The sequence below is a fragment of the Budorcas taxicolor genome, chromosome 13 (assembly GCF_023091745.1).
Source record: "Budorcas taxicolor isolate Tak-1 chromosome 13, Takin1.1, whole genome shotgun sequence".
NCBI classification, from domain to species: Eukaryota; Metazoa; Chordata; class Mammalia; order Artiodactyla; family Bovidae; genus Budorcas; species Budorcas taxicolor.
This window is the reverse complement of record NC_068922.1, coordinates 53694889-53753560: the sequence shown is the minus strand read 5'-3', so window position 1 is coordinate 53753560 and position 58672 is coordinate 53694889. Positions and strand designations below refer to the sequence as shown.

The 58672-nt window shown below is 55.5% G+C and overlaps 3 protein-coding genes across 17 annotated transcripts; 1 reads left to right on the top strand and 2 right to left on the bottom strand.

Moving 5' to 3' along the window:
- Positions 1–888: 888 nt before the first annotated feature.
- Positions 889–30355, top strand: DNAJC5 (DnaJ heat shock protein family (Hsp40) member C5). Of its 7 annotated transcripts, none has more exons than XR_008200445.1 (6): positions 889–1016; positions 24246–24363; positions 25139–25352; positions 25992–26163; positions 26571–28853; positions 29396–30355. XR_008200445.1 is itself a non-coding variant. In XM_052650747.1 (5 exons), the coding sequence occupies exons 2-5, from the start codon at positions 24257–24259 to the stop codon at positions 26672–26674; spliced, it is 597 nt and encodes a 198-aa protein (XP_052506707.1). In that variant the 5' UTR covers positions 889–1016; positions 24246–24256; the 3' UTR covers positions 26675–30355. The 7 variants fall into 7 exon arrangements, 3 of the variants coding, with proteins under 3 accessions (XP_052506707.1, XP_052506708.1, XP_052506709.1); XR_008200444.1 differs by having other exon boundaries at positions 29092–30355; XR_008200442.1 differs by having other exon boundaries at positions 26571–29193.
- A 5554-nt stretch (positions 30356–35909) lies between these two features.
- UCKL1 (uridine-cytidine kinase 1 like 1) lies at positions 35910–47144 on the bottom strand. 8 transcript variants are annotated; one of them, XM_052650888.1, is made up of 15 exons: positions 47008–47144; positions 41320–41510; positions 40980–41086; positions 40699–40869; positions 40547–40618; positions 39681–39870; positions 39500–39561; positions 38928–38944; positions 37208–37306; positions 37032–37125; positions 36882–36944; positions 36681–36803; positions 36433–36540; positions 36189–36345; positions 35910–36080 (listed from the first exon to the last, which is right to left on the bottom strand). In XM_052650888.1, the coding sequence occupies exons 1-15, from the start codon at positions 47118–47120 to the stop codon at positions 36001–36003; spliced, it is 1647 nt and encodes a 548-aa protein (XP_052506848.1). In that variant the 5' UTR covers positions 47121–47144; the 3' UTR covers positions 35910–36000. The 8 variants fall into 8 exon arrangements, with proteins under 8 accessions (XP_052506848.1, XP_052506846.1, XP_052506849.1 ...); XM_052650886.1 differs by lacking the exon at positions 38928–38944 and adding an exon at positions 37872–37891; XM_052650889.1 differs by having other exon boundaries at positions 41320–41507.
- Positions 47145–47364: 220 nt separating this feature from the next.
- Positions 47365–57506, bottom strand: ZNF512B (zinc finger protein 512B). 2 transcript variants are annotated; one of them, XM_052650883.1, is made up of 17 exons: positions 57234–57506; positions 55849–55974; positions 55425–55567; positions 55037–55165; positions 54268–54944; positions 53938–54164; positions 53752–53823; positions 53511–53657; positions 53223–53347; positions 53059–53151; positions 52765–52863; positions 52514–52684; positions 52127–52321; positions 51881–51982; positions 51537–51599; positions 50946–51044; positions 47365–50725 (listed from the first exon to the last, which is right to left on the bottom strand). In XM_052650883.1, the coding sequence occupies exons 2-17, from the start codon at positions 55970–55972 to the stop codon at positions 50480–50482; spliced, it is 2712 nt and encodes a 903-aa protein (XP_052506843.1). In that variant the 5' UTR covers positions 55973–55974; positions 57234–57506; the 3' UTR covers positions 47365–50479. The 2 variants fall into 2 exon arrangements, with proteins under 2 accessions (XP_052506843.1, XP_052506844.1); XM_052650884.1 differs by having other exon boundaries at positions 53059–53145.
- Positions 57507–58672: the final 1166 nt, after the last annotated feature.

The following is a 58672-nucleotide window of genomic DNA, read 5'->3' as shown; positions in this document are numbered from 1 at the left end:
AGAAGTCCGTTGGATGGCTTCTAGGATGGAAACTGGCACACATACCAGTATACCACGTACAGAGCAGGCACTCAGTAAATGGTAGAACTGTTTCTGACATAGGAGCGATAGGGAAGGGTAGCGAGCAGGTCTCCTCTCCCTCAAGAGGTCAGTGAGATGAGCAGGGGTCATACCTTGCGTGGCAGGGGAGTGAGTGGAAGTTGGTTCAACTACCCTTTTGAGTCATTGTTTGCCGGTGGTTCTGGGAGGGGCTGGACAATGGCGGTGGCACTTCGATGATTGGGCAGGCAGGCAGGAAGTCGCGTCTCTGCGCTGCAGGGATGAGCAAACGTCAGTCCCTAACAGTGGCTCAGCGGCCGTCGGCCTCCGGGTCATCTCCCACCAGCTCCCTCTCCAGTTCTTCGACGAGATCAATTACGGTTTCTCAGTCTTACGTAAAGCACGGGGCATACTCAACTGCAAGACAAGTTCCCTCAACTCCTGTCTTGGCGAATCTGGCCTTAGTACCTGCGGGCGCACGGGAAAGCACCTGACGCTCCGGCGAGTAGGCCCCACCCCCTCCGCTCGGCCCCGCCCCTGCGGGGCGGTGGAAACTTCCGACTCGGCTAACGAGCTCCGCCCACAGGCCCTGGGGCCCCGCCCATGGGCTGTCTGCTGTGCGCTCGGGAACCTCGGTCCACTCCTGTCACTCGGGGCTCCGCCCATGGGCGGAGCCTCCGTCCAGCGCTCTGAGCGCACGCGCTGCCTGCCCAGCCCGCGGCTCGGATCCGCCGGCGCCCACGTCCTCCCGGGAGCGCGCGCGCCGGTGCGGGTGCGTGCGTGAGCGTGCGCGCCCCCGCCGCTTCTGCCGGTGCTGCTCCCGCGCCCTCTGCCGCTACCCCCGCCGCCGTCGCCGCCGCCGCCGCCGGGTCCCGAAGCGCAGCCCCGGCTGAAGAGCGCGTCGGCCGGCTGCCCAGGAGCGCCGCGCAGGGAAGAGCGGAGCCGCGGAGTCGGCAGGCGGGCGGGCGCGCGGACAGGTGAGCTCGCTGCGAGCCGGCGGCCTCGCGTCAAGGCAGGGCGGCCGGGCAGGCGGGCGGGGGTCGGGGTGAGGGGGGCGGGATAAGCGAGCGGGGGCGGGGCGCGAGGTGAGGGTGACGCGGGGCCGGGTGAGGGGGTGCGGGGTGGCGCGGCGCAGGGCGTCGGGGCCGCGCGCCCGCAGCCGGAAATGGCGGCGACCCCCTTTCCCCCTTCCTAGCCCTCGGGGCGGGCCGGGGTCGGCGGTACGGCCTCAGAAGCGGCGGGAAGGCCTAGGCCGTGCGCCGCGGTCGGGCCGCCGGGCCCTCACTGGGGGAGGCCAAAGACCTTACATGCGGCCGCCGGGCTCTCCCCCCGGGGCAGCTCGCGCTCCGGGACTGGGATCTGTGCAGGGCGCCCCCGCCTCGGGGAGGGTCTTTCCTGTTCTGCGGGCGAGAGGGGGAGCGTCACCGGTCCTGGAGCCACGTAACCTATGTCTGGGTCATTATGTTTATAGCTCACGGAATTGAGCTTTATTCCTTGACGCTGTGTAAATTAGTCTCGCGGGTGAAAATCATCCAGTTTGTAAGAAAAAAACGTTTTTTTGGCCTTGGCGGAACATCATTTGAAGCGGTGCCTGTGCTGCAGTCATACAAGAGAGGGTCAGGATCTCATCCCTGCGGCTTCGAACTTGTTTGCGTTGAGGGGCTGGATTAAGGACTCGCCTTTTCTTGTGCCTGAGAGATGAGTTCTCAATATTTGCTCGGTTGTGTTATGCAGGGAAAGGAAGCGAAAGTTTCCGTTTTGTTTTGGTTTCCAGGTTTAGGCTTAATAGGGGTCATAACTTGAGAGGTGGCTCTGCTGGATACCTTTGTCCTTACTAGTTGTCTGTTTAAAAACTATCTGCTAACCTAACAGTTATTCTGCCCCATCTGTAATCTGGTTGCCTCAAGACGAAACTTCAGCCAAAGCTCCTGAGATTTTATGTTCTTTTATTTGCTTCTGTCTTGTTAAACGTCGTGCTGAATTTCAGGATCAAGGCACCTGTCAAACTTTGAGGGATGAAATTATGAGGCAAGACTCAGAGGCTTTGAGAAACTTCTTGCCTGAGAGCTGCGCAGTTCTCCTTCCACCTCTGTCAAGGTTGCAGAACTTGGGTTCCCTCGGATGGGACCTCTGATGGCGTGTGGCCAAGCCAGGGGCTGGGTGGCTGTTGCTTCCAGCAGCATGGGGCTGTGAGGGGCACACATGCTGCTGGAGCCCGTTGCCTGGACCTCTTAAACGTGGTGAAGGCAGAGCGTCTAGGAGTTATCTGATGAGCAGACACTTGGGAGGCTCATGGAGGAGACTCGGCTTTGCTGAGGGGGCCTCAGCTGTGGAACTGTTGTGGCCTGGGATGGGGACCCTTGTGGGCAGAGATGCCTGTCAGTCCACTCCCAGCCTCTGTAACCAGTCTCCTCCCTCTGGCCCCTGTCTCATTCTGACCCCTGCCACAGTGGCTTCTCAGCCTGTTTCTTGACAGACTTCCATGCTTCTTCCTGGCTCTACCTAGATCACTGGTGTCGTTACCTTTAGCCTCAGGGTAGGCAGCACTTCCCCGACTGCCTGCCTGCTGTTTCAACTCAGTTCAGTTCAGTTGTTCAGTCATGTCTGACTCTTTGCAACCCTGTGAACTGCAGCACACCAGGCCTCCCTGTCCATCACCAACTCCCAGAGCTTGCTCAAACTCAAGTCCATCAAGTCGGTGATGCCATCCAACCATCATTCTCTGTCATCCCCTTCTCCTCCTGCCTTCAGTCTTTCTCAGCATCAGGGTCTTTTCCACTGAATCAGTTCTTTGCATCAGGTGGCCAAAGTATTGGAGCTTCAGCATTAGTCCTTCCAATGAATATTCAGGACTGATTTCCTATAGGATTGAGTGGTTTGATCTCCTTGCAGTCCAAAGGACTCTCAAGAGTCTTCTCCAGCACCACAGTTCAGAAGCAACTCACCACCTCCTGTTCCCTGTTTCCCTACCGTGCTTAGTTTTCCCACTGCACTTCATTTCTAATGTCCTACTTAATATATTTATTATAATTTAATCTTTCACTGTGAGGTAAAGTCCACAGGGAGCCTGTTTGTGCAGAGAACAGGGGCTGGCATGTGCTGCATGCCCGGGAAATACTGACAGAGAAAGTGGAGGTGACGAGCTTGGCAGCAGCCTGCGTCTCTAGGAAGTCACTGTGGTGAGTGCCGAGCCCTTGAGGTGCTGGCTGCTGAGGGAGGTCTGGCTAGTTACCTCCCCTTTGGAAAAGCATAACCAGTTAGTAGTGGTTCAGAAAGGTTTTTGGACCTCCTTGTAAACCTTTGTGCAACTTTTAGTCTATAGTTAGTCAAAAATAAAAAGGTTTTTGTCAGCTCTCGTCTTCAGTTAACTTCCCCTAAAAGTAGATCCCACACGTTAGCCTCAGATACTCAGTGACAATTGTTGATAAAATGAGTGAGGTGGAGTAACCCGTTAAAACCACATGAAAATGAGCTGTCCCTCAGACGTGCTCTGAATCCTCCTATGTGACGGAAGGACTCAAGTCATTTCCAGAACCTTCACTCAGTGAGTTTATGTTCTTGGTTTTCATTCACTGTGTTACCGTGGTGCTGGGACTGAACACATACCACGCATCTCTTGGCCCTTTGTGTTCTTGAACCCCCTTGCTCTCAGAGGGTGGGTGCTCTATGCTCCAGGCGGAGCTACCCTAAAGACTAGTGTTCTGTTCTGTCTCAGTCCTGGACTTGGAGTCAGGCCTCTGTCCTGGTTCCTGTGCTAACTTCCCTGCCACTGCCACCGCCAGGCAGAATCCCTGGTAAGCTGCTGATGGCATATCTCAGAGCCTAGGCATGACGTGCTTGCCTTGGTCATGGGCTGTAGTCGATGCTCAGTGGGCGTCAAATCAAGACTAAAATGCTGTGTAGCAGCTATGCAGGGGGTAAGGGAACAAGGTGGAGTTTTATACAAGGTGAGAGTTTGCTTCTAAATTCAGGGACTAAAATGAGCATGATCTGTACAAAAAATTTATTGGGGTGTAATTGATTTTACAAATGATTTTTTTTTTTTGGCCACACCACAGGGTACGTGGGATCTTAGTTACCCAAACAGGGACTGAACCCACATTGCCTACAGTAGAGTCGCAACCACTAGACCCCTAGGGAAGTCTGCAAATGATCGTGATAGACAGATATAATCATCCTTGAAAAAATTCCCTAACTCCTTTTAAAAGTACTTTGTACAAGGTTTGGAGTATATAGTGCTGTAGGTGAACCATATCTCAGCCAATGAGGTCAGCCAGTTTTCCAGGAAGGAGACAAATTCCTGTGTCTTCAGGGGACAGGTGTGGCACATGACGACCAGCTCTTGCACAAGCAGTGTGGAGGAGACTCTTAGCTCTTGATGGCGCCCTTGTGGGTCTCCCGGTGCTCCCCACACAGCAGTTAAGGCTGCAGTGCTTCCCAGTGGAGCTCCTTTTTATGTTCTTGTTGGCTGGCCAGAGCGGAGCATTATCGAACTACAGACTGCCTCTTGCTCCGTCACAGTACTTCCCTGTCTGTTGGCAGAGCCTGTGCTTGAATTTCCTTCCTGAAAGAGGACGAGACTCAGGCTCAAGTGCTTGACCTCTGAGATGAGGGTCATGGAACCTGCCCTTACTGCCTGTTGGGGAGTACAGGAGATATAAGTAGGAAGCTGTGTCCTCAACTGCTTCCTAAATACAAGTGACAAAGATGCTAAAAAATGAGAATATCCGTATTTGACAAAGATGCTGCCCCTTACTTAAGAGAGGGAATGAGGGGACTGTTGGGACCTCCTTGGTGGTCCGTGGTTAAGACTCCACGCTGCCAGTGCAGAGGGCATGGGTTCCATCCCTGGTTGGGGAACTAAGATCCTGTATGTCAAGAGGGGTGGCCAAAAAAGAAAAGAAGGAACTGTTAGGCCTACTGTCCTGATGGCAGGGCCACGCTCAGATAGTGACACTGCCCGAAGAGGATTAATCGTGGTCTGTTAGTGGTCAGTCGAAATTCAACCCAGAAGATTTAAGGATTCGATTACCAAAACAGCCTTTAGTTTCGATTTTGTCTTTTGTCACCTTTGCATCAATTTTATTTGAGGATGTTATATCGGTGAAATGGTACGTTCTGCCTTAGTTCTTGGCACTGGCAGACATTTAATAGATTTTGTCTTTAGCAGGTAAGAATTGTTTCCAATTCCAAGAGCTTTGCAGACATATTGGTAATTCACATTGGTGAGACCATGCATTCAATGGATGTCATGAAAATGCCCTCATGTTTCCTCTTCAGGGGTTGTCTATGTACTTCAGAGGTCCACTTTACTCACGAATCTTTCAGCTTTGTAGGTGTGTCCATGTGACTGGTTTTTAAAACTTGGTTCTGTGACAGAAACCATAGTCCTTTATTCATGACACATTAAACCCAGCTACCCAAGTAATATTTTTAAATTGTGTGATACATTTTGAGTGATCAGTGAATATTCCTTGGTATGAGTATAAATGAGCCTTATTCATTATGAGTTACTTACCGTTTTATTGTCCTTTTAATTTTTCTACACTGAGCACTGGAAAACATGGTGGTTTACAAAGTGGAATGTACAGTCTCCATTGCTGTGTTCTAAGGAATTCTATTGGAGAAGGCAGTGGCAACCCACTCCAGTATTCTTGCCTGGAGAATCCCATGGAGGGAAGAGCCTGGTAGGCTACAGGCCACGGGTCGGGGTCGCAAAGAGTTGGACAGGACTGAGCTATACCAATTGGTTATAAAGTTGCAGTCCTGAGAGTCAGAGGATTGGAATGCTGACTTGCTACCCCTGTGCGCTGTGCCCCGCCCTGGCTATCTCTGGGATGACCAGCTTCTGTCTGGGAGAGCTCTCCCTAGGGCCCTGTGCCTCTGTTCTCTGGGCGGGTGGAGTGGAAATGTGCTAGACTAAACTCACCTGTCCTGTCCTGGCCTGTGGTGCCTCAGAGGTAATGAATTGAGGGCAGGGGGCCAAGACCTTGGGCCCCTGTCACAGCTTCAGCTCAGCCAGACTGGGCTCTGCACAGGGAGCGTGTGCCACCTGCCTGGCTTTTAGTTTCCCTTCTATTATTGGAAGGGATTAGTAGCATGGCAAATGTTTGATTTTTAGCTAGGCAGTCCCATTGAATTTTTCTTTATTATTAAGTAGTATCTTTCATCATGAGAGGGTATCTCTAAGATAAATGAAAAATTCTGGGTCAGAGAATACAAACTTTGTTGTTTTTGCCACATATTAACCAGATTTTTATATTCTCTGGCAGGTACAAAGGATTTTAACACTTCAATATTTTACATTTTGCTGCTCATTTAGGTACTGCTCTAGGGTTTGATAGTAAAATGTGAGGGCCTTTTTGACCAGTTGTAATAAATTTTGTTGTGTCCTTTAAATTAAGATTTTTAAATAAAAAAGAGTGATAGTTTCATGATAGACTTTTTCTGATGCATGAAACCAGGCCACATCTGTTTTCTTGTTTTGTTTTTAATTAACCGAAGAAAGAAATTGTATTCCAGATAACAGTGTTTACTGGGCTGTGTTTTTTTTCAAATTATTTATTTACTTATTTTGGGCCCTGCTGGAGCTTTGTTGCTGCACAGACTTTTCTCTAGTTGTGAGCGGGGGACACTCTCCAGTTGCAGTGCACGGGCTTCTCCTTGCAGTGGCTTCTCTTGTTGCAGAGCATAGGCTCTAGGAGCACAGGGTTTGGTAGCTCTGCACACGGGCCTAGTTGCTCCGAGTCTTGTGGGATCTTCTTGGACCAGGGATCGAACCCGTGTCTCCTGCATTGGCAGGCAGAGTCTTTACCACCAAGCCACCAGGGAAGCCATTTACTGGGCTATATTTACTTTTGAATCACGAGGCTCATCACATGTAAAGTTAAAATTTTTAGTGCAGTTTAATGACTCAGTTTCATTTTAAGATGAAACTAGAATGTCTAAAGATTATATTTGGAGTATTTTTTAACTGTCTAGTTGTAGTTGTCTTCAGTTTGAAACAGTTTGTTCTCCTCTACAGTTCATGTGGAGACTTCCCCCCTCCACCCCCCCAGCTGCAAGCCCTCTGAAGCGATCCGCTTGAGAGGCAGCCAGGCTCCTTCCTGTGCATCTGCCTTAATCCCTGGGACAGCTTGCATGGGTAGCTGTTATCCAATTGTATAGATAAGGAGACACATTGACGTGCTTGGTAATGGGGGTTGAGCACAATCAGTGTTGTCACCCACCTTACCATGACAGCACGGGATTTTCTTCTTAAAATGCTGTTTCTGTTGGTGCCGTTCTCTTGCATCATCCTACCTGGTTGGGTGATTCTAGCTGACTGTTACCAGCAGCATCCTACTCCTGGCGTGTAGTACCAGTGTGACGCCCACACTTGTTTCATCTGCCCCTGCCCTTTCTTTTATAAAAGTTGATCCATGACAAGGATAACGGAGGGGGCTGTCCTGGCGGCCGAGTAGGCCAGCTGTCCAGCCATCTCATCCTCACTCAGGCTGGCTGATTGCAGTGCACATAGGTGTTAGGGGCACTCTTGGACCTACTGGCCTCTGGGGGTACTGTGCAAACCTTCGTAAGCATCTGTGATCTGCCTTTTTCCTTTTTTTTTTTCCAAGGCTCGACTGTGCAGCCTGTGGAATCTTAGTTCCTTGACCAGGGGTCAAACCCGTGCCCCCTGCGTTGGGAGCACAGAGTTTTAACCACTTGACTACCAGTGAAGTTCTTATGATCTACCTTTTACTTGTAGCATTCCTTAAACTGCTCACAGAATTGCAGTGTCATGTGGTAAACCTGTTATTTCATTAGACCCTCGTGCTGCTCTCTGGAGTGGGCAGCAGTCTTTGTCCTGTCCCTACCCCAGAATGACCATCCAGCTGATGAACAGCACACCTGTTTGTGGTGGTCACAGGAGAAGAGTGTGTTTCCGTGAGCAGCAGCTTGATACAGCCTTACCTGGTCACATGCTAGCCCCCTAAAGCCTTGAAGGCAGGTGTTTTCCTATATTTTTAAAAGGCAGATGACAAGAAGGCAAACTAGTGAACTTTGGATTTTATATCAAAAATATATGTAACAACAACAAAAAAATGTATTCAACAACAGTGTTCAAGCTGAGAGTTTGAATATAACCTTCCTAACTTTAATTCACCATTATGAACTTTGTCTGTTTGTGTAGTCTTCTCATCTGTAAATTGGAGGCCAAAGTAGTAATCGCTCATGTTTATCATGTACCCAGCACTGTTTTCCTCAGTTTGCAGGAGCTTGCTCACAGACACTCCATGCCAGGCCAGCTCCAGCTCTACTGGATGAAAAGGAGGTGGAGGTGTTGAGTAACTGCTCGGGTCCCGGAGCCCGTAAGTGGCAGAACCGGGCTTCAGCCCAGGCAAGTGACCTGAGAGCTGCCCTCCCGCCCCTCCTGGACTAGGTACCTGCCCCACAGACCTCTTGGTCTAGAGCATGTGTGCCCCAAACGCCTGTACATGGTGAGCACGCCTAGACTGTAACTGCTGTGTTGGTGAAATTTCCGTGATAATCACGAGGCCTGTCACCAGTATAACTGCAACAGCACATGCGTGTGTCTTGATGCTCACCTCTGACATCAGACATCTCTTTACAGATGGCTTGTCACCGGGTGGTTGGTGCAGCTCATACTTGGTTTCATGCTGGATTTGACAGAATGGTTGGTTTTGGTTCTGGCTTCAGGGAGCTGGCCCCACTGTTTCATCAGAGACAGTCGGCCGACAGTGGGAACCCTGGGCTGGCCCGCCTCAGGGGGTGGCCCTGGCTGGTGAGACACAGAAGGCATCGTGGCTGCATATGCCATGTTTTATGGACTTTGACCCACTGTGTGTGTCCTAAGCTTCCATTCATTCTGGAGTTGGAGCGTCCAGTCCACTTGCTAGGGGTGACGCTGCCCCCAGGTGACGGGTTGTTGGGTTGTCAGTGTCATGTCCTGCACTGCTCAGCCGCCGGGCTCTCTTGAAGCCTTAAGTAGGTCTCAGCCTGCACACTTCTGAGTGACTGTGATTTCAGTCACAGGCATTTTCATGTGATATTCACAGTTGAGGATTTGAAAGTTGTGAGGATCCTTCCTGGTAGTCATTCACGAGAGTGGCCTTGTCCCTGAGCCTGTCTGCCTTTTCTGTCATAGAACATGTCCCTCCTGTTCTCCAGTCTGCCTGCTGACATGCAGCCTGTCCACTGAAAGCCAGGGGCAGTGGATGGCTCCCTGGGTGGAAGGGGCCTGTGACTTCAGCCCTCTGAGATTGTCAGCGTTCTGAGTGTAAAACACCAGCACCCAGAAAGCTCTGCTGCCCATTGCTTTTATAAGAAACGCTTTTGCTGTCTAGTTTCACATTCAGCTTTGGGAATATGTTAAGGTTTTCTGGAAATGTTTGGTCATAGCATGGTCAGCCCAGAATCTCTTGCTGCAGCCTTGCACATAGGTGAGCACCTGTTTGCTCCAGTGCTGAGGCACGTATGTCGCTGTGTCTGTTGGTCATGCTCGGGGTGTGAGGGTTCTAGCTCACTTTAGGCCCCTTTACATTGAGGCAGTGTCGCCCTGCTGTTTGCGCCTCAGGGACGCTGACCAGGAGGGCCAGGGTGGAAGTGAGGCACTGCCATCCACATTGCGCCGTCGGCAGCCTCCTCTCAGAGTCATAGGCTTTTGAGAATGTTCAGTTCGACTCTCCTTGTATTCAAACATGTAAGTTATTTTGATCAACTTCTGGCTTTTTCCTTTTGACTGAAAGCATTAGGTTATGAAAGAAAATTCTTATTTGGTTTCTGGTTATAAGTCACAACTGATAAAATTAATTCCACAGACGTGCTGACTGCTCTGCCAGGACTGAGGCAGCACTCAGTTTATTCCTCAGAAAGGCTTCACGTGTGACCTGCTGGGGCCTCTTCGTTTCGCCCAGGGGTGTTGCTGAGCCCGTGCCGGTCCGCCTGTTGCTCCCTCTGTGGGGCAGAGTGTCCACTCTCTTCAGGACAGGAGCACACGCTCTCAGTGAGCAAGTGTGGCTCCGCTGCTGCTCTCTGGTGTGTTGGTCCTCCCTTGGACACTGATTATGGCGGCAAGTCCTTCTTAAAGAGGAACCTGTTTTACTCACTTAATTGTCTGTCTGTATTTTAAGGCTTGGCATCACTGTCGCTTTTTATTAAGGAAGAAAGGTGTCATCTTTAGGAGTTCCTCTGTTTTCCTAGCCAATGTAGAAATTCTGTACATTTGACATTCATTTTAAGTTAGGAGCAAAGGTAGCAGATGACCATACTCGGCAGCATCCCTTCCACATCTCCCATGTTGGCTGATTCTGCTTATAATCAGGTGCATTTCTTCGGTTGCATCTGTGGTCATCGGCGGCCATTTCCTCCTGCTCTGCAGCGTACTGACGTTTTCCTGCTAGTATAGATGATGAGCTCAGGGTTACACGTGCAGACCATGGGTGTTTCCGTGTATCTGTCCCTGCTCTGGGGAAAGCTGGCCCTCCCCTGCCTGAGGAGGTGCCCCAGGTCCTTTTTTCCGGGTTCGTCATGGATTGTAAAGGAAGATCCCTTCAAAGAAGAGAGGTCAGCTGTCTTTGGGACACCAGTTGTGTCTCATCGTTAGTATTTTTGTTTTCAGTGAAGTTTTTTTTTTCTGAGGGTCGGGCCCCGAGTTGGGGGGCAAAGCAGCTGTCCCTGAAGTGCTGGCTGGTGGTCCCTGGCGTAACCTGACAGACCCTTGCTCCTGCTGTCCTGACTTAAGCCGCAGCTTCCTTGTCGTCCTGCCCAGTGTAGTGTGCTCCTGTCCCCGTGTGACAGACTTTGTCCTGCACTGTCATCTTACAACCTGAAGGGCATTGGCCTCTATTCCCTCTTCCTCCCTGTGACTTTTCTTTGTCCTTTTACCTTTATGCTGTCAAGGCAGATGTTTACGTTGGTCTGTAAGTTTACTGTTGAAAATCCATAAGTTATTCCCCCTTGTGGAAACATTGTTTAAACAGAGCCTGGTCCCTACCCTGATGAGGTTTCCGCCCAGAGTAGTGCCTCTCTCTCCCCAGATGCCTAACAGCCATTCTTATACTATTAGCCTGTTTCTTAGCTCCTCTGTGTTCAGACTGCCCATAATATGATTTGTGATTTTTGTGGCCTGGAACTTGCCTCTGGGCACTCCGTCCTCCAGCCCCTGGCAACACAGTGGCTTTTCAGGCTGCCTGTCCAGCCACACTTCTGTGATGACCAGTGGTGTTTGGGGAGGCTGCAGTGCCCACGGCAGCCCTAGAAACGGCATCTCAGAGGAGCAGAGATAGTGAGTGGCCCGCTATGGCCTTGCACCACTGCCTCCCCCTGGAGAATCACAGAGCACACCTGTCTGCACACTAGGAGCTGTTAACTCTGGGGATTACCTGCTCAGGGTTTTTTTTTTGGCTGTGCTGTCTTTGTTGCTGTGCAGGCTTCTCACTGGTTATGGCTGGTGAAGACTGCTCTTGTGCGTGGGCTGCTTGCTCTAGTGGCTTTTCTCGTTGTGGAGCACAGACTCTAGGGCTTCAGTAGTTGTGGTGCACGGGCTTAGTTGCTCCGAAGTATGTGGGCTTTTCCCGGATCAGGAATCCAACCTGTGTCTCCAGCATTGATAGTGGATTCTTTACCACTGAGCTACCAGGGAAGCCTGGCCCTGCTCTTTTTTTAGGACAAGTTTTTTAGAGCCACCAGGAAAGACATTATCAAGGCTTTTAAATCTGCCTTGTTTTCATAGTAGGTGGTTGTGTTAAAACATGATTGTTTTAATTATTACATAATGGTATGTGTAGAAGTAACAAAGAATTTGTAGCTCTTGTAGAAATTTTTGAGACTACCTCAGGTAATTTTGAAGGTCTTTGAATACAGTATCCTTGGAATGAAACCTAATAGAGAGCCTCCCCACTCCCCCTCCCAAGACCCCTCAGAGAGAAATGCTAGTGCACCTGCTGGGCCCAGGGAGAGACGGGCCATTCTTCAGGGCTTCTGGGACTGACTGGCACCACTTGGATGAGCGGAGTTGGTCTGTCTCTTAGGCTCGCCCAGATTAACTCCAGATGGAGAGGTTACCTGTGGGCAAGGCAACAGAGCTTTAGAGTGCAGTGTAGGAGAAGTCAGTGTAGATTAGGGGATGGAGAAAGATTTTTTGAACAAAAATGGGGAAAAATAGATTGACACATTTACAAAGATTTGATATATTCAGTTACATAAAAATTAAGAGGGAATTTCCTGGTGGTCCTCTGGTTAGGGCTCCACACCTTCACTGCCTGGGGTGAGGTTTCAGTCCTTGGTCGGGGAACCAAGATCCCGCATGCCTCGGCCAAAAAATAAAAAGTGAGAGGTAGTTACAGGGTAATGGGCAAATAGATAACATTACTGAATGGGTCGTGTAGGAATGGGTAAGATGGTCAGTCTTACAGCTTTTACCACAATCGACAAATGTGTGAACTTGAATTCATGATAAATAAAGAGAGGGGTGGGAATCGGGAACCCTGGGGTGCCCACCATTGTGGGGTGTGGTCAGCGCTTCTTTCAGACCCTGAAGTCCCATTTGTAGGTACACATCCTGCAATAGTTCTTCCTTACCTGTTTTTGGTAAAGGACCAGATTATATTTTTTGTAATTTCCAATGTGTTACAGACTGATACTTTTCTGAACTACAACAAAAATGACTAGCTAGAAGAATAAGTTGCAAACCAAAGAAGAAACACAAGTCCAGATTTAAAAAAACATTTTTTTTAATAAACATACAGTAAAATGGACCTTTCCTTGATGTATGGTTGTCTTGAGTTTCATTTTATTTTTGATAGTTTATTTATTGATTTTTGGTTGTGCGGGCTCTTTGTTGCTGCACAGGCTTTCTCTAGTTGTGGTGATCAGGGGCTGTTCTGTAGTTGCAGTGTGCAGGCTTCTAATTGTGGTGGCTTCTCTAGTTATGGTGCACAGGCCCAGTTGCTCCATGTCATGTGGGATCTTCCCAGATCAGGGATCAAACCCATGTCTCCTGCATTGGCAGGTGGACTCTTAATCACTGAGCCACGAGGGAGTCTGATCCATAGAGATTTTTGTGACCATCACCCTACTCAGGGTGTGGACCATGCTCATCTGTAGCCTCCCCGGCATCCACTGTTCTCTCTCTAGACGTAGCTTTGTCTTTTCGAGGCCATCATGTTGGTGGCATCGCAGAGTACAGTGTCACTGAGAACGCTCCTCGTTGTATGGCAGGTGCTGCATTCCTTTCTGCTGCCCAGTTATGTCCATGGTGTTCATTTCCAGTTTGTTACCCTTTCACAAGGGTTGTATGTGTTGTTCTGGGTGTAGTTACTATAAATATTCATGTACACGTTTTCTGTGTGAACATCAGTTCCCGTTTCTCTTAAATAATTGCTTAGGAGTGGGATTGCTGGGTCATGGGAAAGCCTATTTTTACCTTTATAGGAGACTTGCGAACTCTCTTCCAGGGTGGCTGCCCCATTTCCTGTGCTGCCAGCAGTGTGCGAGTCTAGCCTCTGTCACCCTCACCAGCACTCGGTATTGTTGGGTTATTTTTAATCTCTCTTGATACATGTGTGTGTAAGTCTGTGTGTGTGTGAAGTGAGTAAGTCACTTCAGTCGTGTCTGACTCTTTGCAACCCTGTGGACTGTAGCCTTCCAGATTCCTCTGTTGGGATTCTCCAGGCAAGATTACTGGAGTGGGTTGCCATGCCCTCCTTCAGGGGATCTTCCGGACCCAGAGATTCAGCCCGCGTCTCTTATGTCTCCTGCATTGACAGGTGGATTCTTTACTGCTAACTCCACCTAGGAAGCCCTGATAGGTGTGTGATGGTACCTTATTGTAGTTTTAAGTTGCATTTCCTGAATGGATAAAGAGGGTGTCTCCTCCTGTAGATACCTGCTGCTGTTCTGACAGGTGGGGAGTCTAACTGTCGTGACCTGAGCCAGCAGGGCATCACCCTGTGCCTGGTGCTGCCCTAGGGAGACCTGCCAGCAGGAATTGTTCAGCAGGTTGAGGACCCAGTAATAGCAAGACCTGGGAATGGCCAGGCATCCTCCAGTAGAGGAATGGATTGGTAAGTTATGATTTGCCCCCAAATGGGATTTGTCCAGTACTAGGAATGCATGAATTCCTAGGAACACATCTAACATACATCTAACATAAAACTAGGAATGCATCTAACAAAAACAAGTCACAGAAGGCTGCATATATCATATCAAGACCATTTTAAAGCTCAAAGAATTAAAACTAAATAGTTTTTAGGGAGAAATAATATGAAGTAAATTTCTTTAAGCAAGAGATTGTAATGACATTGCTTCAGGTACATGGGGAGAATGCAGGACATTTCACAGTTACTGGTAAGTTTCTAGGTTTTAAATTGAAGGATGGGATGGTGGGTTTTTTGTTTTTGTTTTTTTTCCCTCACAATGCATCATGACTTCCATGTGGCAGACTTCCTTTCTGTGTATCATAAAACATCTAAAACAGAACCTTAAGATGTTTTCACATCTGTTCTTTCAAAGTATTGCTTTTTCTTCCAGTAGTAGGTTGAATTCAATAACGACACCTCATGAACAGTCAGCACTTGCTGAGATCACACATGGGGATCAGGAGTGCACGCCCCTCTCCCTTGAAGATGTTTATGTCTTCCCTGAGCTTGGTTGTGGCTATGAGGATGGGGCTTTTTGTCTGTTCATTTGTTTTGTTCACTGCTACCTCCCCAACTTTGAGAGCAGGTGCTTCATAAACATTTGTTGAACAAACAACACAAACATATGCTCAAGACCCAAGACATCTCCAGAGGACTCAGCGGGCTCCGCTGCGCATTGTGCGGGTGTCAGGACAGGCTTCCAGGACCTGGGTGTCACTGCAGGGTTGGGAATCTAAGGAGAGACTCCATGTAGGAGGGGGCAGGGCATTAGAGGACTCCAGGTGCTCAGGGTTAGCAGAGCGTGTTTTCAGGCCATGAGGCCCAGTGGGTACAGTGGCAAGAAGAGGCTGGTGTCAGGCTGGGCCTGTGTCCAGAAGGGCCTTGTGGGACAGGCCGGGGTCTGGGCTCTGACACTGCAGCCACTGAGCTGGTGGGGAGGACCTGAGTGGGATATAACAGGAGCGGAGCCATGCTTCACACACTATCCTGGTGACAGCCTGGGAGGACTGGCTGTATCCTCCTTGGGGTTGACGAGCTTGGACTAACTAGAACACCAACTTTTGAAATGTGTGTGAAAATGGTAAGAAATTTACATTTAATAGTTTTTATGCTTGGACAGCATTTATTCCATTAAAACATCTGTTCAAATCATGTTCATAGCAGCTGTTTTTTTCTTAAAGGGCCAGACAGTATTTTCAGCTTTCTGGTGTCAGTCTCTGCTGAGAGTAGCCACAGAATGGAATGACAGGCACATGGATGTTTTTCTGTGTCTCCATGAAAGTTGTGAAAACAAGCACCTGCTCTGGCAGATTGGAGACTTTCATGTTTGATTTGGTTTTCTGCTGCTGTCTAATTTATGTTGAGTCACCTCAGTTACAGCAGGTGCTCTTCTTACTGCAAGTAAAAGTTGACCACCGCAAGAGGCACACAGCCGGATCTCAGTGAGTCTGGGTGTGTACACTTGTGAGATCACGATAGGTTGTTTTTCCTGTTCTTAATTTTTGTATAAATGGAGTCATTTTGTATTTAGCTTGTGTAACACATTGTGTTTGAGATTTTATTGCTTGTGTCAGTGTGTCCTTTTTTATTGATGAGTAGTGTTCTGTATAGATTAGACCAGAAATGATCAGTTCCCCTGTTGATGGGCATGTGTGTGGTTTACTTTTCTTAGAGCTGATGTTGTCCACTTCACACAAGGCATCCACTCCACCCCACCCCACTGCTCCTCTGTGCAAAGGGCCACATATACCCTACAAGCCAAGACTGAGAATTCTGCTCCCAACAGTCCTGTGTTTTTGCTTTTGTTTTTATTTTTTAACAAAAAGGAAAAAAGTCATCTATTACCTACATGCTTCCCAAAATGGGAAGCCTGTGGCCTTTGTTCCTTCTAAAGATACTGGTTTCTGTCTGGTGTTGTTTGCCCTCCATCCAGGTAGCTCTTGCTGGTGTTTCTTGTATTTTAGGTTTTGTTAATGTGTTTTGTCATGGGTTCTCTTAGTCTCTGCTGGAAAATGTTTTCATTTCAGCCTTTGTTTCTGAGTGATGTTTTTGCTGAAAACAGAATTCTGGCCTGACAGGTGTTTTATCTCTGCACCTTCACTTTGGGTGCCACTGCTTTCTGGTTCCTGTGACCTCCGGTGAGGAGAGTTGAGATCATGGCCCACTGCTCTGTAACATGTCCGTTTGCTCTTGAGCTCTGGTTTTCAGCAGTGTGGCTGGTGGGTCTTGGCGTGTTCTCTCCGTATTCATCTGTGCTCTGCAGCCAGGGGATCTTACAGAGGGCCTGTGTTGCCTGTTCCCCTCACACTGCTCCAGGGCATCTGAGCTCATCTGCCTCAGCCACTGCTCCCTGGCCTTGGGGTGGAGTCTCCTGCCCAGCCCCCAGTGTGCATGTGAATACTTTTGAACCCCGTGATCCTGAAGAAGGGTAAATACTCTTTGCCCTTTGAGACAGATGTGTGTCCTGTGAGCAGAGTCCCCATCATTGGCACCCAAGGAGAGCGCATTGGAATTGATCTTTGTCCGGTGGGCATAGGGCTGCACTGTTGCTGTGCCAGAGTCCATACCCACCAAGGTGATGGAAGAGACTTCTTTCTCAGGGCCAGTTTGTACTTCATCTCAGGGGAGAAGCTTGCAGAGGGGTCTCACTTCCCTGTCCTTTGGTAGACGCTGCAGCTGGTGATTGGGAGCAGGTATGTGGTGCTGAACTGTGGCTGGTTGTTTTGACATGCTCGTCCTCTGCCCGCCCAAATGCCTGGTGCCCTGAGCATGCTGAGCGAGTGGTGTCTGGAGCTTGGGAGTCCCAGCTGGGGTGCTGTGCCCCCTGGAAGTCCTGGGACTGCACGGTGACAGTGGCATTGGATTTGTCTTGTTGGTTTAAATTTTCCCGCTTGCCAGCTGGCGGCTTTCCAGGCAAGTTGCCAGAGCTGATAGTGCGTAAACCATGATTGGAAGTAAGCAGACAGGATGACAGTGAGCACTCTGGATGATTTCTGTAAAAAATGCCGTCACCTAGTCCACAGCTTTTCCGGCAATTTTTTTGTGGGAGTAGGGGTGGGGATGCAGTGCTCTTGCTGCTGTCTGGCCTAATTGCTTCGTGTTGTGACGAATTTCTTTGAGTTTTACTGTCTCGATAGGAAATGCATGTTCATAATGTTTCTTGCCCACGTCTTCGTTTTGCATTTATGCCAAGTTAACTTTGAGGACTAAAAAAGAGTCACAGTGACTACGCCTACACTTGCTCACAGCACACAAATGTAAGCCCATTCACAAAACTCAGCTTCCCTAAAAGACTCACAAGAAAGCCATGACTTGACCCCTGGGGCAAGGAGTATGCCGGTTGCTGTCTTTAGATCTGGTATCTGGGTGTACACTTGTGCCCGTTCTCTTAGACACAGTGCGTTTTCATGCCTCAGAGGCAGAAACTTGCAACATGGTGGTGGAGACTGTAGATTTCAGGCCCATAAGACAAGTATTTACTGTCTTGCCCTTTACAAAAAAGCTCTCATGCCAACTCTAGAGTGATGATAATCCTTTGACAAAGAGCACTGAGCAAGCCTTGACGTTCAAGTCTGTTCTGACTTTTACTGTACCCAGCTTGGTGAGACAATTAAATTAGGCGTGAGCTGTCCAGACTGATTGCTGTGCTGTCAGTGATTTTATTCAAATATAAGGTTATTTAGTCCCTTACTCTTACTGTTTGTGATGCCAACTCTAATGATACAAAATTGGGTTGGAGGGAGTCCATGCAAGGATGTTCTTGGGTTCTTAGGAGGATTTGCAGTTGACTGGGCCCTCGTTGTCAGGATCCTTCATTTACGGCCCTTTGATTGGCTCACAGCCAAAAACACATCCCCAAATGGACAGCTTGCTCTTGAGCACTAATGAGAAAGGGCACTGTAGGGACTGTTGGAGCCTTGCTTATTGTTAGCACATGGAGACAGGTCTACACCCCTAGAGCTGAAGGCCCTGAGCACCGAGAAGGCTGAGTGCTCAGTGAGCGCGACAGCCTGGCACGTGGAAGTTGTGTGTCCTGGACGTGAGTCATGACAGGTGCTTCAAGTTCATGCAGTGCAGAAAAGCCTACAGAAGACCATGATTTCAAAAAACAATAGTATGGGAATAGTGGTAGACAACGAAGTCTTTTATTTTTTAAATTGTTTATTTACTTTTTATTTTTGGCTCTGCTGGGTCTTCATGGCTGTGCATGGGCTTTCTCTAGTTGCGGTGCACAAGGGCTACTCTTCTTATCAGAGCATAGGCTCTAGACACACGGGCTTTAGTAGTTGTGGCTCTTGGTCTCTAGAGTGAGGGCTCAGTAGTTGCGGCTCACCGGTTTAGTTGCTCCACAATATGTGGAATCTTCCCGGATCAGGGATTGAACCTGTGTCCCCTGCATTGGCAGGTGGATTCCCATACACTGTACCCCCTGGGAAAGTCCGACAAGAAATATTTTAACCTCTACTCCCTGGTACTTCTCAGAAACAACCAAATCACCAGACATATTCTGAAGATATTCACATCGTCGTTTAAGTAGAAGTGTTTGTTCCAGTTTTCCTTGAATTTGGCAAACGAGATAGATGGAGGTGATACCAGTGAAATTGCTGCTCCCTTACCTTTACCCAGAGGCAGCCATGGGGCTGCCACACTGTATCCTCACCCACCGTGCGGTCCAGGAGGTTCACAGTAGGCCTGTTGCTGCTCCTCAGTTGGCTTCTTGCATTTCTGTGCATTTGTCACTTGCCTGCAGACCTGTCACCCTGGCTTCCCATCTTGACTGGCTGGATTTTATCACCAACTCGGCTTTTTGGAAGCTCTTGGTTCCCAACAGTCTTGATCTGTGTGAGCATGAGCCTGCTCTTCTGTGGGGAGAACCTGCCTGGTGGTGCCAGTGTCTACTCCGAAGGTCCTGTCCTGCCCCACCACACTCTGGTGCCGAGTGTCACAGAGGCTCCAGCTCCCGGTTGGGGAGGGGAAGCTGTGGGGACCAGGGACTCAAAACGTGGAACCTGGTTTTTAATCCCTGGGTTTGAAGAGATGTGTTTATTTTTTTAATAATATTTTTATTTATTTGGCTGGGTTTCAAGAGGTGTATTTACTATTAAATATTGGCCTTTAAAATTTGGATATAGTTGCTGGCAGTTCATTGAAGTTAAGAAATCTAATTCTAAGGTTTTAATAGTCAGCGGTCTCTCTGTATGTGTGAAGAGGCAGGTGATGAACCACAGAGACTGGCTTACCCTAACTAATCCGCTTGTGTATTGTGTTTCCTCGGGCTGGTTTTGTCGTAAACCAGGAAATTCTGCCACTTGGTGCAGGAACATGGAGGTCTCAGGCATAAGTGGTGCTGGGGAGTCTTGACTTAGATTCTAAAGTTTCACAGAGAGTTCTCGTCAGTCACATTAAGTAGCTGGCACTTCTTAAAACTCAACACTCAAAAAACTATCATGGCATCCGGTCCCACCACTTCATGGCAGATAAATGGGAGAAAAATGAAAACAGTGACAGACTTTATTTTCTTGGGCTCCAAAATCACCGTGAATGGTGACTGCAACCATGAAATTAAAAGATGCTTGCTTGGGAGAAAAGCTGTGACAAACCTAGATGGCATATTCAAAAGCAGAGACATCACTTTGCCAACAAAGGCCTGTCTAGTCAAAGCTATGGTTTTTCTAGTAGTCATGTATGGATATGAGAATTGGACCATAAAGAAGGCTGAGCAGTGAAAAATTGATGCTTTCTGATTGTGGTGCTGAAGAAGACTTTTGAGAGTCCCTTGGACAGCCGGGATATCAAACCAGTCAATCCTAAAGGAAATCAACCCTGAATATTCATTGGGAAGACTGATGCTGAAACTGAAGCTCCAATACTTTGGCCATCTGATGTGAACAGCCAAATCATTGGAAAAGACCCTGATGCTGGGAAAGATCAAGGGCAGGAGGAGAAGGGGGCAACTGAAGATGAGATGGTCGGCTGGCATCACCAGTACAATGACTATGAGTTTTAGCCAACTCCAGGAGATGGTGAAGGACAGGGAAGCCTGGTGTGCTGCAGTCCATGGGGTCACAGAGTTGGACATGATTTAATGACTGAACAACAGCACAGTTGATGATGTATTTAACTTCTGTGGAGCAGATACGGAAGTATTAGTTATTGATATTTTTCTGTGGGTGGGTTATTCAATAGGAACTGAGTAGCTGATACTTTTTTAATTTGTAAAAGTAATCTGTCAAAGTTGTGTTTTCTAGAACAGTTCTCAGAACCAAAAAAATTACTTAGCAAGTAGTAAGTAAACTTGACACAGTCATGTTACTTCTGCTGTAAATTCTTAGTAATGGAGACTTGACGAGAATATGCTGTCATTAACATCATTGAGGGTCCTGAGCTCCCTGCAGGCCCTGCCCTGGTAGTGGGGAGGTATGTCCTTGTTTCTAATCCAGATGAGGAGGTAAATGCCGACTGCTGCAGTGACCTGGCCACGCCCACAGCTGGAAGCTATTAGAACTGGGCTTACCTTGGTTCCAGAGCCCATCAGCTCTGGGATGGCAGTGAGGCTTGACAGTGACACACCAACGTCACAGCGTTCTTTGTGCCCTTTGGTTTCGCTTGGGTCCTGACTGCACCTCTCTGTGCTTCTGTCTGTGCCTGTAACAGTTGTCATCGTGCCTGGGGGAGCCCGGCCCCTGAAGGAACCCAGTCTGGAGGGAGTTTACATGCTTGTGTCCTGGTTGTGATCAGAAGTGACCCTCCTCTGAAGCGGCTGCCGCCACTCTTCTTACCACATGTTTCCCTTTTCCTGTTTCTTGATTTCCTTCCTCATTTTGCTGAAATGCTGTCCAGATCATTGGTTCGTTCAGGGTATGCATGCTGTGCTTTTCCCGAACTCCTGCATTTAAACATTCTTCTGACTTACACCTTGTTGATGATGGACTCCTAGGACGAAACTCCTTTCTCCTTAGAGCTGGAAGCATGTTTTGTTTGGGGAAGTTCTCAGTGCCCAGGACATGGATGTTTGACCTTGCTGCTCTGCTCGGCAGGGTGCAGTTTGCACACTTGTGTTTTCTGTCAGCACTAATTTTATTTTTGGTTGACTATTTCTTTCTCAGTTGGCTGTATTCTTTGCCTTTAGATTCTTTGCCACTAGATGGAGCTTCTCATTTTCTCTTTTCCATATGCTGGTTCTCTTCCGATGCTCCTTGAATCATGCCTCCTCTATTCTCTGGCTGTTACAGGTAGTTGTGCCCTCTGCTTTGTTGACAGCTTCCCTGCTTGGATGGTGATTTCTGGAGCCTGCGTTCTCTTTCTGATGACCTTGTGATCATCAGTTCAGTCGCTCAGTCATGTCCGACTTTTTGCGACTCCATGAATCGCAGCACGCCAGGCCTCCCTGTCCATTCCCAACTCCCGGAGTTCACTCAGACTCACGTCCATTGAGTCAGTGATGCCATCCAGCCATCTCATCCTCTGTCGTCCCCTTCTCCTCCTGCCCCCAATCCCTCCCAGCATCAGAGTCTTTTCCAATGAGTCAACTCTTCGCATGAGGTGGCCAAAGTACTGGAGTTTCAGCTTTAGCATCATTCCCTCCAAAGAAATCCCAGGGCTGATCTCCTTCAGAATGGACTGGTTGGATCTCTTTGCAGTCCAAGGGACTCTCAAGAGTCTTCTCCAACACCACACTTCAAAAGCATCAATTCTTCGGCACTCAGCTTTTTTCACAGTCCAACTCTCACATCCATACATGACCACTGGAAAAATCATAACCTTGACTAGACGGACCTTTGTTGGCAAAGTAATGTCTCTGCTTTTAAATAGGCTATCTAGGTTGGTCATAACTTTTCTTCCAAGGAGTAAGCATCTTTTAATTTCATGGCTGCAATCACCATCTGCAGTGATTTTGGAGCCCAAAAAAGTAAAGTCTTGACACTGTTTCCACTGTTTCTCCATCTATTTCCCACGAAGTGATGGGACCAGATGCCGTGATCTTCGTTTTCTCAATGTTGAGCTTTAAGCCAACTTTTTCACTCTGCTCTTTCACTTTCATCAAGAGGCTTTTTAGTTCCTCTTCACTTTCTGCCATAAGGGTGGTGTCATCTGCATATTTGAGGTTATTGATATTTCTCCCGGCAACCTTGATTCTAGCTTGTGCTTCTTCCAGCCCAGCGTTTCTCATGATCTACTCTGCATAGAAGTTAAATAAGCATAGTGACAATATACAGCTTTGACATACTCCTTTTCCTATTTGGAACCAGTCTGTTGTTCCATGTCCAGTTCTAACTGTTGCTTCCTGACCTGCATATAGGTTTCTCAAGAGGCAGGTGAGGTGGTCATAGCTTGCTGTAATTTCAGTCTCTGAGGATAGTAGAACTGTTTGGGGCAGTTTTAGGTTTACACAAAAATTGAGTACACTGTTCAGAGAGTTGCCTTGTACTTCCTGCCCCTGCCCCCAGTCCCAATTTTTTGGCATTGAGTGGTACATTGTTTAGAGTGATGATCTAACATTGATACAAATTAACTCAAGTCCACAGTTTACATCAGGGCTCACTCTTGGTGTTGCACATTCTTCGGATTCTGACAAATGTATGATGATGTGTATGTAGCATTGTGGTATCAGAATAGTTTCACTGTGGTAAAAACCCTCTGTGCTCTGCCTGTTCATCCTCCCTGCCCCCAGCCCCTGGCAAACACCGGTCTTTCTACTGTCTTCATAGGTTTGTCTTCTCCAGAGTGTTAGAGTGGTAGAATCCTACAGTGTGTGTATAGCTCTTTCTGATCGGCTTCTTTCACTGAGTTAAATGCATTTAGGCTCCTCCATGTCTTTTCATGGTTTGGTAGCTCATTTCAGCTAGTGCTAAGTAATACTCCACTGTCTGGATGTACCACAGTTTATTATCCATCATCTGCTGAAGGACATCCTGGTTGCTTCTGAGTTTTGGCAACTGTGATATGTCAACTTTAAGTAGTAGCTTATAATCACACACAGATTATTACATTAGTAATGAATTTAGAAATAATGTCTGTCCTGTTTTCTTTGAACTGCATGTTATTTCGTAGTATATTGTTTTAATAGTAAACACTGAGTTTTTCCTAGATACTTTGATTTTAGGTCTCTAATCTGTTTGTGTTGGGGACATACTGTATACGATTTTAGTCCATTTAATTTTTTTTTTTTTTAATTTTGGCTGTGTGGGTCTTCATTGCTGCACACAGGCTACTCTCTAGTTGCGGTGCACAGGCTTCTTATTGCAGTGGCTTCTCTTGTAGCAGAGCACAAGCTCTAAGCTGCAGCTCAGCCGTTGTGGCGCATAGGTTTAGTTGCTCCACAGCATGTGAAATCCTCCTGGACCAGAGATTGAACTATGTCCCCTACATGAGCAGGCCGATTCTTTACTGCTGAGCCACCAGGGAAACCCTCTGTCTGTTTAGATTTTTGGAAGCTTGTTTTAAGGCCCATCATGTGAACGTGTAAGTTCTGTGGATGTGGGTGTCATACAGGTAATTGGATAATGTTGGTTGAGAGTATTCTTCAGATTGTTGGCATTTTTCCTAACTTTGTGTGTGTTTCTGTTCTGTCAGTTTCTGAGGGAGGGGTGTTAAGATTTTTGTGACTGAAATTGTCTGCTTCTCACCTTATTTGTCAAAACTTGTTTTATATATTTTGAGACCCTGTTTTTAAACTGTGTCTCTTGCATTTTTGTCCATTTGACAGTGTCTTCGTTTCACTGGAGGTTTTCATCTGTAGAGTTTCCTTCTCATTTTTCTTTCAGCTTTCTAGCTAGGCCCCCTTATGTTTTTACTTAGAGGTTGCTCAAGGGATTGTGGTAAACACACTTAAATTTTTATAGCCTACTTAGGGTGACAGTATTGTAGCAGTCAGAAACTGCCCCTTTCCTTAACGTGGGACCACTCCTCACTCCTGTCTGCTGTAGATGAATGTGTCATATTTGTATATGTTGTGACCCCCACAAAGTGCTGTGATTTTTGCCTCAAATAGAATCAAGTCTGTCTGCTCTGCGCTGGGAATTTGAATCTGTACTTTCTGATATTTTCTCTGTGTTCTCCTTGTAGACTAGCGTGCCATGGCAGACCAGAGACAGCGTTCACTCTCTACCTCTGGGGAGTCCCTGTACCATGTACTGGGGCTGGACAAGAACGCAACCTCAGATGACATTAAGAAGTCCTACCGGTAAGAAGCCTCTACCCCAGCAGCTCCTGCATGGCTGTCTTATATCTCCCTGTTTCCCTGGCCTACTTGCAGGGTCACAGTAGCAGTTCTATTGCATCTCATGATTGTTATGTTAATGCTTTATGGGCAACAGAAAACAGCCCCTTGTATAAATAAATTAAAAAACAACAACAAAAAAAACACAACCCCTTACATAAATAAATTAAAAAACAAACAAAAAAACTAAACAGCTCCTTGAACTCCCTGTCCTGGAGCAGAGGCCTTGGGGACAGGTCTGAGTGTGCTGAGCTGTAACTGTGGATTAGTCTCCACACCATGGGGTGGCCTTCTCTCTGAGCTTGCCCCACCCCCACCCCATGCAGTGTCTCTAAGGCACTGTCATTGTTGCAGCCACCTGACACAGTGCTTTATGGTCTCCCTTATCTCCTTATCAGACACATTTAAAAAGCCTTTGCTGCCCAGTCCCTGCCCTTGCCTGTTTGACAAATGTTCAGTGAACATCTGGGACACTAGAGGGCAGCAGCGGGGTTGGCAGTTCCTGGGGGACATCAGAGCAGGCCCGCCCAGGCTAGCTGCTTGCAGGTCAGCTCCCACAGGGCACTTGCTCCTCTGTGGATGGCTCTGGATGATTGCAGAAATTTCTGTTGACCCTGGCATTCTTGAGTTCTGTGGAAAGTTAGAAAGGGAGCTGGTGAAGGGTAAATGTGTCTCTGCTAGCCCTCCGTCCAGTGGGTGAATACAAAATGCACGACCAGCAGATGGTTTTGGTTTGCAGGAAGCTGGCCTTGAAATACCACCCTGACAAGAACCCTGATAACCCGGAGGCTGCGGACAAGTTTAAGGAGATCAACAACGCCCACGCCATCTTGACGGACGCCACGAAAAGAAACATCTACGACAAGTACGGCTCACTGGGGCTCTACGTGGCCGAGCAGTTCGGGGAGGAGAACGTGAACACCTACTTTGTGCTCTCCAGCTGGTGGGCCAAGGTGAGGCTGCAGCTCCCACACTCGCATCCTAGCGGGTGGGTCTGGGCATGTGGCAGGCTCCTCATCCCTGTGGATACAGGCAAAGGTCCAGTCCCAGCAGCTTTCGCTGGCCTGGTGGTCTGCCTGCAGCTCACCTGGATGCATAGAGCGAGGCCTATGCTGAGGGGTGGCATCCACAGCATTTTCTGAGTCGCTGTGATAGAAACAGGAAACACACTTGTCATCACAGTGTGGAGAGATTTGTTTTTGTGATTGAGAAGATGTGTTTGAAATGTCTGGCTTGAGAAACTTGAAAAGATAGTATTGTTTTTATATGTTAACATATGTTAACATATGTTACTTGGTTTCCTGAATTTATTCAAAGCATCTGCCATGTAAGGCCCGAGAGCGTGGCTCACTGCCGGGCACTGTGCTGTTGGAAGCCAGTCCCCCTTCCTTCCTCCCCCCGTTGAGAATTCATTCTTCCTTATGCAGCTGGTCTTTCTTTCTGCCTTTCCTGTCTTCCTGTCTTAATGTTCTTTATTCATCTTGATCTGGGAAAGAATCCACTGTTGGTTGAGGACCCCTCTATAGCTGGGGTGGGTGGGGGTGAGGGCCAGGCCCCGGCTTCCTCACACAGCCCTGTCCCCCTGCCCCCAGGCCCTGTTCATCTTCTGCGGGCTCCTCACCTGCTGCTACTGCTGCTGCTGCCTCTGCTGCTGCTTCAACTGCTGCTGTGGCAAGTGCAAGCCCAAGGCGCCAGAGGGGGAAGAGACCGAGTTCTATGTGTCCCCCGAGGACCTGGAGGCGCAGCTGCAGTCCGACGAGAGGGGTGAGTGCGCCCACCGCCTGGGCGGTGCGCGAGGGGTGGGGCCGGAGTGGGCCCTGAACGTGTCGCCCTGTCTCGTCAAACAGGAGGGCACTGACACTGTGCGGGAGTGTTTGTGGTGGCAGCGGGACGGTTGAGGTGTGAACGTGGACGCTGGAGGTAACGCAGGCTCGGAGGGCTGTCCCCGCTGCGGACTGTGGCAGCCGAGTAGGTGGGGAGGGCCGAGGGCCGAGGGCCGAGGCCATGGATGAAGGCCGTGTGGGGCAGAGGTCCAGGCAGCCTCACCCTTCCGAGTGCTTGTTCTATGACCTCTGACCCCAGTCGAGCCACCAGGCGGCCGAGTGTGTCACACAGTGTCGGGGGCCGTGAATCTCACCGGCCTGACCTCACTCCATGCGTGTCGCTTGCAGAGGCCGCAGACACGCCAATCGTCATCCAGCCGGCGTCTGCCACGGAGACCACCCAGCTCACGGCTGACTCCCACCCCAGCTACCACACCGACGGGTTCAACTAAGTCCAGGATCGGTCAGCACCCAGCCACTCAACCTTAGAATCATGAACTGTAGTCACAGAGATGGCGTGGGAGCCGCCCTGGCCCCAGGAGGGCCCCGCCGACCCGCCTCTGTGCCCGCCCATCCACCCCCGACACATGAAGTGCGTAGCATGCAGTATTTAAAGCAGTTTAGCTACGGTCTTCTTCATCTTCTGTTGTTTCCTTTTTTAATAGCATGTATGGGTTATGTCCATGTCTGTCTGTGTTGTGGGCGTGTTGCAGCCAGACTGTATTCACCGGACTTGGGGCTGCTTCAGGACTCTCAGGCAGGTTGGCGTGGCGGGTGGGTGGCCCTTACGGTCCCTCACCGCCAGGTGGGCTCAGGCGGGATGGGCACTCTGTTTCCTGTTTCATGGGGGCCTGAGGCAGTTGCTGCCTGATGGAAGCTGTGGGGTCTGCTCCCTGCCCTGTCTGCCTATCTTGCGGCCACAGGCAGGGCCTCTGGACTCACTTGACAGGAAGGAGCTGGGCCTGGCTCCCGGTCCCAGGGTGTTGCCCTGGGGTACTCATGCTCACCTCATCTGCTTCGCCTCATGGCAGGTATTCCCGTATCTGACCTGAGGCCCCTGTGCTCGAGTGTGCTCCCTCCCCGGCTGGGTCGTCCCTGCAGCCTCCATGCTCCCCTTCCCTGCACTGCCCTCCACATTCCTTCAGGCCCACCTGGCCTCTTTGTAATCCTTTCTTGGACCTCCAAGAACCACAGATGGTATCAGCGGCCCAATTAGTGGTGGTCAGAGGGGCTGAATCCAGGCTGCCGGTGGCAAGTGGGCTGCATACCCCTCCTGCTTCCCACCTCCAACCCACTTTCCTCCACCTGCTCCCTTTGGCCATTGTGAATGGTTTGGGCAGTTAGAGACGTCGAGCTCATGGAGGAAGGACCAGCTGGACCAAAGGCACACTCCGGGCAGAGGGTCAGTCCCCAGGAGACCTTGGTGCCCTTGGCTCATTCACCTGCAGCCAGACCACAGAAGCTCTCTCACCTCTGTCTCAGTACCACCACCTGTGGACTGTCGGAAGCCAGTCTGTCTTGTCTGCGTCTAGCCCTGGGGGTAGTCCACCACTGTGAGGACTTGGAGACATTTTGTGCTGCGCCTGTGCCAGACTTGCACCTCAATACGTGTGTGGCCCAAGCAGGCCTGCCTGATTTCTGCAGAATGAACCTAGTGACCACTGGACGACTCCTCAGTGTCCAGTGGGGGAGGTTGTGGACAGGGGCTGCACGTGAGGAGGTCAGATGCACCAGGACACCCTCCCAGAGCCACTGTCCCCCGCCCCACCTGCCCACCCATGGCCCCAGCTCACTCGCTGTGCTGTACTCTGCAATCACCAGGTCTAGAGGCACTTAATGGTATTGTTTTATTTGGGGTTTTTGCCTGTGAAAATGATCATGAAGACATCCAGTGAGAGGTGAGATAAATGCACTGGTATTAAATTAGAAATAACCTGCAAAAATCAGACCTCTTAAAAGAACAAGGAATTGGTTATCTGATCTGTCCTGGACCAGGGAGGAGGCTGGTCTTTGGTGCCAGCCCCAGGAAGACATCAAGAATTCAGCCTGAGAGGAGGCCCTAGTCAGCCATCCTGTTTGTGGAAATAGCTTAGGAAATGAGTTGTTTTGCCCCAGAATGGCCAAAGTTCAAAGCTTGGACTCCAGAAGGCAGGCAGCCACCCTTCTGCAGTGGGTGTGTTGTTGCTTTGTGGGTGGAAAACTCCAGGACCCACCCCCTGACACGTCATGGTGAGTCCCTTGCCAGGTGTGTCTTAGTTCCGGAATCTTGCTGCTCATCTGCTAGAAACGTGACGATCCCCTGGAGACCAGGGTGCTGTGGAAAAGGGGCAGGTCTGCAAGTTTGTTGAACCCAGTCTCCCACAGAATTGCGAAAATCTAGTAAATCATGACGAAAATGACAACAATTCTGGTGATAGTAACGATTGCATGAGGCCCAGGTCCCCAAGGAGCCAGCATCTGCTGGGTCTAGACCACACCCTTTCACCTGACCCTGACTCAGACCCTCCTGCGTGTCCACTTTGTTGATCTGGAAGTAGAAAAAGTCGTCTTGGCACCTTCAGGCACTCCCCCTGACTGGAGACCTAGGCCCCTGGCTGTGTTTCCCTGTTTCCTGTGGCCCGTGTTTTCCTGGTAAGCAGGGTGTTGTGTCTGGAGCATCCCCTGTTCGTGTGTTCAGAGGGGATGACCCTCTGCCTGCTGTGGCGGGAAAGAAGTGCTGTGGCTAGTGCTGGGGTGCCCTGCGGTGCTGCAGGGGCATGGGAGTGGCTGAGGGGTGGTCAGAGGCTGGTGGCCTGTAGATTGCCGTTTCTGCTTGGTGATGTGGTCTCTTGTCTTCCTTGGGCGTTATTCTGTTTTCAAACTGCTTCAGACGTTACCGCTCGTGCGTGAGCCTTCTGCTTCTCTGATCAGTCGAGCAGCCAGCACCACGAGGAACCCATTAGGGAACATGGACATGGCGCTCCTGCTCCAGGTGGGGCGGAGGACCTGTTCCAGGGGAGATGGGCAGCCTCCCTGGCACCTGGTGTGAGACCTCCAGTGGGTGGGTGGGTGCCCAGGGCCTGGGGGCCCTGTCCGCCCTTCCCTGGCTCTCAGCAAGCCCCGCCAGGGACATAGCTTGCTTGTGGGGTGTGGTGAGGGGGCGTGAAAAGTGACTGATCTCATTCCTTTCCCAGTGTTCTGAGCTGTGAACCCATGTGACACAGGACTCCTGTTCTGCTCTTTTGGTTGTGACTCCTTCTCCTGTGGAATTGGCAAAAGCTATATTTTTACTGTCCTTTCAAGCACGGTTGGCGTCGTCTCTGCTGTAGGTGTGGGCAGTGTGTGTACATATGTGTATATGTATATATCACCCAGCAGCGTGACTGCTGCCGTCCAGAGCGAAGCAACAGTACAATAAACGTTGGCTCCAAAACTGCCTCTAGTTTCTTGATCAGTGGGCAGGAGCAGGGGTCTGGGCAAGCTGGCCTGCTGTGCACAGAAGGAAACCCCGACCCTGCTGTGTCCTGGGATAGGTGTGGGTGGCAGGCCAGGTGTCAGCCTCTGGGGGTGGGGGGCAGGGCTGCCTCCCCATCCGTGGGGATTCACCTGACCCCCTGAGGTGAGTGTCTCATGACACTCAGACGTGGCTAGAAACCCCTCCCTCCTTTGAAACATTAAAACCCATTTTCTAGGCATCAGATACAACCAGTGACAAAGCTGCGTTCGAAGGGGTGTCTGTCCTGACCCCAGATCCACCCAGAGGGTCCCTGTGAGGTAGGAGATAGATAGGCTCCAGCTTGGACATTTATTCTCCTACCTCACCTGGGGGAAGGGGCTGGGCCTGGGTCCTGTGCGCAGCAACTTCTGGTCGGTTTTATCTCCTTGGAGATGGGATGGTGTTTCAGGTGGGCAAGGGAAGCAGTTTACACTGAAACCTGTATACATTGTGGTTAGAAGCTAAATGCAGGTGCATGGACCATGGTCGTCCGTGTGCTGGTTTGTCCTGCTGCTGGGGTCCGACCTCTGTCCTGAGCCCGTGCACACACCTGGGGCTGGGCTGGTGGGTCATGGAAGTTTCCCATGGTGATGGTCTCTATGTCTGAATGTTGACCTATAATAAAGATTACTTGTAAAAAATAAATGTTTTCACTGCAGACCAGGTTTATGTCTTATTTAATGATCCCTGCATAATCCTATTTTGGGGGGAGTCTTACACTCGGGGCAGCTGACCTCCTTGGCCCTCCTGACGTTGATGGCAGGGAGAGGGGCAGGTGACATCCTGTGCCCCACCGGGCACCCCTGGACATAGTACAGGCAGCTGCCTTTGTACCTGTCTCCTCACCCCCAAGACAAGCATCCAGTCTTGGGCTCTTGCAGGAGGCTCCATCTCTGCCCTGTGGTGTGCATGTCTCGGCGTTCACGTCCACCATGTGTGCCTTCTTATATCAGGATGGCTCAGACCCTGGGGACCCTGGCATTAGGTGGCAGAGGCCACTCTAACCCACATGGCCCATGGGTCTGGCTCCCTGGCCCCACAGCACGGTAGGGAGCAGCTGCCTCCAGAAACACCAGTCTTCGGCTGCAGGTGTCACTTTCCACGTCCCAGGGGGTACTGGCCCCTCTTGACTTTGCTTCTCAGGTGGGGGTGCTGATCTTCCTTCTGTGTCTTTGGTCTTAGTGAAGAGCAAGGCAGAAATGATTTGAAAAAAATTAAAGCATAAAAAAAATAAACACCTTGAAGCACTATTTGGACATAACAAACATGAAGTAATTTAATTTAGATTAGATTTTCCACAAAAAGATATGACAGGGACTTCCCTGGTAGGCCAGTGTACTTTTTTTTTTGTCAAAAAGAGGCTTTCCTTGGTGGCACAGTGGATAAGAATCCACCTGCCAATGTAGAAGACATGGGTTCAATCCCTGGTCCAGGGAGATTTTAACATGCCATGGAGCTGCTGAGCCTGTGTGCCAGCACTCCTGAAGCCCTCACACCCTGGAGCCTGCACACCGAAACCACTGAGCCTGAGTGCTGCAACTACTGAAATCTGTGCGCCTGGAGCCTGTGCTCCACACGAGAAGCCCGTGCTCCACACGAGAAGCCCATGTACCTCAATAAAGAGCAGCCCCCACCCACCACAACTAGAGAGAGCCTGTGCAAAGCAAGGGAGATCCAGAACAGCCAAAAATAAAAGGGAAAACATAATAAAGACCCCTTTGTACTTCTCTCCCGGGGGTCCAGAGGTGGCCACTAGGCACTTAAGTGCACTTCTGTTTATGGTTTTAAACCCTGCCTACCAGTGTCAGGGTAGCTGAAGTTCCAACACTTTGGCCACCCGATATAAAGAGCTGACTCACTGGAAAAGACCCTGATGCTGGGGAAAATGGCAAGAGGAGAAGGGAGTGACAGGATGAGATGGTTGGATGGCATCACTGACTCAATAGACATGAGTTTGAGCATACTCAGGGAGACTGATGGACAGAGAAGCCTGGTGTGCTGCAGTTCATGTGGTTGCAGTCAGACACGACTTAGCTACGTACTGAACAACCACCAGTATCAGCATCATCTAAAATGTACCACTGATTTCTAAGATTTACATAAATTGTACAGCACTAAATCACTGTGAGTGTTCATTCAACGTAGATTTTTTCCTTTTAATCCATGTGGCTACATCTAGTTGATTATTTTAATTTCTGTACAGCATATATCATGAATCAACCACAAGTGGTTGGTGGTCTTGTCACTTGAGGACACGGGTGGTTTTATTTCCTGGCTGATGAAGCAGAGCTGCTACCCTGGCCAGGAGCTGCTACCCTGCTACACTGGGCAGGGTCTGGAAACCTCCCCGTGATTGGTGGCCCCAAATGCCCTGCACATTCACAGAGAGGAAGGCCCCTTCCCATCTCCCTGCCAGCCATAGCATCCTCAGACGTTTTTCCTCATTTTCAGTATTTGCTACCTGAGATACTGAGAAATAAGTCGTGACAACACGAAACCAATGTTTAATGATGGGCATTCAGAGTGGTGGGCAACGGGACCTCCGCCCCTCCTGGCCCTTGTTTAGGAGGACTGAAGGCCCCGGGCATGGATGAGGTCCCCCTAGTGCCCTTTGCTCTCCTGTGCCCAGTCTTAGGACACTGGGCTTTTAGCAGAAGTCGTGGTCGCAGCGTGTGGGTAATGTCTTAGTTACACCTCCCGCCTCCCTTCCCTGTCCTACCTCCCACACACCCGGGAAGTACCTAGAGGCAGCCCCGCCCAGCACGTGTTCGGCGTGTGGGGCGTGGCCACGAGGACGGGCGGGTCTGCCATGGGGATGTGGGCGGGGGATGTGGGCGGTGGCAGCGGCTTACGTCTCCCCACCCCCTCCCGGCAGACCTGGCGCAGGTAATCTGCGTCCAGGTAGGTTGTGCGCGGGGCCGCAGCGCGTGGGCTCCCCTGCGCTGGCTCCGAGGCAGCTTGCCCCCTCCCCCGCCTACGTTGCCTTCGACGTCACCGCGTGAAGCGCCTTATTCCAAGAACCCAAGCGGCAGCCGCAGACTAAGGCCCCGCGACGGGCCAGCGGTCCCGGGAGTTCTGGTTCAAGGAAACCCAGCAACAACTTGGTAAGACGCGGCCCGGAGAGGAGCGCGGGCCACGTGGGCGCGGGGGGCCGGACGCGCCCGCAGTCAGCTGCCCTCTTGGAGTAGCGTCTCCGGTGTCGGTCGGGCTCGGGGCCCCGAGGACTCCGCGCGGCCCGTCCCGGCGGGAAGATCCCATCGCTATGCGGTAACCCCTGTCCCTGGCGCGACCGGTCACCCATCCTCTCCAAGTCCTGAGGACTGGGCTTCCTCGGTCTCAGGGAGGCCCCCTTCTCAGGCTCCCCAGAACTTCGGGGGGCCCCGAGGCAGCACCCGCGGCGCCCTGGACCGCGGCTCCTTCCAGTCCTGTCTGCTCTTTCCGTCCGGGAGTGCGGCCCCCAACAGGCCCGGACCGAGACAACTAGGCTCGCGCTAGGACTAGGGGGCGTGGTGGCGGTTGGGGCGGGTCCAAGCCAGCGCCGGTCCCACCCCCAGACACGTGACGCCGGGGCGGTTCTCCGCCCCCAGTTGGAAGCCAGCTGGTGAGCACCCGCGCCCAGGGCGTCGCCAGGGAACTAGGCCCACCCACCTATCCGCCGCCCCAGCGGATGTATCCTCGCTGTGTTCTCCAGGGCTCCCAACCAGGGCCCTCCTCGGGGTCACACACCTGGGTCCCCAAGAACCCCGTTGCTAGTTGCCCTTTTCTCACCCTTATGAGCACAGCTAAAACCAACCTGCTGCCCTCTGCCCTGTTCCTTCAGAAGTGAATCCACGGCCCCTCCCTTCCTGCCCCCCGCCCCAGCTCTCAGCTTGACCTTGGAGGGTCTGGAAGTCTCCCAGCACCATGCAGCCTGTCGTGCAGCGTCTCTGGCTGCTTCGTACAGGGGCTCAGCCCTGAAACATGTACAAACGACCCTTCCTGGGACTCACCCTGGAGCACTTCGGGCTGTATCAAGCCAAACCCAGGACACTGGCATCTGGCCGTTTCTTCTTGACTCCTGGTGTCCCAGCGGAGAACTGAGACACTCTGATGGGTGGAGTCCTTCCCCAGACAGTACACACCCTTCTGCTGGAGTCCATGTGGCCCTCGCTGCTGCTGGGGAGGGAACGGCACCTTGCGGGCTGACGAACCTGAGATTGTCCCTGGATGCTCACCATTCTCAGGTTGGACAGTCCTGAAGGCACTGCCCAGGCGGTTGACGGGGCTTCCGCAGGCTCATTACTCTTTGGGGTTCCTCACCCTGTGTCCCAGGAGCCTCTGGACAAGTGAGGGAGGGGCTCGAGGTCTGTCCTGGCCCAGGCTCTGAGGGTCTCTCCAGGTTGCAGGCCCACCCTCAGCTACTCCTCAGGTTCGTCCCCCACCCCCTGGCCTCTGCTGGGCCCACAGCAGCCCAGGTGCCCAGAGAGCAACACAAGGGGCCACTCATCAGTCCCAACTGGCATGCAGCTCGAACAGTTTGCCTGGGGATGAGCTTCTCTGGCCCCAACAGCACCACCCAGCTTCTCCCCATGCTGGAAGCCCCCAGTGGCTCCAGTCCTGGACCTTGAACTCTGGTGCTGTTTCTGGGACTGGGAGGCTCCCTGAGGCTAGAGGAATCGCCCCTTTCTCCCAGTGGCACCCCAAAGACCCACTCATCAGGGCTGTTTGGAATGTGACCACTTCTGCCACCCCTCAGGGGCCTACCAGGATGTGGCCCAAGAACTCCCCTAAGCTGTGACCTTGTCTCCGGGAGATGTCTCTGATGAGGGACCCTCAGCCTGAGGGGGTAGGGCTTGGTCCTAGGCCACCACTGACTCTGGAGAAGTGGGAATAAGCTGTCCCACCCACAGGCTGGTGACTGAGTTGGGGTGAGAGCCCTGAGCTGTATCACACACGTGTGTGTCTGCGGCCATGTGCTCTTTGCACACGCATGAGCAGGTGTGGCTTTGATATCTTCTCTGGGAGCTGGTTAGCCTCTAGCTGGACCCGGGGGGCCCCTCCTGGGATGACCTAGTTCCTGCCCAGCTCGTCAACTGTCTGCCTCATTTCTCATCTGATCCCCAGATAGAAGGGGATCTCTGCCTCCTTGCCTGTCAGCACTTGAGCAGGGCCAGGCCTGCTGTAGGCTCCAGGCACTAGAGCACAGGATGAATGAATGAACAAATTTGGCCCTGGAGACGGGGCTGGAGCGGGGAGTTGTCCACTCACCAGATTGTGGGGGAGAGGTTCCTTCTGCCGACCTCAGGGCTGTGTCGCTCCTCTGACCCTGCACCTGACCACCTCTGGACCAAACTCCCGCCTTTATCTGCTGCCCTTTGCCTGGCCCCCACCCAGACTTCCTGTCCCCGCCCCACAACTAGCTTTTCCATGACATGGCCTTTGTGAGGGGGGTGGAGAACCAAGAGAGACCAGGAGGGCAGGAAAGAGTGAAACCAGGCCGTGAGGTGGAGGGAACATCTGTGTGGGGGCTTCTGACAGCCCACCTGCTGCAGCTGGGAATCCGCCTCAGGTTTGTGAGCCAGGCGGGTCTGCACCCTGACGGGTGCCCTTGCCCAAAAACAGTGAAGGCAGGGCCGGACGTGGTTTCTGGCCCTGAGCAGTGTGGCCGGCTCTCTGAGGCACCGGTGTCTCCCCTGCAAGTGGGGCCCCTGTGGCCAGCACTAGCTCCTCACTGCTTCCTACAGCCACCCCCGCACACCAGTCTCCTCCCCCCCACCCACTCCCCCTGTCGTGGTACAAACATGCGGGGTGTGGGGGTGGCGGGGGTAGTGGTTGTAGAGGCTGCTGACACCTTGTAAGACCCAGAGCCCTAGGTCCAGGCCAGTTGGCCACCAAGGGCCTGTCTAGCAGGGCCGGGAGCTGCAGGTCCAGCTCTGCCCTCTCCTAAATGTGGCTGAGCCTGGACACGAGGAAAGTTAAGTACAAGACCAGGATCCTTGTCCTGCAGGGGCTGGGGGCGGGAGGAGGCAGGGCCCTGGCCAGAACCCAGTGGAGGGCAGGCTCCCTCAGTCCTCTGGCTCCATGGGGGCCTCAGAACTTGAGGTCTGGGGCAGCCCTGGGGCCCGCACCCCAGGCCAGGTCCAAGTGGGATAACAGTCCTGAGCCCCGCTCACCGGCTGCGGCTTCCTTTCCCTAAAGCTTTATTTTATAAAATGTTTAGACAAGTTACATGGGTAACACTTTTTTTAATTAAAATAAATTAACATCTCTACTCTGAGCTTCAAGGGAGACAGGAAGGCGTGGGGAGTTGGGGCAGGTGGGTGGCTACCCAGTGGAGCCCCCTTCTTCATCGTCGCTCCCATCAGGGACGGCATCGGTCCCGAAGTAGCGGTCACCAAAGTTCCCTGGGGGAAAAGCAGGTCCTTGTGGTGGGGTCTCAGGCAGGCCCACCTGCCCACCCCCCCGCACCCCACCCCACCCCGAGCGCCACTGAGGAGGCCAGGCAGCCTCACCGATGCCAGGGATGATTCGGAAGAGGTCATTGACGCGCTTGTCTACTGCTGTGGTGATGATTCTAACGCGGGGGAAGGCGTAGGCCACCGAGTGGACGCCCATCTCTGCCATGAGCAGCGACAGCAGGAAGATCTTGTCCTCAGGCACGTCGTGGTCCTGCGGGGTGAAGGGCTGAGCTGCGGCCCTGGACCTGCCCCCCCCCCACCACACACACACACACAAACACACACACCCACCACTCACCAGCAGCACCCGCACAGCCATCATGGCCGCCGCGCCCGTGGACACTGTGCAGTCCATCAGGATCACGTGGTCGTCACTGATGTCCTTGGGGAGCCGCAGGTAGTGGAGCTGCAGGAGGCCCCAGGGTCAGGGGGTACCAGAAGGCCACAGCAGGGCTCTCGGGGACTCCACCCTCACCCCCTCCTCGGGCTCCACCCATACCCCGCCCTCCCCGAGTTTCCACTCCCTCACTCCCAGGGGCCCCTCACCTCGGGCTCCCCAGTGAGTTGGTTGGTCTGGATGAGGATGGTGCCAATGCGCACGTCCTTGCATACGGCCCGCAGCGCAGGCTCCATGGTCTCACCGGCCCGCAGGATGGACACGCCAGTGATCTGGGGGATGAGGTTGAGCTGGTCAGACCCTGCCTCCCGTTTCCATCCATCTCCCACTGCAGGCCAGGCCCCTGGTACCTGCTTCCCTGCATAGCACTTGCCCGCGTAGTCCTGACCCTGTGGGGTCTGCACCATGCAGTCCTGTGCAGGGCGGGATGGGGGCGTGAGGGTGAGGAGCCTCTTCTCCCCCTCCCTGCTACCCAGCCTCCCCCAACCCTGTCCTCAGACCTGGAAAGGCAGGAAGGAGAGTGCGTGCTCGATGAGCAGCCGCATCAGCCTCTTAGAGTAGAAAATGAACTCGTCGCGGCTGGTTTCCCGGTCTCTGCGGGTGGCGGTCATTCCCCAGGTTAGGGAAGGGCGGCTCGCCCGCCCGCCCTGCCCTGAGGGAGGGGAGGAGGGCTCACCTGATGATGGTGTGCATTCCCCGCACTTGTGGCGTGCTCTTGAGGACACTAAGCGTCCTGGGCAGGGGGTGGCACTGGTGCGCCGAGGCCAGAGCAGCCCTGAGGACACAAACCGATTGGGAGCTCAAAGAGGGCATTTCCCCCAGAGCCCTACCCTCCCGCTGCAGGCTGGGGGGGCAGTGGTGGTCCGCACCGCAGTGTGCCGGGTGGGGGCTATCCTCCCAGTAGTTGATGTGGAGGAAGGCCCCCATTCCCGGATGCCCTCCCCCATAACAGCCAGGCAAGGGTTAAAGGACACGGTGGAAGGCAGAGCAGCTGACCGTTAGGCTGGAAGCAGGGGTTGCGGGCGAGCCTCCCTCCCCGCTCCAGGTGCCCTCCCGGTCCAGGTCCTGGCAGACGAATCTCTGCCCCCAAGCTGGCCTGGTCCCCAACCTCAGGACCCCTCTTCCAGGGGAAACAGCCGAGCTTTGAGGCCAAGCCCCGCCTAAGTTTCCCCAAGGTGATGCGCACGCAGCCCCTTCGGGAGAGGGGCAGAGCTGGCTTCGCAGCCCCTGCTGCCCCTGCCTGGAGCGGAGAGGGGCGGGGCCTGCGGGGCGGGGCGGGGCCTGCGGGCGCCGGCACACAGCTCGCGGGCAGCACCACGGCCAGAGCACTCTGTCCTCACAGATCCCAGCGCAGCTTCCTCTGCCCGCCAGGTGAACAGGCGAAGAGTAGGTCAGGGAGGGAACAGGGCAGGAAACCCCAGGGTTTACAAAGAGGAAAAGAAGAAAGAGAGAAGACCACTTAGCGGCAGCACCGTGGTCCCCGCAGCCACCAGCTGGACTGGGGAAGAGCAGGAGGCTGGGGGAGGAGGGAGGCGGGGCGGTGGCAGGAAGACCCTGCAGCTCGCACCCCTGGGCCTGCGAGCACCCGCAAGTCCACAGCAGGCGGCCCTGCAGGTCCCTTCCACCCAAGGCAGCCACGCTTCCTGGAAACTTTTATGTCTCTGAACCAAGGCTTCCGCCGGGGCCCTGGGCTGGGTGAGAGGCAAGCGGAGACTGATGCGTGGGCAGGAAGCTGGAGGCCGGCGACTGGCCTGGAGGCATTTCCAACGCAGCTGGAGCTCGGGGCTCGGTCTGGTGCTTCCCGGCTCCGCGACTGCTGCGTAGGGACGGGGCACCACCTTCCGCCTTGTGGGCGGAAAGGGCACTCAGCCCAGAACTCCTAAGGGCTCCACCTGGCTCTCTGCACCTGGCCTCCAGTGCCAGGGTGGGCCAGCATCCCACAGGGTGGGGGCGGGGGGGCGCACGGAACGAGAAGGGGGAAGGTGCCTCACCACCGCTTAGGGGAGTAGACTGGCTTCTTGGCTCAAGCAGAGAAGGGGCAGACCCAGGCCCTCAGCTGCAGGATGGGCTGGTGGCACTGCCCTGGGGCCCAGGAGTGCTGGCTCAGGATAGCTGTGCCCTGGAGTCGGACCCGATACAACCAGCCCTAAGTCAGATAAAAGCCTCCAGAGAGGTCAGGGTACTATGTGACGTGAGGCAGGTCCTTTGACCTCTCTGGGCCTGAATTACCTGGCAAGGGCAGGTAGAAGCAGTGTGGGAGCCACACCACCCCTTCTGTGCCTGGGGCAGGGCCACCACAGAGGGTGGGCATGGTGGGAGGGGACAGCCCAGACTCCAAGCTCCCTGTGGATGTTGGAAATGCCTCCATCTGCGCAGACAGGCGTGGGAACTCTTACCTGACACTGAGCTCACGCTGCGGCAGCGACAAGGAGACACAAGGGAATGGGGTGGGTGTCAGAGACGGCAGCACTGCTCACCTCAAAGTCATGGGACGGCATTGCCTGTCGCCACCGTGTGCCTCAGCCAGCCAGGCCACCCCCACCCAAGAGCAGACACACCATAGCCCTGGAGGGGAGGGTCCTAGGGGCTGCCTGCCATGGGAGAGGGTCAGCTTCCTGTGGTCCAACAAGGGTACCTCTGGGCGGGATGTCAGAGCCAGGAACCCTGGAGCTCTGTTCCGCAGGCCTCAAGCACCCCACTGTGAAGCCAACCCCAGGGATGGGTGGCCCCCATGGCCAGCCTATGGTGTGTGACCTTCTAGGATTTTTGGGACAAGGGACCTGGTGCCAAAACCCCAGTCACCCAGAAGGGCTGGAAGGGATAGGCTGTACCCATCCCTGCAAGGCCCACACTCCCTCAGGGAGCCCAGCTGCCCCTGGCCAGTAAATATGGGGCTGCTTGGGCAGGTGGCCCTGGGCAGTGGCAGGTGGGGCTGCGCGGTGTGGGAGCAGGGCCAGCTGTGGCTCACCTCCTCCAGCTGGCTGTGCACATGCTGCACAATCAGGTCGATGGCCACTGTGTTCCCACTCCCTAGGAGTGAAGGGGGAGGGTGAGGTCCTGTCCCTACTCTTCGGGGGAGCAGGAGGGAGGATAAGGTCTGGCTGTGCCCCCTGTTCCCGCCTCCCTGCCAGATGGGCCTGCAGGCTGACCCCGGGGCACCACGATGTCTGCCACACGCATGGTGGGCTGGATATACTGGTCGAAGGCAGGCTTCACAAACTTATTGTACTGCTTGATGACGCCCTCGATGTCCCGGCCCCGCTCGCTGATGTCACGGCGCAGTCGCCGCACAAGGCGTATGTCGGAGTCCGTGTCCACAAAGATCTTCATGTCCAGGAGCTATGGGGGGTAGGTGCAGTGAGCAGCTGAGGGCCAACACTGGCAGGGCAGCACAGGCCACAGGGGATCGCCTCCAGCAGAGACCCTGGCTTGGGCGTTGGCCCAGGAATGGACAAGGCCCTCAGGGCTCCTCTGGGGTCTGGATGATATGGGCCCCTCCGGGGTGGGGAGGGTGTGGTGTGGCTGAATGTGTGTCTGGTGTGCATCATGTGTGGAGTGTGTGTGTATGCATGGCAGGCAGCGGGGTTCCCAGGGCCTGAGCACACTCACACTCGGGACCAGCACAAGCAGCAAGGCCTAGGGCAGAGCCAACCATGCAAAGACCTTGCAGGGCAGGGAGGGAGCCATCCGCAGCCTGACTGGAGGGTGTCACATGCGGGGCAGCTGCCCAGAGCCTCCCAGGGGACAGGATGCCCTTGGGGACCTGCCCACATGCGAGGCTAGTTCCCTCCCAGGAAAGAACACACATGTGCACACACATACACGTGAACCTACCCCCCACAAATGTGGCTCTGACCTTGGCAGCCATGTGATGCAAAGGGGCTGCGTGAGATTCACGAGACAAGGCAGCTCACCCAACCCTGGGCCTCAGCACAGGACGGGAACTGGGATGGAAGCATGTTTAAGGCCAGTCCAGCAGGAGGACCGGGGTCGTCCACCTGGAGCCTGTCCTCACCTCCAACAGCGTCTTGTCGGCAAAGGCCATGATTCCCTCGAAGATGATGACATTTGCACCATACAGAGTTTTCTGCAAAGGAACCGTGTGTGTCAAAACAAAGTGGCCTGGGGCCCCTGCGCCAGCCCAGTGCAGCCGAGCCTGCGGCCTACCCAGTCCTTCTTCCGGCTGTGGGTGGTGAAGTCATAGATGGGCACCTTGACGCTCTTGCCCTGCTTGAGCTTCTTGAGAGTGGAGATGATAAGGTCGAAGTCAAAGGCATCTGGGTGGTCAAAGTTGAAGTTGTTGTGGGCAGCCTGCTCCTGCTGCTGCCTGGTGAGCACCTGAGGTGGGGGGGAGGGGAGGAGCTGGGGGCAGCTGCAGGCTCAGGCCCCAGGCCAGGGCGGGGGCCACGAGCCTCCCAGAGGCAGCCTGCACCACAGGGCACCCGCACCTTATAGAAGGAATCCATGGACAGCAAGACCACCCAGGGCACATCCAGGGCCTCGATGATCATTCTGGCCACGGTGGTTTTCCCGGAGGCACTGCCACCTCCCAGACCTGTGGGTGGGGTGGAGACCTGAGCACAGTGGCCCAGCCCAGCTCACAGATGAGTCCCAGTGGTGCCCGCCACTCCCACACAGCCTCTTCTAACCTGGACCGAGGGGCCCAAGCAATGCTAGTCACAAGATACCAGCGCAGGCGTTCGGCATTGAGGTGGGTCCCACCTCTCTATTCAGGGGTCCCACCTGATGGTGGCTTTGGCCCACCCTTCCTGCCATGGCCATGCTCACCAATGGCAAAGGCCTCCTTGGACTGGGTGCCATGCTCGTTGTACCATGGCGGCCGCCCTGCCGTGTAGATGGTACGCTTGCTTGTGCGCAGGAGGGGCGGCTCAGACTTGCACTGGCTGGTGGTACGCTTCCTCGGCGAGCGCCCTGCGCCCACAGGTGGAAGCAGCCTGTCCAGGGACTCCGCGTTGCTGCTGTGGGGGAGGGGGACATGGTCGTCTTGGCCCAGGGCCATCAGCCCCCAGCCACCCCACATCAGGCCTAGTGTGACTAGTCCATATGGTGCCCCCATGCACACACATAGGCATGGTGAAAGTGAGCAGGCTTGTGCAGCGGCACAGCACACCCGGCTGCAGCCCATCCATCCAGGGGACAGCAGGGGACACAGGGGAGCACTGTCCTGGCCCACCTCTTCCTCCCACGTGGACTGGGTGTCAGGGAGATGGGAAGCGGTCACACCAAGGACAGTTAAGACCCATCAAGGACTGTGTTCCTTCCCCCAACACACTCAGGGCAGCTCTCTCCTTTTGTGAGACCCAATCCCCGTCATCCTTCCGGGCACAGAGGGAGGGGCTCCAGAGGGAGAGGATGGAGCAGGAGGGAGACCGAGGGCACGGTGCCAAGTACAGGGAAGAGGGTGGAGGCCCCCAAAGGCTGCACTTGAGGTGGGGTGGAAACTCGACCTGGGGGAGGGAGGGAGACCCCACTGGGGCCTTTTCCAGTGAGCAGAGCTGTGCTGACTTCTTGGCAGGTTTATACCCCAAAGGGGCATGGACATGATGGTTGGTTCAAGGCTCCAAGGCCTGAGGGTACAACAGGGGAAGCTCAGCCTGGCTGAGCGGTCAGACGGGAGACAGAGACTTGGACACAGAGGCCCGTGTGAAGGTGGCCCTAGGCACAGGACCAACTTAGGGAGAAGGCGCTTTCAGTCATTGCCTGAGAGAGAAAGTGGACTGCTCACAGCCTCAGCTTGCAGACCCGCCCCAGAGACGCAGAAAACAGGCTGACAGTCCAGGCAAGGAACCAGGGCACTCTGGACAACCCGGGTAGGACATGTCCACCTGCAGCCAGAGCCCCAGTGATGGATGTTGCTCAGATACGGGTCAAAGCCTGAGAAGGAGCCACACACTGAAGACGTCCTCGACGTGCCATCAGGTGAGAAGGCAGAGCGCTACGAGCCGTAAAGGCCAGCACGCGCCTGTCAGGTGGAGGCACAGACAGCAAGCAGCGGCCTCAGCCACCAAGGTCAGGGGCAAGGACTTCAGGTGTGTGTGTTTTATGAGCACATGCCCCTTCATGATCAAAAACCAAACCAACCCTTGGTCTGTCCCCGAAGCTCGCCATCACTGCTGTGGCCTGTCGTCGTGGCCAGGACGTGGCCAGGACAGGGTGTTGCAAAACTGGCCTTGGGAGATGTCCCCAGGAGTGCAGGGCCGTCTGGCTCACTTCAGGATAACCTAGCATTCCCCTGGCATTCCCAGCTGTGTGGCTCCCAGTGCACCCAGTGTTGCCAAGAGGCAGGAGGACGTCTGTGCACACGTGTATATAGAGGGGGAGGCAGAGGGAGGAATTAGCTCAGGGCTAACATGTGACGAATCACACCAGCGGCTTCCAGGGCACAGAGGGCCCTGTCAGCACAACTGAAGCAGCTGAGAACCGTCAGCTGGATGTGACAGGAGGTGCAGCGTTGTCCCAGGGGACACAGAGCGCCGGGCTGCCTTGGTGCTCTGTCATCTGTATGGCGTGGGTGGGGAGCAAGCCTGCGTTCCCTGGCCTCTGCCCCCAGTGTCACCTCTGCGGCTGGGTGACCTCTGAGGAAGCAATTACGACGCGTCTGTGGAGCTGAGCACAGACCACACAGCAGGACACCCAGGTGACGGGGCAGGGCCGGCTTGCCCAGCATCACACTCCACCAAGCTGGACGTCTCCAGACCCTGATCGGAGGGCACTGCTGGCCGTTCCGCTAGCTGCGCTTGGCCCCCAGCAGTGAGCACAGGGCCTCGGGGCCCAAACATAGCTGCCCCCCACATGCGAGCAACCCCCAGGCCCTGGAGGTGACCTATGGCCCGTAGCTGGGGAGAGGAGCTCCACATGCCCCCAGAAGAAAAAAAGTCCAGTCTGCACCTTCTACTCGGAAAGGAAACGCCAACACAGAAAACTGGGTTTGCAGAGAGGCAGAGAGGCTCTGCCAACAGACCAGCCATCGTGCCGACCAGGCTCTGGCACAGACAGGCTGCCTTGTGGGACCGGCGCAGGACAGGAGGCCTGGGCGAGTGCTACTACCGTCCCCCCACTTTTCCGTCCAAGCTGGGCCCCGGGCAGGAGCATCACCCCTCTTGGTGACTGACCCTCATCCCACTGAGGTGACGATGACCACCACCACCACTGCTCCAGAGGCCTGCGGTGCTGACAGCCTGGGAGGGATGCCTTCTCAGGGAAGAGCTGAAGGTAAGCAGGGGTGACCTTGCCAGAAAGCTGCCCACCGAGGGCTGGCAATGGGTCTGAATAGCATCCGGCCCACAGCCAAGTCAGGCCCCACCACCTCCCCAAGTGCCAGGCTCTCCGTTCACTGCATCTTCCAGAGCAGGCCTCTCCCCACTTGGCAGGAAAACAACCTCTGATTTGGAAAGTCATGCAAGGCCTCACCTGCCTGCTCTCAGATGTCAGGGTGCTGCCATCCGCAAGGACTAAAGGCAATGTCAACCCGAAGGATTACAAACCATAATGGACAGAGGTCAGCCAAGAACTGAGAGCTCCAAGCAAAGCTGACATCTGCAGGTGGCAGGCCTGCCTGGCTGCCTGGCCTGGTGTCCATCAGACAGCACATGGGGCTGGGGGTGGCCGAGACACAGTGAAGACAGGAATCCTCACCAGAAGACGGCAAGCCTACCACTCACCTGCCTTCTGCTCCGAGGGTCCAGCACCCTGATACCCGGATGCCAGGGTAAGCTGGGGGGCTGCTCATGGCCAGGACACGAGGGAGACCGGGACGGCAGGATGACCCCAGGTGTGTGCAGGGGTGTCCCTGCACTGCCTCTTAGGCTCCCAGCAGTCCCTCAGGACAGCTCAGGAGCCCCCTGAGCTGCCCCTCCATGGGTGGGCAACACAACCAGTGCGGAGCTGTAGTGAGGTCCGAGCCCTGACTGGCAGAGGCTGCCCACTGGGAGTTGGGGGGCCAACAGGTGAAAGGCCCCAAGAGAAGCAACAGCACTCACCACCAGCCTCAGGGGCCGAGGCCACAGGCATAAGAGGATCACCAGCTTGGGGCTGTGCACTGGCCTGATATTAATAGCACTGACCCTGCCGAGGAGAACAGCCAGGCAGACTCAGGCCAGCATCGGGGTGAGCTGCCCCTCCTGCGCTCAGGCTGGCATGCTGCCCGGCCAGGGCTGGCTGAGGAACCCCATCCGGAACACCCTGGATAAAGTCTCAGACCCCACCTCCCAGGGGCTGCAGAGCGCAGGGGCCCCAACCCCAAGACAGGGAAAGCAAAGGTGTCTTTAGGCTGAGCTATCAGCAAGGAGCTGAGCTAAGGGCCCCACCCCTGCCCCAGGTGCCTCCTGAAAGCATAAACAACCTGAAACTCTACCCCCCTGAGGCCTCCTCCAAGAATAACTGCCCGCCACCCCCACCCCCCCATGGAGGCTCCAGCACATCCCTCAAGGCCATCATCAGTGCTCAGTGCTTAACTAGGGTCACAGCCATGCCCCAGGCCAGCAGCAGGAGGAAGAGCAGGCCCTCTGGTGTGTGGCTGCAGTATTCACTCGTATCCCAGGTCCCCAGCCTCCTCCCTGTGATTAATCCAATCCATACACCAGCTTTTCTACTCTGCTTCAGGGCTCAGAGGAAGCCCCTTCTGGGCACCACCTTGGGGTAACAGGTCTGCCCCCATCCACCAGGAGCTACTCCCTCCCGCCCCCACCCTACCTGCCCTGCTCAGTCTCAGGGCTGCAGAGGGGCCCCTGAGCCCCATCGTGCTTTAGGAGTTTCCTGGGTGAGTGAGTAAAAGGAAGTCAGAGGAGAGAGTAGCTGGCCCACTGGGGCCTGGTCTGGCGGTAGGTGGCCCAGACAAGCTCAGGAACAGAAATCTGAGCAGACAGAACTGGGGCCGGGAGACTGCAGTCCTGAAGGGGTGCAGTAGGCTCCAGGGACTTGGAGTTGCCACCCCACCCACTGGGAATCCCCCTAGGGGAACCCCTCCTTCCCGTTGCTTTGAGCAAGTAGGCCAGCTTCCTTCCACTAGCCCAGTGGCAGCCCCCAGATCTGTGTCCACCAGGACCCCACCAGGAAGACAGCCCAAAGGGTGCTCACTAGTCCACCAGCACCTCCAGTGCAAAGGAAAAGTCGGTCCCTTCCAGAAGGCCAGGCGCACAAGAAGCCTTCATGCAGACCACAGAAGGCAAAGTGGAGCCGAGGTCAGGCGAGAGCCTCTATCTGCACAGACACCCAGACAAGGAAGGGAGGCAGCTTTGGTAACTTCACCGGGGTTGGGGGGCGCGGGGGCGGTGCGTGCAGGGACTGCATGAGGGGTGTGTGTGTGTGTAGGGCTGTGCAGGGACTGCGGGGGGAGGGGAGCACGTGCTTGAGGAATATCCCAGAGAATAGAGAAGGCAGGGTGTAATCAGAAATTCCCCCAGATGTCCAGAAGCTCCAGGGCCACTCCATGGGGCTCTGTGGGAGAATGTGCTGGTCTCTGCTTACTGCCCACAGGCCCAGGCTCCCCTCCTGTCCCCTGGGGACCACGCTTTTAGGAGGAAGACCACTGTATCACCCTGGCCCTGCCAGGGTCACCTAGGTCCACTACTCCGTCTGTGCACCAGGCAGGGCCGCCAGCCGCTGCCAACCGATGTCTGCAGAGGGCGCTCTTCTCAAGAGTTTATCTCGTCTCCAACACATCAGATTCTGTGGAACTAACAAGTGTCACAGATTCAGGTCCCTCCTCTTCCACCCTGTCATCCGAGCCAGGATCACTGCTCACCAGGAGGCCGTGAGCCTGGAGGGACACCAGAGGCTCCTTCAGGCGCAGGGGGCCTGAGACCCTCTCCCTGCTCGCCCAGCAGCTCTGCTGGCAGCGCCCAGTCCTGAGCAGTCCAAGCCATGGCACTTTGGCACTTTCCAGACAGACCGCCAGGCTGAAAAGTTTTTCTTTGGACCCAGCCTGTGGCCAGCGCTGGGTCAGGCGGGGGAGAGGGGGGTGGGGCGGTGTTCAGACCCGGAAGTGAAGAGCCAGCCCTCCCCTGAGCGCTGCTCTGCCTTCTGGGTCCGGGCCCCAGAGGCTGTGAGCGGGAACTGCCTCCCCAGCCAGGGGACAGAACCCCGCCTCTCCGCCACAATGTCCCCTCCTGCAAAGTCCCCAGAGCCGCGACTGTCCGGGTGCCTAGGCGGGAACTGGAAGATACCGTGCCCCGCACCACCCAGCATCACGACCTCTGGCCTCAGCTGGGAGGCCGAGTCTGTATGGGTCCCGGAACGAAGTGACCACCTGGGAGCATCCGGCGGGCTAACAGTCCAGCCCGGTGCTCGTAGGCCCGGCGCCGCGTCGGCTCGGGACAGAACGATCCCCCACACAGGCCCTGCCCGCGGCAGTCCGTGAGGGCCCTCCCCCACCAGGCCACGGGGACCGTTGGCCGGTCCAGGCCCGGATCCCTGGGCCGCTCCTCCCACGGAACACGAGGGGCGCGCCGCGCCTACCGGTCCTCGCACGTGGTCTCGCTCTTCCCCTCCGGCCGGTCTGGCCCGTCTCCAGCCGCGAGGGCCGGCGGCGCCGGTCGGGGGGCGTCGGCCGAGGCCGGGGGCGCAGCCATGAGCTCGGGGGCCTCTCCGCGGGCGGGGTGGGGCGGGGCTTGGGGGACGGCCGCTCAGGCAGTCGGGAGCTATGGTTCAGGGCCTGGCGCCGCGCGCCCTCCAGCGCGCTCTGTGGACTACAAGTCCCACCAGGCCGCGCGCGCCCCGCAAACTACAAGCCTCACGAGGCCTTGCAGCGGGAGTGCAGGTAAGGACCCCAGCCCACGCTTTACCACAAACTCGTCTACACAAAACCAATGAAAAAAAAATCAATAAACATTTATTTGATACAGTTATTTTTAATACATACAGTTGATGGCCCGCCCCGAGCCACTCCCGGGACCGGGGCGGGGACGAGGACCAGGGACAGATGGTCACAAGGCGGGCAGGGCCCAAGCTCACCGTCAAAAACATCTTGCAAATAAACACTTTGTAGATAGAATATATATGTATATATATGGTTACAAGTGATAGCTGGAACCTCTCTTTCAAAATGCACTTAATACGGAGAACTGGCATTAAAAAACCCAAACCAAGAAACCCAAAGTACAGGCAGGAGGTGCTGGCTCCTCCAGAACTCCAGGCCTTCAGGACAGCTGCCTGGGGCCCACGGAGGACAACACACAGGGACAGCCCTCCCCTCTGTGGGTCAGGGTGCACCCATTCTTTCCCTTCCAAACCAAAGGGACAGGAGGGGGCTACAGCCAGGAGGGCTATCAGTCACACCAGGGGACACTCATCTGCCCTTGCATGAGCAAAAAAAAGTGCATCCTATTTTGTGTGAAGTTTCGGTCCCTTGAGTCAACCCTTTCCTGTTCTCAGGGCAAGGGAGGTGGGCTGGGCCAGAGGTAGATCTTTAGAAAGGGACCTGGCATTGTGCCCTGGGCCTGGGGTCTCAGGCAGGGTCCATGCCCACCACACAGAGGGGGTTGTCTGCCACTGGGTCCCTCTCACCGAAGGTGTCAATCAAGGCTGGGTGACTACCAGGCTGCACTCCCAACAGAATAGGACGTGGACAGATTCCACCAAGCCACCAAGGGCTCCACTGCCATGGGAGGAGGGCTCTACAGACCAGCTTGTCACTGCCACCCACCAGCATGGACGAGCGGGGAGGGGAAGAGGAGAAAGGGGTCCCCACCCAGCAGTCCCCACGCCTTAAAGACAAAGAAGGGGGTTAAAGTGCTAAACATCAAGTTACCCAGGACCCCACTTCTTCCCACACATCCGGTGAGGTTCCCACATCAGAGATCGCAGGTGGACGGCAGGGGTGACAGTGAAACTAATCCCCCAACCAAAACCAGCCCCCACACCCCAAGGGCCAAGTACCTGAGAGGCCGGCCAGGCGGCCATCCCCTGCCGAGGTGCTGAGGTCCAACCTCTTCCTGCCATCGATGACAAGGACAAAGTGCAGGTGGGGCCCCACCAGCGCCTATTCCCCGGCACCCTCCCATAGCTGCCCCTCCAGTGGCTGCCCACCCACCTCTACCTCCACCAGCCATACACCAGCGATACCCAGGAATACAAGAAGGAAAGCCCTCCTGCCTGAAGCTGTGCTGCCTGCCTCAATATCTAATGCTGGATTTCCTGCCCCTGCCCAGGCCTCTACCTGCCGATTAGATCAGGTGTGTGTGAGTAGGGGGGTCCACATTTCCACATCCCCCCCCAGCACACAAGCCAGGACTGCCCAGGGTCAGAGCACTCGGGTCAAGTGAAGAAGCTAGAAACAGGCAGTATAGCGCCTCGGCCCCCAAGCCTCCTGGCAGCCGTCTCCCTGGTGCAGGGTGAGGAGAGCTGAGCCCACACTGGACCCTCCTCTCCAGGGGTGAGATGGGGACAGGAGCCTGGGGGCAGGCATGCCCAGTTAGCACTGCCTCCCTGAGCAGGGGAGGGACCCCAGCCCAGCCCCTAGATCCACCGTCGGCACCAGGAAACCCTTAGCACCAAAATGTTAGATTGTGGTGAGTTTTTGTATAAAAAACAGAATTAAAAAAAAGGTTTGTTACTTGTCACAGCAACGAGACTGGCATCCACTACACCCAGGAGACACACGCACACAAGCAAATATCAAAATTCACATCATCCAGGATCGGCAAGGCCAAGCCCTCAGCCCACCCCCACCCCCCAGTAGAAAACAGCCTCCGTCCAAGCCTACAGCTCTGAAACCCTCCCTGCCCCAGCAATGCCACGGCGGGAAGGTGTGGCTGCATCCTCAGTGCCCTGGACTCCACTTGGCCCAACCTACAGACCTCGCTGTCCTCAGGGCACCAAAGGGAGCCAAGACAGAGCCCTGGCGCTGCCACCAACTTATGTGACCTCGACCAAGTTCCCACCCTGGCCTTTGGCTCTCACATCAAAAGGCCACACAACCAGAAATGAAAGAGCAGGTAAAAAAGGAGGAAGGAGGCTCCCACGGGAGCTTGGCCGTGGGTCAACCCAGGCCAGCAGACTGAGGCTGCTTCCCACAGTGGTCACTACTTAAGCCAGGCCCCAGGTCCCCACTCCACAGGCCTGTGGGCCCCAGGTGACCCTGGAACTCAGACTGGCCCTCCCTAAATCCATTGGGCTATGTGATTAGGCCAGTGGCATTAGCGAAGCTGGAGGCTGAGGCCAGAGCTCGCTTCACGCAGCCCCTCAGCCCTGCTCAGCAGTTCTGCGATGGCAGAAGAGCCTCTGCTGGCCTCAAGCAGGGAGCACTACTGGAGACAGTGGAGCAAGACAGCCTCCCCCATCACAATGGACACAGGCCAGTGGGGCAGGGGCCTGAGCACAGCAGGGGTTGCACAGCAAGGGAGGGTGGGCCTAGAGAGGTAGAGCGCAGAAGTGCAGGAACCAGAAGGCAGCGGGGCACAGGTGGGGTGGGCCATCAGGTCAGCACGGTAGTTGTCAGACTTGGGGTCTGTCCTGGGAGGTAGCTGGGGGTGCTGGGGTTCCAGTGTCGGGTCAAGAGGCGAGGCCGCTCAGGTATCCTCATCAGCCCAGAACAACGGGCTACCCAGGGACCCTCTGAGCCTTGAACTCAAAGCAGATGGGGCATGGAGCTCATGTGCCAAGGGCCAGAAGGCCATATGCCTGCTCCGCAGTGCCTGCACCTGAAGCCCAGGCTGTAGCCCTTCCCCCACTGCCCGTGATGGTCCCTCCAGACTATTGCACTCCCTAGCTGCCCGGTCCTCCTGGGAGCCCCAGACCAGGGCATCCTGCGGCAGCCTGCATGGGAAGGGGCTGCCTTCAGGGAGGAGAGGGCTGCCCACCGCTGCTGGACAGACAAACAGGCGGGGTAGGGGTGGAGACCTGGAGGGCAGGAGGCTCTGGTGCCCCACCCCAGACACAGGGGCCGGGCCAGTGTGGGGGCCGGGCCCCACCCACCTGCCAGGCTCCAAGCTCACTTCTCAGGTGCCTTGCCGGCTCCCACCTTCCGGCCAGTGGAGCCCCGGGCCCCCTTGTCTCTGCCTGCTGGTGGCCAGTCGTCTTGGCGGGGAGGCGTCCCGGGGGCCAGCTCCTCGGAGGGCCGCTCTTTGGGCTTGCGGCCCCGCTTCTTCCCGCCGGCTGGACTCTTCTCTTTCCTGGGCACGGGGAAGTCCACGCCCTTGTGTCTGGGAGGCGGGTCTGCCGAAGTGCGGAACCAGTTCTGAGGAAAGAAGCAGCAGTGGAGACCCTGGGGTCTGGGACGCTGGAAGGCAGAACAGAGGGGCCCTAGGGTCTCGGGCACCCAAGCTTCCAGGGAAGCCACTCTGAAGAGAAACCAGAAGCTTCCTCAACAGTGGCAACTTGCTCAAGCAAAGGCAACAAAAGCTGTCATCCCGACCCCCTCCTCTGCCCCTCCACGGGGCCAGTCCATCCAGCCGCACCTCCGCGTGGGTCTTGAGGATGTGGTACTTGACGCCGCTCTCGGAGCTGAATTCCTTGGGACACAGCAGACAGCAGTACTTCCCCACCAGGTGGTCCCCCTGTAAGGCACATGGCAGTCCAACCCCCAGAGGTTGGCCCCCACCCTGGCCCTTAGAGGACCAGAAGTTCCCAGATGCAGTTGGGACCCCCACACTTGTAAGGTTTGTCTGGATGGGTGCCCACTGGGTGGGCTTCACAGACCCATGAGGCTGCTGTGATGGGACCACCAAGGTGCCCTGGCTGCAGGGGAGCACAGCGAGGGTGGCAAGAGGCAGGTGCTCCAGGGAAGAGTCACAGCCCATAGCCGAGAGTGTTAGGTCAGCCCCAACCCTGGGTCGACCACCCACCTGTATAGGCACAGATGAAGAGCCCATAAACAGGACCAACCATGACTGACTGACTTACGTCCAGGCTGAGGCTGGGGGGACAGTGTCCTGGGCTGTGCTGGCCCTGGACCCCAAAGGGCCAGGGGGACACACAGGATGTATGGGACCCTGGGGAGCAGCTGGGAGCACCGAGCACACGGCTGAGGGGAGGGCCTGGGCACTGACCTTGCTGCAGCTGGCCAGGTGGGCCTTGAGGCCGGACACGCTGGAGTAGATGGCTTCACAGCACTGGGGGTGGGAGGTGACCGTGGGGACAGGCTCTCCAGCAGGAGCCCACTGACCACCGTGCACCCCTTGCCCAGCCCAGGGGATCTGGGGCCCATCTGAGGCAGGTGGGTGGGTGTGATCCCAGAAGTCAGAGGGTGTGGCAGGCTGAGCTGCTAGGGCTGAGGTCAAGGCCTCTCTGCCTATGAAACTCGGGCCACATGGAAGTCTCCCCCCAAGGCCAGCCCTGGGCCCTCTGTTCTGAGTCCCAGAGCTCCCACGCCTGCCCAGACTGCCCAGCTCACATCGTTGGGGCAGTTGACGTGGCCTTTCTCCTTGACCTCGTTCTTCCATGCCTCCAGCAGCTCGGGGTTCAGCACAGGAAGGCCTGGCCGCGTGTAGTTGAGCTACAGACACAGCAGTTGACAGGGTGAGCTGGAGGTGACCCAGACATTCCCCTCCATGGATGGGAGGTCTGCACACAGGAGGCGGGCGGACTGCCCAGGTTCCTCCCAGGGGCCTTACGCTCAGAGACAGGGAGGAGGGCTCACCCGTGCGGTCTCGGGCACCAGGTCATCCTTCATCCGCCGCTTGGTCCAGTCTCGGGCCAGCTCGTCCTCTGCGATCTCCTGCAGGTGGAACACAGCGACCTGGGCCGACGTGCGGCGGATACGGCCGCTGGGAGTCCGCTCCACACCCAGCGGGTCCTCAGCCTCAGGGGCCTTGTCAGAGGGCTCCTCAGGGGGCTGTGGAGGGGAGGCTGGGTGAGCTGGTGAGCCACATGGCATGTGCCACACAGAGAACACAGGAGAAAGCAGGCTGGGGGCACAGACGCCCATCACAGATTCATTCCCCCGACACACCAGTCCCCCAGGAGGGAAGAGGGAGCCCACAGGGCAGGGGCCTGAGGAACGAGCACCCAGGCTGTGGCTACTCACCGGGGCTGTGTGCTCTGAGCGCACGTGGTAGTCATGGCCTGCTTTGGAGCGGTAGGGCTTGCCACAGTGGGTGCAGGGGAAGGACGGGGTTTCCACTTCGCAGGGCGGCTTTCCACAGCGTCGCTGATGGTACTGGTAGCCCATGAGACTAGAGAAGGCGGCCCCGCAGCCCTGGGGTTCCAGGGGGCAGGTGAGTGTGGTAAGCAGCCAGGCCACATCCACCTGGCGTCCACACCTGCAGGCCCACTCACCTCTTGGGGGCAGCGCAACCGGCCCATCTGCTTCAGCACCTTCCGCAGCCGCTCCCGCTCCTCCTGCTCGTTCCCCTCCGAGGCCTCGGCATCAGAGGGCTGAGGGGCAGGCCAGCCTCAGTGCCCCCGCCACCATGGGGCCCGCCCCTGCCCGGGGCCACGGATGTCCCTAGTCAGGCACGGGAGCCACTAAGCTGTGCTAGTGAGAGGCCAGTGGTCAGAGCCGGGCAGGTAGGGGGAAGGAGACCCACGGCCAGTGGGCAGCATGGACGGCAGCTGGGCCCGAGGGGATACCTTGGTGCTGTGCTCAGCCATGGTGTGGTAGTTGAGGCCGGCCTTGGACTTGAACTGCTTCCGGCAGTGCTGACACTTCAGTGCATCCTGCAGCTGCAGACGGGCATGTTGGTGAGAGGTCGGTTCTGGGGTGCCTCCCCTCCCGAGCCAGGGGGCAGCCCTACCTTCTGACACACTTCCATGTGCTTCTTAAGCCCCACGAGGGTCTTGCGGGTGACCACATTGCAGGTGGGGCAGACAGCCTCCCCCCGTTCGTGGATGGCCCGTTGCCACTGCTCCTCAGGGCTACCTGCAGGGCAAGGCCAGGGCCTCAGGTGAGGGGCAGGAGCTCCCAGATGACCTTAACGCCATGCACAGAACCCAAAGCCCACACACAGTCCCCGTCCCCATGGTTCAGGATCTGCCTCCATCGTCAAGACTTGGCCTGTGCCTTGCCACTCAGCAGCCCCTACCTGGGGCTTGGTGGGTCATAGGAGCTGGCACCTCCTTGTTGACAGCGCTGGTGGGGGCTGGCCCCTTTTTCCGCGTGTCTTCAGGGCCCGGGCCCTCCTGTTTCTTGGCCCTATGGATGCGGGCTTTGTCTTCTGCCTTGGCCAGCCCTGTGCACACAGGCAGGGAAGGTAGGTGTCAGCTGAGGGTGTGGCCACAGCGTGTGTCTGGCCCCCGAGGGTGCCTGGCTAGTCTAGGCCTCACCTTTGAGTCCAAAAGTCCCTGAGATGGACGGCTGCTCACCCGTAAACTTCTTGGGTGTTTTCTGTTTCCTTCCTGACTCAGGAGAGAGAAAACAGAGGCCAAGACTCTGGTTAAATAACCATTGGTAAGCTCAGGTCGGCTCACTGCTGGCCTCACCCTGGCCGCTGCCTCCCAATCCCATCTTACTGTGCTTTATGCGCTCTGCACCCTCCTCAGGCGGGGACCCGGGGCCTGGAGCCCTTGGCACCTCCTTGCCCCCTGAGGGTCTGCTGCCCAGAGAAAGGGGGCTGCTGCTGGGGTCTGTGCTCAGCTGGAAGGCCGAGCTCTGCTCTGGGGTGGCTGGGCCATACTCTCCGTTCTCTGGCCTCGCATGCTTGGGTGGGATGGGGCAGGCGTCCAGGCCATCCGCAGTCCTACAGGGAGCAGGGAGTAAAGACAGGAGGACCCGCACTGGGCCCTGTTACCCCTGGACTGCCCTAGGGACACCCAGTCCCAACCCGGCAGGAGCCCCCATACCTTTTCTTACCGCTGCTCCTCCCTGCAGCCCGAGGAGCTTTGTTCTCAGACTTGGTCAGCAGAACCACCTTGCAGGGTGGCGTGTGTCTGCTGATGGCAATGGGCCTGCTGACCGTCACTGGCTTACTGACCACGATGGGTCTGCTGACTGTCACTGGCTTCGCAACTGGCACAGGTTTTGTAACTGTTACAAGCTTTGTCATCGGCACTGACTTGTTGATAGTCACTGGTTTGGTGACTGGCACCGGTTTGTTGACTGTCACTGGCTTGGCAATTGGTACAGATTTGGTGACTGGTATAGGTTTGTTGACTGGTATGGGCCTAGTGACCGGGACAGCTTTAGTGACTGGCACGGGCCTGCTGATCGTCACTGGTTTGGTGACTGGCATGGGTCGGCTGACTGTCACTGGTTTGGAGACTGGCACAGGCCGGCTGACTGTCACTGGCTTGCTGATGCCAATGGGCTTGCTGATAGTGACAGGTTTGCTTACTCCAATGGGCTTGCTAACCCCAACCGGCCGACTGACAGTGACTGGCCGGCTGACTGGCCCAGGCTTGGGGGCAGGCAGGGGTCGGTCCATATGGTTCCAAATCCGGTGCTTCTCCAGCTGGGTCTTGGAGGTGAATGCAGCCTCACAGAAGGGGCAGGGAAAGGTCAGCCTTTCTGAGATGGCACCCTGGGTGGAGAGGGCAGATATGGACACTCCCAAGCCACAGCCAGGGTAGGGTGGGCCCCAGGCTTCCCCTTCCCCAGGCTGCAGTCCCTTACCCCTTGGCACCGCTGGTAGTGGTACTTAAGCCCGTAGATGCTGGGGAATTCCAGCCAGCACCCAGCATTTGGACACTTTACTCTCGAGTGCGCCTTGAACTCGTCTTTCCATTGGTTCATCAGGGAGAGCTAGGTGTGGGAAAGGCCAGGCTGCTGACCCTGCAGCCACCCAGGCCTCTACCAGCCAGCCCCAGACTCAGTACTGTCCCTAGGCCTGCAGGACTCCCACATGTGGTCCACTGGGCCCCGTCTCGAAGCCCTCAAGCACGGAGCAGCAGGCAGATGTGGGCAGGTGGCTCAGTGCTAGACCCACAGCAGGCAAGCCCGGCAAGGCAGTGGGCTTCCAGGAACACCTCGCAAGAGCCCACCCAGCCCTCGGGGAGCTCACGGGAATGTCTCGGAGTGCCTGATTCTCGGCTTTTGGACGCCCCTTTTTCTTCCCTTCCGTCCTGTCGCCAGCTGGACTTTCCAGGTCAAAGCAGAGTGCGGCCTGGCTGGGCACCGTCTGCCCAGCCCGGACCACTGGCAGCCCTGCAGCACACGACACATCAAGGCTCAGAGACTGCATTCACCGCAGCCTCGTCCGCCAGCCAGGGGGGCTGGTCCTGCCTGGAATGAGCCTCATGTCCCCTGCACTCATGGAGACAGGGAGGCAGGGGGCTGTGGTCCGCTTTGGTCAGGAACCCTGGGCCCCGGCTGCCCCCTCCCCAGGAAGCCTCTCAGGAGGCCAGGCTGGGCACCCAGGAGCCTGACATCCGGGGAGACCTACACCCAGCACTGGCCGCCTAGGACCACCGGCCGCCTCCTCTTACCCAGCTTTGGGGGCTCATGGAGCACAGGAAGTCGGACCTCGTTCCGGCTGCCATCCTTCCCAGGCCCGCTCCTGCTGGATCCTGGGACCCGGCGGCCTCCTCCAACACAAAAGGGATCGGTCATCTCTGCAGAGCAAGTGGACAGACCCGCCGGGCCCACTCAGGACCCGAAAATGGGCTGCCCTTGATCCTACCCCCAGACAGGCCCACATTCTGGCCTGAGGAGGGGGAGCCTGCTGGCCTGTGCTTTTAGTCACAAGGGAAAGGTTAGGGGTAGGGGGGATTAGTTCTGGTTTAGGGGAGGGGCTGCCCAGCCAAAGTCTCCCTGGATGGCCAGGAGACACCATCAGCTTGGAACAATCTAGCTCTGTCCTGAGACCCTCACCTGCTCCAGAGGGCTCCCTGTCTTCAGACACACTACCCCAGAGAGCCCCAGGGAAGGGAGGCCAAGGACACCCCTCGGGGGCCAGTTATGACACCAGTGTGGCTGCGGGTCACAGCTGTGCTGGCCTGGCACCTAGAACACCTTCCCCCACAGCCCTGCCCAGACCCAAGGCCATGCTTGGGACCTGAGCCGACACCCTTGCATTCTTCTCCCCAGGACACGGTCTAAACAGCCAAGGTGGGCGCTAAGGGCCCCCACCCTCCCTAGCTGCACACATACCTTCTCCAGTCCCTGTGCCAGCAGAACTGCCCTCCCGGAGCCTCTGCTCCACCTTGTTTCCAGCTGCAGCCCCTCCAACCAGATGGATGCCTCGTGCTGGACCCCTCCATCACTCCTCACCTGACTGGCCTCCTCGCCTCCAACCCTCAAGAAATGCTCTGTCCCCAACCTACAGGCCCACCAGCCCCACTCCAGAGACCATAGACTCTGAAAGCTGGAGAGACTCTGAGTCCAGCCCAGTGGGTCCTCCCACAGGGACTCTCAAGGCCACAGAAAGTGGTAGGGGTGTGTGGGCAGGTGATCCTTCCCCTGATTTCTAACTTCTTTCTTTTTGTATTTTTCAGGTCACACCTCATGGCATGTGAGATCCTAGTTCCCCAACCAAGGATGGACCCTGAGTCCCCAGAGTTGGAAGCGTGAAGTCTTAACCGCTGGACCACCAGAGAAGTCCCCTCACTAACTTCTATCAGAGGAAAACGGAAGGGTCTGCTGTGCCTAAGAGGTCCAGAGGCCCTCTGGGCAGGATGAGGTCAGAGATCAGGGCAGTCACTGCCCATGGCCACAGGGTGGCCTGTATCCAGAGCCTGAGGGAGGCGGGTAAGGGTCCAGAGAGCTCTAAACAAACTTCTCTGGAAGTGCTCACACTGATGTTTCCAAGAAGACAACCCAACAGTAGTCACCCCAACCCCACGATGACCCCAGAAGCCAGTGGTGTGTGTACCTGCTGAGCCCGGCCTTTCCAGTCCTCCTCCAGCCTGGGTGGAGAATTCAGAGTTGGGTGGTTGGGGGCCAGAGCTGGCCTAGGAGGCAGAGACCCTCCTTCCATCCAAGGCCTGTGACTCGCGCTCCAGGAGGAGAACGGGCTTCTACCCTCCCTGAGGAGCCAGCAGGGTCGCAGAGGTGGGACCCTCACTGGGATGGAAAGGAGTGCCACGCGCTGACCGCAGGCGACGCTGGAGGCGGGACTGCGGTCCAGGCCGCTCAGCCCGGGACCCCGGCCTAGGCCCAGGCGCGCGGATGAGGCTGGCCAGGGGACGCACACCTGGAGGCTGGCCTCGCCACCCACCTGTCACCTGCGGTGGGTGCGGGCCTGGCCTGGCCCCGGAAGGGCCGATTCCGCGAGCCTGGGGGTGGCCCAAAGGCAGTGAACCAAAATGGCGACTTTTTCTGGAGAAGGAGGAGGCAGGGACGCGGCGCCGACGCGGGGCGGAGGGCGAGGCGCGGGGGTCCGGGCGCGGCGGGGGCTGCGGGCGGGGGCTCGGGGCCCGGCCCCCCCGATTTGCGCGCGGGGTCAGGGTCGGGGGCGCGGCCGGCGCGGGGGCCGCCCGGGGGCGCGGCCGAGGGTGCGGCGGGGCGCTTACCTGCGGCGCCCAGCTGGCCGGGGCCAGGCGGAGGCCGGGGCCAGGCCGGGCCGGGCCGGGGCGCGGGGCGAGGGGCACAGGGTCCGGGCGGCGCAGGCTGCGCGCCGCGCTGCGCACATGCGCGCTCCCGCCCCTCCCACCTTTGACAGTTTTACTGTTGGGGGGAGGGGGCGAACTCTCGCGGTATTCCTGCTGCTGCTCGGCGACGGGAGAGACGGGTCGGGGGAGGGGGCCTGTTCGGCCATTCCTTAACCCCGCTGTCTGTCCGTCCCCTGCGTGGGCTGGGTCGCCAGAGCAAAGTGGCCAGTGACGCCTCCGTCGGGCCAGAGGCGGTTTTCAGGCACTGGGGTAAACTGAGGCATGGTGGGGCGCTGGGTGCTGTCCCAATCTCAGCGCGCACGGATGGAAGCGATTAGGCATCTCTACGACCTGACCCGGGGAAGGTGTGGTCATGAAGGCCGCGCTCTTCTGGGACCTTGAACTCCTGGCCCCGGGGGCCTTGAGCCTGCCAAGCAGGATCCAGCCTCTTTTCCAATCAGTCCTGTAACCACGTCTGCCTGTGGCCACCCTGGGGAAATGGCCTGGCTCCTGGCAGTCCCGGAGCAGTTTGAGGCCTGTGGGCTTTCCTGGGGTTGCTGATCATCCTCTTGCTAATTTGGGGGGTGGTCCTAGACCAGCCACCAGTGCCTTGCTCCTCTGTGCCCCAGAACTGGGCCCTCCCTGGGGCCGCTGGTATCAGGTGTGGATGTGACAGCACACCCACCTCACCATGACTTGGAATGAATGAAGTAGAGTAGGG

Coding starts and splice junctions, on each gene's coding strand:
- DNAJC5 (XM_052650747.1), top strand. CDS start 24,257: ATGGCAGACCAGAGACAGCGTTCACTCTCTACCTCTGGGGAGTCCCTG. Junction 24,364..25,138: donor GACATTAAGAAGTCCTACCG/GTAAGAAGCCTC, acceptor TTTGGTTTGCAG/GAAGCTGGCCTTGAAATACC. Junction 25,353..25,991: donor TCTCCAGCTGGTGGGCCAAG/GTGAGGCTGCAG, acceptor CCCTGCCCCCAG/GCCCTGTTCATCTTCTGCGG.
- UCKL1 (XM_052650886.1), bottom strand. CDS start 47,120: ATGGCTGCGCCCCCGGCCTCGGCCGACGCCCCCCGACCGGCGCCGCCG. Junction 41,511..47,007: donor GAGACCACGTGCGAGGACCG/GTAGGCGCGGCG, acceptor CCTCCCCCACAG/CAGCAACGCGGAGTCCCTGG. Junction 39,562..39,680: donor AGACATCGTGGTGCCCCGGG/GTCAGCCTGCAG, acceptor CTTCACTCCTAG/GGAGTGGGAACACAGTGGCC.
- ZNF512B (XM_052650883.1), bottom strand. CDS start 55,972: ATGACCGATCCCTTTTGTGTTGGAGGAGGCCGCCGGGTCCCAGGATCC. Junction 52,685..52,764: donor GGTTGCGCTGCCCCCAAGAG/GTGAGTGGGCCT, acceptor CTGGAACCCCAG/GGCTGCGGGGCCGCCTTCTC. Junction 51,045..51,536: donor ACCTGGCCAGCTGCAGCAAG/GTCAGTGCCCAG, acceptor TGTGCCTTACAG/GGGGACCACCTGGTGGGGAA.